Below are 72089 nucleotides of genomic sequence, written 5' to 3'. Positions count from 1 at the left end.
CCTATACACCTGGCCTTACTTCCCTTCCATCTGGTCTCTTGTATGCACAATATATCAACCTTCCTTCTCTCCATCATATCAGCTAGCTCTCACCCTATACCAGTCATACTGCCAGCATTCAAAGTTCCTACCCTCACTACTACACTCCTAACCTTCCTCCTCTCTTCCTGTCTTCGGGCATGCCTTCCCCCTCCTCTTCTCCTTCGGCCAACAGTAGCCCAATTTCTGCCAGGACCCTGTTGGCTAACAGTACTGGTGGCGGCCATTGTTAACCCGGGTCTCGACCGATCTGGTATGTAAATATGAAATGTTCTGAAATATTAAATACTGTACTTAAATTGCAATATTAAATATAATTTGTATGTGGTCTGTTGTATCCATCTCCAGTATCATTTCTTAGCTTCCTCATTCTGGTACTGTTTTCATTCGTAATCTTCCATGAACATCTACCCCTTGTTCAATTCCATCTCATCTTCCATTCTTCTGTCAAATTCACCTATTTCTTTACCCTGTAACTTAATTAGTAAAGCCAAGAAACCAACTTCTGTACAGCTAATATCTAGAGTAATGGGGGACTAAGATCACCCTAGAGCAGTTTGTATGCCACACTCATGATCTTCATAATCATTCCTGCAGTAGCTAACTGTATGGGTTATATGCTGTAATGGATGTAACGGCTGACCAAACTCCCAAAGCCTTGGGCTCCTTCCTTGTGTGCAGGCTGCTGGTTGCATATGAGCTCATATGTGGAGAAAACCAGCAGCCTGGGTGCCAGAAGATTTAGTACTTTCTTGCTGCTTTTGGAGAACACTCATTTTGTGGACTTCCAGGTGTGTTCCCACTTAAATTGATTATTTTCTTATTTCTATTCCCCTCCCAGATGTGAAAAACAGCTTGTATGCTTTCAGAAGCATTGTGTTATCCCCATGTAAAAGTGCACTGGCTATCTTTAAATAAAACTAAATTGTATGTTGCTACATTAAATGCATTAACTATTAAGATTGCTATGGAGGCTGTCTCTTATTCACTTCCCATAATTTCAAACTTTATTTTTCACTAAATTGCTTCTCATTGTTTATGTAAATTTTGCATTGTCCATAGCAAAGAATGCACAGAACCCTCAAGATTAATTGCTTGCACCTGCAAGACAGCTTATCTCCATGGAAAAGTACTCAGAAGTTGATCTTTATTAAATAATTTCCCTCAAAACAGAATGTACAGCTTCAGCTGCAAAATTCTTGACTCCCAGTAAACATTTGTTAATTGAAGAAACGAGCTAACATCTTTACATGTGTAAGAAAGTTAGTATTTTTCATGGCTTTCATCATGTCTTATTTTTAGTTTTCTTGCTTATAAAAATACTTTATAGTTTTAACCATTGTCATTAATCTAGACATTCACCCTTTTAGAAATAAAACAAAATATCTTCATTCTACATAATCTGTGCACTTTTACACCAACCTCTAACACAGCAGCCCAATATCACAGGAGATTAATATTAAACTTGCTTCTCCTCTTGTTATGGTGTAAGACTTGTACTTCTTACAACTAAAAAAAAGTACTTGTTTGCTTTGATGTCCTTAACACATACTGTACAATTATAACTGAAAAGATTTTCCCACATTTAAAATACCTCTGACTACACACCTGCTTTGATATGTATAACATGTGGTTTATATCATGAAATGTTTTATATAAATACTGTTAAGAACAAAAATTTTTACTTGTTTTTTTTCCCCTTTTAATATCCTCCTAAACATTAATGACATAAAATGAGGTATGTACTTTACAGTTCATCCACAAGTTTAACAAAGTCAACAAAAGTCCAGTCTTTTCAGCTATTTTTCTTTAAAATCCCTATTTTGCAAATGCGATTGATGCTTTACAGTCTTCACTTGTTCACTAATTTTATTGTTGCTGGTCTTCCTTTTCATCTCCATCTCCAAAGGCCAGCCTCTTGTTCAAGTCCAAACTACCTTTCGTTCTTCTAGACAACTCCTGTTTTTTTCTGCCTTTTAGGCAACTCTTGGGCTTTTATTCTGTCTAAGGCATTTTCATGTGGAATATTGGAAAAGGTTTCACTGGCAAAGTCCCCTCTATGAACTTTACTGTCAGAAGAACGATAGTCCCCTTCTGTTTGCTGGCTGACATTTTACTGAATAAAGTTTATTTCCTCCTCATTGTGCTCTGCATCAAAAGTCTTTGATCCGCAGGAAAAAAATGCACTGAAGACAGCTGGCTACAAGAACTTAAATATCTCAGTTTCCTGTTAACATTCCCTGTTTGCCTGAATAAATTTGCTTCTCTTCTGCCAGATGTATGCTGAGTAATCATTTTCCACAGTCTGCTGTCTCCAGTTTTTAATACTTTCCCCTTTTTTCCACAGTTTTTTCAGGATCAACTCTTTCTAATGACATGATTGCATCTTTACTAATCTTAGTCTTGGCTGCTTTCTCATGACCAGGTTTGAAGCATGTACTCCATGTGCCTCTTCAGTTAGCAAATCCTGCTCTTGAGCAACAGTCTGGTTACTTATATGCGTTTTCATAAAATTGAGTCTGTTCCTTCCAGTTTCTGTAGTACAGCAGGATATCTCAGATTTCTGTCCACACACTGTCTTCCACCTCTACTGTTTTTTGATCCGCTGTTCTTGAGAAGCTTCATACTCAGCTAATTTTTCTTCATTTCACCCACTGATTTTTGCAGTTTTATCAGTTCATCTGAATAGCTAGTTAAAGCTCCTTCCATTTTTCCAGACTTTTATTTGAATTATTCCTTCAGTGTTTCATTTATTTTTATCACCTCTGAGTATGATTGATTTATTTATTTCTTCTAAATTACTGGAAGCAATCTCTTAAGTCATAGCTGAAGCCTGAACTACTTTTTGCTGAACTTCTGCAGAATTCCTCCCACTGTTTTCTCTTCATTTTCTTTTAGATTCTCAAACTTTCTTCTTTATTGGCATTCAGGCAGTGTACTTAGTAGCCAGTAACTGAATTTTACCCAAATAAGTTTGTGGCACTCCTTTTACCTCAATTTCTGTTTTTATACTGGGAGAGTCAAAGTTGAGCTGTTTATCAGTGTGCAGCCATCTTGAAAGTCTGACTTGGCAAAGGTCTTTGACACCATCTGACATTGTGGCATCGTAGACAAGCTAATGAAACTAACTGCAAACTCCTATATAATCTACTAGATAGCAAACTGGCTCCCTGACAGAGCCTACTGTGTTAGTATAGGGAGAATGGTCACATTAAAAAAGGTAGTTTCTAGCAGCTTCCTTCAGGGAGTGGTCCTTGGGGCCACATTTCTTTGGTATTTACTTCTCTGTTGTTAAAGCTGATATTAAGGGCCCATGTCTGTGGATGGTTGTAAACCAAAAGCTATCATAAACTTTCCATCTGTGTCCCAGATCCTCCAGGAGGGTATAGTGCTTAGTCAAAAGGTACCAGGATGATGACCTTAAGCTAAATACCAAGAAATGTTGTATAATGTCTGTTGGCAAGCATAGGTACCCACCCACCTACCATGTAGATGACTTTTTTTTTTTAACTGTAAATACCAGGGATATGTCTTATAGGTCAAGTGAAGTTATCTTTCTCTACTCCTCCCTTATAAGATAATGATAGAATGGTAATACCTCTTTCAATATGTCCTTGTTTAAATGCATGACTCTAAGGACTGCAGCATTTCCTCAAAGGAAATCAAGGGCATGCCTTCCATGTGCTACCCAAGACTGCATTAAAGCATTTTGTCTTCTCTGTTTCTTATAGACGTTTGAGCAGAGACCTTTGTCTCACCTGCAAAACCTTGAATAATCTAGTCCTGTGCAAGTTCTGCAAAATAAACACCTGCTGATGGGATTCTTTGGCAGAAATCACTTCTTTTATGAAATGTACTTCCCATAAATTTAAAACAAAGTAGCTCCCTGACTCCACGCACTTCCTGAAGTGGATGAGAAATTGTAAATTCACCCTGATCTGCACCCTCACACCCTCATTGAAGGGGGGGGGGAATTTGGTAGTAGTTTGTGTTGTATGGTAATGATAAATTAGAAGCTTTGGGCTAGTTATCAGTTAATCTGTCTGATCAACTGACTTGTATGACCCTGTGAACCGATAAGGAGAGCATGAAAAGAGATTGAAATAGCTGATAGATTCAGGGAGCATAATTTCAAGTTAAGCAAGAACATATATAAAGTAATGGTGACAAGTCTGAAATACTTATGTTTCAGTGCCAGATAGTGTGAAAACTGATCAAAAAACCTATGTAGCTGTGCATATGCTAGTGCCAGAAAACAAGCAGACAATACAGATTTTTCTTAGAATGTTGCAGTGTGCTTTGAAGTTGTGACGTAACATGTTGGTATAACTATGCCTTTGAGAATACTGTTAGAACAAAATAATGTGTGGAATTAGTCTATGAAACATGTGAACAGGAACAGAGTTGTGCCATGCTCAGTAGTTGATTTTCCAACATTCAAATGTGATGTGAATAAGCCCACATGTATTGCATTTGCCTGTCAGTCAGAATAGTACAGGAACTATCTTACAAGAGAAAAGAACATTTGAGTGTGGTTAAAAGATAATTCATAGATGCACAGAAGCTGTCCGAGATAGAAAGGGACCTGTTAAAAATGTATGAATGGATGTGATCAATTCCTTGACCATGTCATTGGAGAAGTTCAGGTAGAGACGCACCAAAGCATATTCAAAAATTTCCTTGAACAATTTCCGTGACTGTTTAGATCTACAAATTTGTGCATCAGAGGAGCACAAAGAACGTCTTAGAAGAACTAGAGATTCTTTGGTGGTGCTGAAGTTTCCAGACTCAAGAAATGCAAACGAATTTCAGAGTTATACTGTCACCAAGTTAGAAATGTAATTAACTGAAAGATGTTGGAGATATATTGGTCTCAACAAAAGTCATCAATATGTGAATAAATGCAGCCTTATTTTTCTTTGTTTTTAAATACCTTTTATTAAATTATTAGTAGACCTAGGTTTAAGAATTGATAATACTGTTGTGTTTTTCGGCTTTTCCCGGTAAGGGGTCGTCAAAGCGGAACTCCGATCCGCTAATGATTGGCAGTAGATTTTTACGAAACGCCGAGGTGCCAGCTCGATGCCCAACCTTCAATGAAGGCACGCCCATTTACGCACACATGTCTTTCAAACACTACCCAACTGTGGGGAGGACATGCAGACTCCACACAGAAGGCACTCCCAAGCCAAGCCGAGAATCGAACGGGAGAACCTCTTGCTGAGGTAACAATGCTACTGTCGTACCACCATGGCATATTAAGAACTGATAATACTGTACTGTACCGTAATTAGCTAGAAAAACTGTTAAGAGACTGATAATGAAACGTCTTTGTGGTAATTACCCAAACTCCTGCTGAACAGGTGCCAGTTTCTCCTTCATGGACCAAGTCTTGTGTACTTTCCAGAATGATTTTTTCAAACACTGTAGTTAATTTAATAAGGCGTTATTAGATGTTTACATTATTCTAATACTGTCTTGATTAATAGTGCTGATAAACAATTTGTATTAAAAGTTACTGCACGTTGTATTCAGATTTTAAACAACATAAACAAATATAGTCTTTATTTGACCTGTCTCCTGTAATCAGGCTCGAATGTAATCTTTTCTGAAGTAACAGGTCGAACAAACTCACTAACCTTAACTGAACTGAACTGCTATCCTGAACACAACATATTATATTGCTTCACTCCAGTAATTTTCCTTTTACTTACTCTAACCTTGGTCTCGAGCTTTGTTTCGTATGTGCTTTAAGGAACATTCTGTAGCTAGCAAGATTGCATCTTTCCCTTGAGAAAAAAACATTCTGTCTGCACACTTTATGCTTATCTTTCCTTTCTAATAAACTGTCTTTCATGCTTGACCAGTGAGGTTATTTCTCTTTTTGCTTAACTGTCTTTTATGCATAAATGAAATACAATTTATTTCAACCTTTAGCATGTCTAGTCTAATTACTTTAAAAATGGATGTTCGTAATCTAACAGTAGGCACACACACATTAGAAAAAAACATATGTACATTTGTTATGTTTGAACATAGCACATGTATAGGTTTTCTCTACCATTTATTCACTCCAACATTACATAAATTGTTCAAGTACTGATTTCCCTTAAACTGTGTCCTCCTCCTGAATAATAGTTTGCATGTATTGTTCCCACAAATTGTTTTTGTCCCTTCCGTTTTCTAAAGATCCCACCTCTAGTTCTTTTATCTATCTTGAAATATTTATTACTTCTGTTACAGTTGGTTTAGTTTTTGATTTCCAATGTTCTAGTAGTTCTTCTTTGGCATCCAGTAACAAACTTAGTAAGGCCTTAGCTATGTATAGGCAATTTCAATCTTGTGTGTATGCGCAAAAGAATCATATTCTTAGTTAAAACCATTTGGTCCCTAACAGTACTGTGTAAGAATTTTTCAAATCTGCCAACTTTTTACACTCCCAAAAAACATGTTCCTAGTAACCTGTTTTCTATCACACCTTCAGCTTTTGCTATTTGAGGAAAATTTTCTCTGAAGTCTGCTTGGGGAATGAAAATAACTGTGCAAACAATTTCAAAATAAAACGTAAATCGCATAGGTAAGCAATAATCCACAACTGTGCACTGGTATATCAAAATTAAACCGCAGTCAGTGTGGTTTGATCATGAGTACAAAGCCGGGGTGATTAAACAAAGCCAACCATGGGTAAATCATGATATACTCACAAACATTAGTTGGTTATTGCTATTATACAGTTGCATTATTTAAGAAAGAAATTGCTTCCCTGTCTTAACTGCATTTGTTTAAGCCCACTTCAGTCATCTTCTGCAAAGTCTTCCCTATACTGATGTACTTTGCATGCATATGGGGAACTTACATTCCCCATGTTTGCACAGTACATCAGTGCAGGAGAAGCAACAGAGAAAACAGAATCTCGGTTGCTGTTTTTTTAATCAATATAAGAGATTTACAAGGAACAAAACAAACGTATAAGGAAAATCAGGTGGGTTTATTTTTGTTTAGTTTTGCAGAATGTAGCTGTTTTTTCTGTTGCTGTGTCCTTCAGCATATGGCAATAGTAAGTCTGTCTGCTGAATGGTACTTCAGCAGACGAACTTTTCTTTTTCTGTTGATGTATGCTGGATTTACAGAGGCCATGTTGGTTGGGATGTCCAGTCAGTGTGCTCATTTTTTACTAGTAACAAGCATTTATTGTATAATCTAGTGCAACTGCAGCTTTACTTGTACCTTCAAGGAATAAATGTGTCCAAAGCTTGTTCAGAAGCGATAAAGTAATATATCCCATTCAACTTAGAAGATAAATGCATTAGTGCTGATATGAATTACCATGTGTCAGTGATGAAGCACGAGATGCAGTGCTTTGGTTAGGTGAATAAAACCAGTAGTACAGAGTTGAGCTATGCCATTGTGCCTAGTGTAATGTAGCATAGTGCATATTACTTCATATAGATATTTAGTACAGGCATGTTTTCAAACCTTTAAAAAGGCAGGACTGCTATATATGCACATATTAGATACAAGACTAGTGATCTAGTGTAAAATTTGCACGCTATGTGATGCATGGTTTATCTAGACAGTCTTCATTTAGAATATAGATCTCATGTGAGATAGACCACATCTGTTGTATCTGTGGGTGCTAAGCTGTCTGACATGACAGCAAGGTAATGGTGACTAAAGAGAAGATGGCAGTGATACAGGGGGCTGAGAAGATCGCAGTGTGAAATGTCGGTAGTTTTATACTATATTTTACAGTAATGATGTAATGTTTATTGATCTGTGATGAAAGGAAGTGTTTGAGAGTGTGCACGCTTGCATGCATACAAGTTATAAAATTATCTAACATTAAAAATAAATAAATAAAAAAAATGTAACTACAGTGCATCTTGGAGAATTTGGTGTTGAACTTTGTAGTACCAGTAGTGTGATAACTCTAACACACAGGTATTGTTACAGTAAAGTTATAAAGTTAGCCAGTGCATGGTGTATCTTCATTTTTTCCAAAGTCACTGCTTTCTCTGCAGCTCTTCCCTTTCTGCCCCTTCTGGATTGATTCCAACAAGCAAAGCATACACTGTGAATTCCATTTTTCTTAAGTAGTGAAGTAGAAAGCTAGAAGCCTTACATATGACTCTGGGGACTCATTTCTTCTATTTTTCTTACTCTGTTTCCACTGCCAACCCTCCAGTGATTTGTGCAGCCTACAATAGTCCATGAACTCCCCCTATCTGCAGCTTGTTCCTTCTCATTCACCTCCTCTGCTGTATGGCCCTTATAACTCTTGAACATGCCCAGTCAGGATTTTTAATGTTATTTCTGCCAGCAGTAGCATAACTACAGAGGAGCGAACAGGGCAATTGCCCCAGTACTGTCTTGTCCAGGGAGCAATTCGCTGACGTAAAATAAATATGTTCATTTTAAAACAAATACTTGTTTTGTTTATTTTCCTTTAATGGAAACAGCAATGCATACATCCTGAATGGATGTCCTAGACACTCCTGTGTACCTCCTGCCCCTACTTGCATACTCTTGTTTGGGCACCGCCCCAAAATACCTGTGACTTGCTATGCAGATAGAGGGGTGGTGCCGAGGTGCTAGAAAGATTCTGTCTTGGGCTGTATCATTGGTGCCTACAGTGAGTGATTTAGGTTTCGAAAATGCTATATTCCTCCGCTCACTGTGGGTGCGTTTGGTGTGTTGGGGAGAGGAACCACTGAAGAGAAAAACAAGTCTTGCAAGTAGGGTTTACTTAAACATTTCATTTTGTTGCTTTTGCAAACTTGGACACACTGAAGGGGTCGTTGGGGGGAATGTTACATTTTTGTGCTTAAGCATAAATGGACAAACTGCTGAAGTGAACTTTGGGAAAAAATGATGGTTGTGCATACTTGGATCAACTACTGAAGCCATCTTTGGGGGTAATGATTAATTTTGGTGTCATTTGAGTGCTTGTGCATACGTTGGCAAACTACTGAAGGGGCTGTTGGAAAAACTTTTTTATTCTGGTGTCATCTGAGTGCTTGTGCATATAGACAAACTGCTGAAGGGATCTTTGGGGGGAAATGTTTAATTTTGGTGTCCTTGAAGTGCTTTCTGTACATGGACAAACTACTGAAGGAATTACCAGGACATTTAGAGAAAGAAAACAAACAATGCAGCTACACTGCTCAATAGGCAGCAGTGCAGCAAAGCCAAACATAATTTTAATGTATATTCTTGATTTTCAAACAAGGATCTAGTAAATCCCTTAACTGAAGGGTTAACCCCTTGTCTTACAAGGAGCTGTGTCAATATGACGTCAACTTTCAGGTGAAAATGGTGTGGCAATGTACACAACTGTTTTTTTGTGCGGTATGCATACACTCACACATGCACATACGTACATACACACACACATATATAGTATTGAAGGGTCAGAATGTATATTTTAGCTACTTCTTCCTTGGGTCATGACTTTTCTCTGTGCCATAGCCACAGTTATTTCTGTGTTGCAGTTCATATTCACCAAGCTCTTAGTATAATTTGTTGTGCTGCTGTTGGCATTTGGACGTTACCCATAAAGTGATGTAGTTTGTGCTGAATTCTGCTATATTTTTAATATCTGTGTGGTTTATTTAAATTGCTAAAGCTGTGTTTGATTATGCATCATATGACAGTTAATTGTTTAACTGAAAATGCATAAAGCATTCAATAAAATTAGCTGTTTGAACATGTTTTTTGAACCTCTTGGTCTCATGTTTTTGTGAAAAGTTGTTAAAGCATTTTTTCCAAAGTCACTGCTTTCTCTGCAGCTCTTCCCTTTCTGCCCCTTCTGGATTGATTCCAACAAGCAAAGCATACACTGTGAATTCCATTTTTCCTAAGTAGTGAAGTAGAAAGCTGGAAGCCTTACATATGACTCTGGTGACTCATTTCTTCTATTTTTCTTGCTCTGTTTCCACTGCCAACCCTCCAGTTCAAAAAAGAATTTTTTTGCTCTGTGAGAGGTGCCAAATGAGGGTTTCACCCTGGGCTCCAAACGGCCCAGCTACTCCTCTGTCTGCCAGTGCTGGTTCTTGACTTTGCAGGCTTAGGGGCAGCAGTAGTGTGCATCATTGCCTCAGCTTATTGTGGAGTCACAGTCCCTGTTAACCAGTCAGATCAAACAGTTTTTCTTCTCTAGGCAGAAGATATCCTGTCAAACATATTTCTAAGTTATCACATGGAGCACTAATAAGTTGTGTATTGTAATGTCTTTTTGTTTTTTTTTTCAATGTTTGGATTGCTGAGCCTGATCATATCTGACCTCAGTGTCTTTTACCCAAGCCTTGGATCAGACACTGACTCCTCCCCTATCCACAACTTCATCCTTCTGTCTAATTTATCTCAGATCTCATTTGCTGCCTGTTCATCCAGACGTGTTTCAGAGAACTCTTCCAGCGATCATGAGAAGTGAAGGTCGTTTTGCCAGTTTTCAATCTGGACTCCTTCCATTAGTATTTAGTGTTTTGGATAGAATATTTTTTTTAATTAGAGTAAGGTTAGTTAGTGATATTTTAGTGTGTTCTGAGTGTTTTTTCTTCTAGAACTTTCAAGTAGTGTTAACTGATGGTATTGTTTTTGCTGTCTGTATTAGTAGGCTAGTTAGTGTGCTTATTGTTTCAATAGATGTATTCATATATATATATGAGTTGTATATTTATGTATAGATATAGCTCTCTCTCTCTCTCTCTATATATATATATATATATATATATATATATATATATATATATATATATATTTTTTTTTTTTTTTGCTGTCTGTATTAGGCTAGTTAGTGTGCTTATTGTTTCAATAGATGTATTCATATATATATGTGAGTTGCATATTTATGTATAGATATAGCGCTTTCTCTCTCTCTCTCTCTCTATATATATATATACATATATATATATATATATATATATATATAGATATGTGTGTGTGTACACACATACATAATATACACACGCACTTGCTCTTAGTTAGATCTCTATTTACAGAGTAATAGATGGCATTAAGGTATAGATTGTTTTCTAATGTCTGACAAACTGTCAGGCCTCTCTGTGTTTATCCTGTGGACACAAGATCCCTCCTGAAGACCCTGATTCCCTTTGTGTTTATTGCTTGAGTGTTTCTTGCATTCAAGCCAGTTCTAAAATCTGTGCTGCATTTGGATCTGATTCTGGAGCCATCCAAGGCAGGAGAGAAAAGTTAAATTTGATGTCAATTTTTATTCCGTCCTTAACTGATGGGTTCGGATCTGAGGTGTTGGACTAACTCGGCCGCTGTAAAAGCTCTTGCAATCCAGAACTCTCAAGCTTCTCTTACCCATAATGCATCTTCCCCATTACCTCAGATCTCGTTTGCCACCATTAGGTGAAAGACTTTTGAGCTATTGGAATAGATAAGGTAGAAGGCAAAAAGTATTACACTTGATCCTTTCTTAAATCATCTTAAATTGTCTCCCTTTGTACTAACCTACTCTACATATTATCTTTCGTATCTCTTCTCCCTACTGTTTTCTCTCCCTTACCTTCTACATTTATTGTAGCCTTACTACCTTTGTAGGTAGTCCCTTTTCTCTCGTTAAAAATGAATAAAGATGGGCTTTTCCTTTCATTTTGTTCCATTTTTCTGTAGTGTTTATAGTTTATTCTCTACAGTCCTATAACTGTTATCATTGCTGAAAAATAGAAAACACCTGCTAGTTTCAAGAAATGTGGAGCATGCGGCAAAAGATTCACTTCTCTGACTTGGCACACTGTTCATGTCTATTGCCTTGGCCCTTCATTTGCAAGAGAGTTGTGTAGTATGTCATGCCTTCATTCCCCCGAACATTCGTTGAACACAAAAATAAATTAATCTTAAAGGGCCTTTTACAGTCTTCTTTTGGTGATGCCATCTCTGGAGAAACTTCGAAAAAGTTGCCTCAGTCATCTCCAAACTCTTCTATTTCCTCTAAGACCACGGAGAACACTTCAAAAAGACCTTTGGATCCAACAGTTTCTATGGATCTGTCGAAAAAAAAAGAATTAAGTTGTCTGGTCTGACCCCCTCAGGTCAGATGAGTAAAAAGTACATCTTCGGATTGGATAGCTTCTTCGGTTCCAAAGTCTCCGAAAACAAAGGATTAATTGGCTCCGAAGACCTCTGATCCTTCTATAGTACTGGACATGCTTCCTAAGACAAGGTACTCCCCATCTCTGGACCCTGTCCCTTCGAAGGTGCTTTCTCCTTTCCTTTATAGACTGGAATCTCTCTCCAGGCAGTCCTGTCATTCTTCTAGAAGTCTCACTGTAGAAGATGTGGAGAGGGTAGTGAGACAGATACTTTTGGCACAGAGCCTTCCAGTTGTTACTTTGACTTCTACCACTTCCGCCTCTGACTCCCTCTGTGGGTTTGGAGCCCTTGGGTCCAAGTTGTCCAGGCCCATCATATTATGGTCCAAAGATCACTATCTTTGGAGCAGAAGTTTGCTGTGAGTTTCTCCTCACTATTGGATCTGGAGAGCTCTTGGAGCTGATTCTCCCTTGTCTGATCCGAGGTGTTGAGTCCACTCCGAGGGCTTCGGCGCCATCTCTGCATCTTGGAGTTTCAGCAAGGGTTAGTTCAGCTCTGACTTCTGCCTTGGGGGGACTTTCCTTGGAGTAGGGTGGGTCCAGGTATCAGAAAGCCCTTCTTTCAAACCCAGGTTCCTATCCCTCTCTGGGAAGGTCAGCCTTTAGGACTCTGAAGGAAAGCCCTGTCAGCTACCATGACCACACAGGTCGTATCCCCTCGGGTTCCATGTTTTCTGCTCTGTCAGGAGTCTCGACTAATCCTCCCACAGGGACAGCTGGTACCAAAATCTCGGGACACTCAATTGGGTATTTCTACTTCTGATACCTCCCTAGATTATCCTACTGAAGAAGATCCTTGGAAGAGGACATGTAAGGGGAACCATCTGGATTCTCCTGAATCTGTCAACAAGGAGACAGATTTTTGAGTAGGGCGAAGGATCCCCACAGTCACCTCCTGCAGACATCTCATTCAGAGACATCCCTGAAATCATAAAACAAAGAGGTGGCTGGAACACCAGTATTTCTTCTTTGGAGTTGCTCCTGGAGGTGTTTGGTGTACTTGGCCCATCTGCATCTTGGGTGATTCCATCTGCCAATGAGCTCCTAGAATTGGTCTTGCGGCAGACATGGAAGGAGCCTGACTCCATTGAACCCATTCCAAGGAAGCTTGATAAAATTATGACCCCTCCAGAAGATGAGCAGTTCTGGTCCAAGGGCCTTCCTGTTGATGCTATGGTTGTAGCGGCGGCCACCAGAAAGGAACTAGCTGATGAAAGTTCCTCTGTTCATCCCCCCAACAAGGAGTCACAGGCGATGGACAGGTTTGGGAAGCATGTCTACTCTTCAGGGAGCTTTGGTTTGAGATCCCTGAAATATCTGGCACATTTCACCAAATTACAAAGGGATGTGATAAAGGAACTCTCATACCCTTGCAGGAACCCTGTCTGAGGAGATGAAGGACTCTGTCATCTCACAGCTGGCAACCCAACAATCAAAATACTGAACTTGTCCATGACTCTTATTTCCATTGCGGCATAAGGAACCTCATGGGCAGTGGGTTCAGATGTAGCCATCAGGAGACACGCCTGAATGCACTTGTGTGACTTTGCAGAGCCTTTTAAGTCGGTGTTCGTCAGTACTACTTTTGGCTGCACATCTCTTTAGTCCCAAAGTAACAGATACGTTATCTGGGTGTGCGAACGATGGAAAGACCCATTTTGCCATGGGCATGTTTTTCCATCCCCTAAAGATCCTTCTCGGGAAATCATTGGGGAGTTGGAAAGATGTAGTTCAAGAAATCACAAGGATCTTTCCAGCACACGTGGATGATTACAATTGAAACATGCAAATATGTAAGTGGTTCAGTACATCAGGAAATGAGGAACAAGATTGTATCCTCTGTCAAGAAGCACAAAGGGTGTGGTAATTCTCAACATCTTCCAACCACTTTCTCTTCGCAACACATTCTGGAGAAATTCAGTGTGCTAGCAGTCAAGCTAAGCAGGTGTGTACTGTTATCTCACGAATGGTCACTCAACCAGAAAGTGGCAGAACAAATATTCTTCAAATGAGGCCAGCCTTGCTGCGAACTCTTTGGATTTCCCCTAAACAAGTGCAGTAAGTATATTCCCTAATTCCCCCCACAGGGCGAGTCACTGATGGATGTTCTCCACAGGTGGCCCTATGCATTATTTTACGCATGTCTCCCAATTCCCCTAATTCCTAAGTTCCTTCAAGCTGCCAGGTTGAAGACTAAAATCATCCCCGTTGCCCCATTTTGGCTTCGGCAGATTTGATTTCCCTTCCTGTGGCCTCACATAGTTCGCCAGCCTTGGATTCTGGCACCAGCTCCAGACCTCCTGTTTCACCCAACAGGCATAACAAATCCGGACCTTCGGAACCTCAAGTTGACCGCTTGTTTTTTCCAATAACAGCCAGACAATCTATGTTCTCTTCCCCTGTTAATCGCATATTGTCTTCCCTTAAGCCATCCACTAGGAAACTTTATGCTAGTAAGTAGAAAAGATGTGTACACTGGTCTCTTCAAAAGCATGTAGACCCTTTCTCAGCTCCAATTAGCCATGTGCTAGAGTTCTTGATGATACTATTCAACCAAGGGACCAGTTCTTCAACAGTGAGAGTCCAGTTGGCAGCAATTTCTAATTTCCAGATTGGATTTAATGGCCATTCACTAGCCTCTCATAAACTACGTAAAGCCTTTTTACATGGCACAGTTGTTCTTAAACTCCCTTTTAAAGATCCCATGCCACTGTGGGATCTCAGTCTGGTACTGAAGTCCTTAATTGTACCACCCTTTCAGTCTGCCCATGATTGTGGCCATAACTTTTTGTCTTGGAAGACCTTGCTTTTAGTTGTCATAAATTCTGCCAGACAAATTTCGGAAATTCAGGCATTGTCGGTGAAGCTTCTGTATCTCATTTTCCATAAGGACAGAGTCTCCTTATGAACTAATGCATCTTTTTTACCCACGGTAACAAGTTAGGAGTGACTTTGCCTTACAAAATGCGGGCTCATTCCACCAGAGCTGTAGCTACCTCTTCAGTTTTCCACTCAAGAACTTCCTTGGATGATATTTGTTCACCAGCAACTTGGGCTTCCCCTCACACTTTTATCTCTCACTATAAGCTGGATCTGGTGACCAGAGGTAGGTCATCTTTTGGCTCAGTGGTATGCAGGGATATCCTTCCTTGAATCCACCCAGGTTCTAAGTAGTTGGGGACCCTGTCTCATCATTAGAGGATGGAATGAAAATTGACATCAGTTAAAAAGTTATGTACTTACCACAACATTCCATCTGTGTTGTCTATTTTCATTCCCCCTCAACTCCCCTCCCACCAACCCGTTTATTTTAGAGGAGCAAGAGGATAATAGCTTGGTTATATTTTTCCAGCATAGCCATCTCCAGATGTGGCATTGCCTATTTCCTTCTCTGTATCTGAATTGCGCACACACATGTATGAAGTTGTAAGAGTGTGTGTGTCTTTATTGCTTGCAAGTAAGATCTGAGGTGATAGGGAGGATGCATTGGGGGTAAGGGAGAAGCTCGAGAGTTCTGGATTGCCACAAGCTTTTACAGTGGCCAAGTCAGATCCAACACCTTGAATCCAAACCCATCAGTCGTGTGGAAATGAAAATAGACAACACAGGTGGAATGTTATGGTAAGTACATGACCTTTATTTAAGAGCTTGCTTCCTCCACAGATGAGGGTCCTTCACGAAGTATTCCAAAGTAAGACCTTCATCTGCTTCTCTTAATCCCAAGAAGAGAGGAAAAAGAGATGGTGAGGACAAAAGAAAAAAAAAAGATGTCTGTAAAGAAAAGGACTGGTGAGAGTAGAAAAATAAAGGAAAAGATATCTGGGTCTGACCAGTCTGTCACCAACTGAGTCCAAACTGCCTCTTGTAGAGCTCCTTTCCCCCCTGGTTAGGTGATCCTTCAGCTTAAGCTACCTTCAAGACCTGTGTCCTATGACTTAGCTTTTTCATCGAAGATGGGAAGATCCACCAGAAGTCTTTCAGAAATGGAAGTTGGCCAAGTGATAAGAACATTGAGGACACAGATCCAACTGGGGATCCTCCCCGTATTGTCCCCAGAGGAGTTCTGGGAAACAGGTTCATTGACCCAGTCATACTTTGCTCCTGGACCAGCTCATTACTCGAATCTAGTTTCCATGAGTCCAAACCTTTCCAGCGCACCTCTGTTAGATCAGACAGACTTAAAGATTTGGTATTGTCTACATCCCTTACTCTCTCAACTCCAATGCTATCACTTCGAGAAGAGTCCTAGAGCTGAAGTGTCTTGGTCAGAGCATTGACAGTCCTCCTCTCGGTGCTTTAGCTATGGACAGTTCATGTCTGAGTTCCTCCTTGGAGCCGGTCTCCATTGGAACCAGGAGACTTCCCAAGTCAGTTGACAAAGTATTTTCTGGAATCCATTGGCAGAGCTGGCTTTCAAGGCTGTGGAAATGGCCTTTGCTGGTCCAAGAAGACAGGTGCATGCACTGATTTCTGATCCATCCTGACACCCAATGGATCCTATACCTCATTCCCCTCATTTTGATAAACAGAGACAGCCAGAACCTGTAGGCTTTGATACAGCTTGATATTTGCACTCCCTGTCTGATTCTAACTTGTCTCCACCAGAGCCCCATAGACATGGTCTGTAAAAACAGACCTGCAAACAGAGCCACATAGACTATGCACCCAAATCTGTCACTGGGGGGACAGATTTTGATGTGGGAGAAGGATCCCCAGGTCCCTCTTGCAGATGTCCCCTTTAGGGACATCCTAGAATTCGTGAAGCAGAAGGGGGAATGGTCCATGGAAACTCCATGTTTGGATGAGTCCATGTTGTTTGAAGCCTTTGAGTCTGGCTGATATGTCCTGAGTGGGCACCTCCCACCTGTTTCTTTTAAAGGCGTCTGAGCAAAGAGGGTGTGTGAGGACCCTAATGTTAGAGCCAATCCCCAAGAAACCAGATGGATTCCTAATAGATCCAAAAGACATGAAACAATGGTCTAAGGGCCCTGCAGAAGATGCGATGGTGGTAGCAGTCACAAAGAAAGAACTATCTGAAAGTTCTTCTATCCATCCTAATAACAGGAGAGGCTAGGGCTTTGGACAAGCTAAAGAAATGGACTTGCACTTCAATTCCTGAATTACTTTGCTCATTTGACTCATTTCCAAGTGGACTTTATTAAAGAGATATCCAAGTCTCTTTCAGGTAACTTACCACTGGACATCCAAAGACAGTGGACACCCCCAAATGTCTACCCTACAGTCTACCTCTAATGTTGCCATATGATTGCTCTCAAACTTAGCAGATGACACATCAAGAGTAGCTAGCATAGGCATCGCCATGTGTTGTCATGCCTGGATGTGGCTTTGTGGAAAGCTTTGAGAACATCCTTTGTTAATGCCTCTTTCGATGGTGCCACACTTTTTTGGATGCTGTAAAGGAGCCGCTTCATAGGCGTGAGCAAGATGGTAAGACCCTGATTGTTGTAGGAATCCATTTTCCACTCCACAAAGATCGTATTCCAGGAATCTGAGGAGGTAAGAAAATGTGGTTTAAGAAATCACAGGGTTTTCACCATGACACTCCTAGAGATGAGCCTTCCTGAGGTAGAGGAGAAGGCAGTTTGCATGGACATTGCTGCAGAGGCAGACTGCAGAACTAAGGTTTTTGTGGTTCTTTCACTGGGAAAACCATACCAGCGTCCTTGAAGGGTTACCTGGTTGCTGCACTCTGGAGGCAGTTAACATTACACCCTCAAGCCTGGCAAATCACTTCTGTTTCAAGGGTGGTAAGGATAATCATCAGTCTATTCCGTACCCTTTTTGTATCCTCCAAAGAAAAGACTGATGATTCCCAGTACTCCACCTGATCATTTTTAGTCCACAGCAGTGTCAAAGTTGCAAAACAGGAGTCCTCTAACAGGTCTCCCAGACCAGTTAAAATCCCGAGTCTATTCCAGGTGGTTCTTAGTTTTGAAGAAGATAGGAACAAATGCAAATAAATAAATAAATAACCCGAGCAAATATTGAACATTAGACACCTCAAATCAATTTTTCAAACCGAGGAAAATCCAGATGGTCACAGTACAGTCCATATTACCTTGCTTGAGGAAGGGTGATTGAATGTACTGTGTACACCTCCAAATTGCCTACTTACCAGACCAAGATTTGAAGACAATCCAGTAGATTTCTCCATTTCTGTCTGGGAGCCAGTCATTACCAGTACAGAGCACTGCCATTCGGTCTCACCAAAGATCCCCCTGATTGTTCACCAAAGTTATGGCAGTGGTGGCAGCTCACCTATGACTGCAAGGGATCCAAGTCCATATTTAGATGATTGATTCCTACCTGCTACCTCCAGGGATCTACTGCTACAGCACCAAGCTTTCCTACTTCATCTTGCATATCAGTTGGGAATAACAATCAATCATATGAAGAGCAGACCCCCCCCCCCCCAGCGCACAGAATTCATTGGATGCCAGATTTATATAATTTGATGAATTGCCAAACTCCGAATTGCAAGAGTTCTGTTAAGACTGGTGGCCTCCAATGTAGTTCAACATCCCCACCCACAAGCAAGGCGGATTCTTCATTTGTTAGGTCTGATGGCCTCTGCTATTATGTTAGTGCCACTAGCAAGATACCATATGAGAGTGTTACAGTGGATATTGTATCAGTCCAGTAGTCAGATTCTACACCATTTCCACACTAGAATCTGGCTTTTACTGAAGTATGCAGAAACCATAAAAAGTGGTGGATAACTTCTCCTTCAAGGCTGAACTTCACATCAGTGCCTTGGAGATGAGCAGTCCTCCTAGAATTGCAGGAAAACCTACTCAAGAATGTAATTTCCATCAAGACAGACTGTCAGTGATGTGGTACATCAACAACAAGGTGGAACACATTCTTAACTTTGCCAGGAGGCCATGCGAGTCTGGCATTGGGCAATCCTGGGTTGTCAAATGTACTACTGGACAAGTTGAGCAGGTGTATCCTATTACCTCAGTTTGCCTCTCAAACAGACAGTAGCAACAGAACTCTTCAGCTGCTGGAGCCAACCTTGCTGCGACCTCTTTGCCTCTTACCTAAACAAATGCATCAGTTACTTTGCCCACATCCCTCCACAAGGACAATTACCGAGAGATGCAATAGTCCATATTTGAAAACTGAACCCCTTGCAGCATTTCTGGACAGTTGGGCTAAAGTTGCCCTGGAAGATGCTGAGCACATTCTTAAGTACTCTTGTCATTGCCTGGAATGTTTAAGTGCATTAAACGGTGATGTTCACTACACATTTGTCACAATCGATATGATAAATTTATTCACTGTAATTCCCCACGATCATGGTTTATACGTTTCATGAAAGTCTCTTAGTTGGAGAGTTGATAAAACCAAAATACATTTTTTGCTTGAATTGATGGAGATAACTTAAAATTGTTTTTTAAAATTTTGAAGGTGAATTCATAGAGATGGGGGCCAGGTGTGCCCCTGTCTTTGCCAGTTTAGTCCTTTATTGGGGAATAACATTTTGTGTTCAACATTTATGGAGAACATCAGGTTGTACGATAGGTTTTTGGATGATGTACTCATCTTATGGAATGGTAACATATCCCAAATAGTAGTTCATTGAGTACTTGAATAGTGCAACTTCTTTCCTCAGATTTACATATACTTGGTACTCAGAGGAGATCATATTTCTAAATATAAAATTGATAGACTCCACAAGATTTAAGCAGCAACATTTACAGGAAAGAAACACATAGTCACCCTTGACATCAAAGAAAAAGCATTTTCAAAGGACAAATGGTGAGAACATCTCGATTAGTTAGTGGCAACAATTTGTTTAAGGAAAGAGCTGTTTAAGCTGATTGGCATGTTTTTAGCGAGGGGATATCCCTTGAAATTGTTACTCAGTGCCAAGAAAGAGATTCTGAAGAGGAGGGAAACCTTGTACACCCCGATTTTGAGAATGTTTGTTGTAGGGTCACAAGTTGAGAAGGCTATCAAAACATCGGATGTTTGGCTATTGAAATATAACACATTGGCCCCCCAATTGGTTACAGCCCTGAATAAAAGTTGGAGTGTCTATTTGGATACCAACACTAAATTAATACTGGGTAACACACCAAAAGTAGTATATAGTAGGGGACAAATATCTTTCTATGATATTCAAATGTGGGGCATGCAGGTACTGCAGGTATAAAAATGATGGCCCTTATGTGATGATTAAAAACTACAATGTTTCTGTAGCATGCCCTGGAAAATGTGACTGTAACACATCTATGTTAGTGTATGTAGCAACTTGCACTGCCTGAGAGAGTTTCTGTGTGGGTAAGGTAAACTGCAGGCTTCGGGATAGGATATCAGAGCATTTAATGTCCATTAAAAATAAAAATGTGCATAATACACTTTATTTGCACAGCATGCAGTGTAAACATTTTAAAAAATTTATTTTTTTTTGTGGTGGATAGGGTTTACAACAAAGAAAGAGGTGGTGACCTTAAAACAGAGGTTGAGGTCAAAGACTTTAGATGGTAGCTTAGGTTAAATGCTCTAAGTCCACCTGGCTTAAACAACAGTATTTCCCTGATGCCCATATTAAAACAAAGGCCGAATGTGATTTAAGGTTGTTTTTGCCTAACATAAAAAACCTTTGTTTCAAGGCTGGGTTTGATCTCTACACTGTTTTTGACTGTTCACACACTTCACGTTGGGCTTAAGTAACAGATTTGAGCAATAATTAAACCCCCTTTCCCCTTTATTACCACATGGGAATGATTTGTCAGGTTATGTTGTATTACATATATTTTTTGGCATGTGTTTTTAAGTACTTTGTGTAGATTTTATAGATGTTGGTACATGTGATTAATTATTTTGATAGAAGGAAGTGATGTTTTCATGATGTCATCTTTAGTGTCAGCACTGATTGGTGATGTCAGTGTATTGTTTAGTATTTAAATGGTTATTTTAATTCATCTAAGTGACTCTGAAGAAGCCATTGTACGTTCTGGTGAAAGCGCTTAGTCATTTGGTTATTTCCATTATTTTTATTAATGTAGCGGATGTTTCACGTGGTCCTGATTTTTTTATTTTATCTGGTTTGCGATTAGGTTGATTACTCTTCGTACCATTGCTAGTACTCTCCTTTTATCTATTTAGGTATTTTTGGCTGCCATAGTTGATACCCCTTTCACTTTTTCCTCTAGCCAAAAAAAACAAACTTTGCTGTCCCCTTTTCCAAGTGTGTGTGTCGTCTTTATCAGCTTTAAGCGTTCTTTTCTGGTATGACTGATAAATCTGATTAATCTGTTAAACCTTTTAAGGGCACTTCTGCCGTTAAGAGGTTCCAGAAGTGCGACAGAAAGAAGAAAGACACCCAATTCAGATGGGCATGTCTGGTGTGTGTATATTGTTTAGGAGTTGTACACCTGCAAGAAAACTGCTGTGTATGTCATCATTTCTCGGCAAGGACTTTAACTGAGTGGAGAAACAAGTTAATTTTGAAAGGCTTACTAAAAGAGGACTTGAACAGGCCATATCTGGGCCTAGGACTGAAGCTAGTTCATCATCCTCTACTTCCTACTCTACTAAACAGAAGAAATGCTCACTCTCTGCTCCAAGCAGTTCCTTGGAACCACCTAAAAAGGTATCTAAACAGTGCATGGTGTCAACAGTTCCCTCAGCACAGACAGGCAAGACAGACTTGGCACCTTCTACTTCCTCAGACAAGACAATTGCTGCTTCGGCACCAGAAGTTTTGTTGGTACCATAGCAGACCACTTTGATTTAGACTCCAAGAACAAGTTGCTTTCCCTCGGGCAATCCATATAAGGACCAACCACCTAGCCCTTTCTTGGAACCGAGACCACCTAGGTCGCCTTCTGCATCTTCTATTCCATCCACTAAGAGCCTGTCAGAATCAGACATCATGAGGCTGGTGGACCAGCTCTTGATGGCAAAGGGATTTACCTTCATCTTTAGTTCCCACCCAAGTTGGCACCAGGATTTGTCCTACTTTGACACCGTCTCACCTTCTTCCTCCAACTCCATTGTTGTCATTGGAGCCCCTGACACCAAAGTATCTGGCTCCTACTGTCTTGGTTCCGGTAAGAGCCTGTTCTCTGGAACCAGGAATTGCATTGAGCTCCTCCAGTCTTTTGGAACCAGAGGTCTCCCAGGGTCGAGGCTTCATTGCCGGTTCCGAGGGGCAGGTAAAAACTTTTTTCTTTTTTTTGGAGCCCTCCATGCCCCTTGGTGCTTCGGCTTTCATTGGCTCAACCCAAACTTCTGCTTCAGGGGCCACCTCCTCGGTGCAGGGTCGGACCACGGTTTCAAAGGGGTCTGTTTTGGTTCCAGGCTCCCATCACTCTATGTGTGGGGGGGGGGGCTGGCCTTCTGGATCATGCAGAAGGGGGTTGGCTATTGTGGAGTTCCAGTCCTTGCCATCCCTGTTGGACAACTTCTGCATCCCCTCAACCAGAGCTACCATCAACCTCATGCCTGGGACAGAGGGCACAAAAGCCTCAGGAAAGGCCCACCTTGCCGTTTTCCTCTTTGGATACTTCCCCAGAACATTCCCCGAGGAAGTATCTGCTAAGACGAAGTCCAAGAGGAAGCACTTAGACTCCCTGGAGGAGTCCTTCATGGAGATTACTGATTTTGGTGAGGGGGAAGATTTTCTCAGGTAAGCCCCTGATGATGATTCCTTCGGGGACATCCTGAAACAGAGGGGTGGCTGGTCTTCCCCCCAGCCTTCCTTGGAGGAGTCTGTATACCTGGAGGCTTTTCATGTCCAACCCTCTACCTCTTGGATCTCTCCACCCACTGATGAGCTCATTAAATTGATCATTCAGCAGGTGTGGAAGATCTCCGACTCCATTGAACAGATCCCCAAGAGGCCAGACCGGATCCTTTCTGCCCCCAAGGAAGAGCAGCATTGGACTAAGGGGATTCCCGTAGTTGCCATGGTGATAGCGGCAGCCACAAAGAAGGAACTTGCTGAGGAAAGTCCTACAGTCCATCCTCCAAACAAGGAGTCCAGGACTATGGATAGATTTGGGAAGCGTATTTATGCTTCATTGACCTTTGCTGTTAGGTCTTTGAACTACATGCTGCACTTACCAGGCTACAGAGAGATCTGATCAAAGAGCTGTCCATTACTGTCACAGGAGCAGTAGATGAAGATGTACAACAGTTACCTCTCAGCTTGCCACCCTCGAAGCAATGTCTAACTCATCCATGATGCTAATTGCCTGCACAGCCATGGGTTCAGGCGTAGCCATTAGGAGAAGCGCCTAGATGTGCTTGTGTGACTTTGCGGAGCCATTTAAATCTTTGTTCATCAACACTCCGTTTGATGGATCATCCCTGTTGGACCCAAGGTAAAAGACACACTGGCCAAATGTAAGAAAGATGGGAAGACTTTCTGCCATAGGTGTATGCTTCTCCACTCCTCAGTGGCCATACTCCAGGAACCAAAGAAGTGGGAGGCTATGGTTCAAAATGTCCCAAGGGCCTTTCTAGGACTCGTGGTAAAGACATCCCTGGGGCAGAGGGGGAAGTAACCGTGGAAGATGCCATCCTAGAGGCAGAGGTGGTCTGCAGAACCAGGGGTCCAGAGATACCTTCTCTGATAGCTTCTACTAGCACTCCTGAACAGAGGCCCGATTGCCTTCCTCTGGTGGCATTTGGGGGTTGATTATCCCTACACCAATCTGCCTGGCTACAGTTAACATTGGACAAATGGGTGCAGGGAATCATTTCTAGAGGTTACATTATTGCCCTTTCCTCAAACCCAAAAACACAAAAGACTCCCAGACATTCTACCCAGTCACAGAGAAGCAGTAGTCGTAGAAATTCAAAAACTGCTAGAGAAGTGACATCCAAGAAGTCCCACCAGACCAGAGAGGGATCCGGGTTTTACTAGAGATTCTTTTTAGTGCCCAAAAAAACAGGGGACTGGAGACCCATTTTGGATCTCAGCCAGTTCAACAAACCAAAATCCGGATGGTCTCTGTGCAGTCAATACTTCCATTCTTGGAACAAGATGATTGGCTGTTTTGTATAAATCTTTAGGATGCGCATTACCATATAAAAATGGACAAACGCTCCAGGAGATTCCTGAGCTTCCAGCTGGGAGTCAGAGCACTGCCCTTTTGTCTCACCACAGCCACCCAGGGTGTTTACCAAATACATGGCAGTAATAGTCGCTCATCTCAGACTGCAGGGATTTCGAATTTTTCTTTTTTTGATTGGCTCCTTACCAGTACCACCAGGCATCAACTAGAACGGGCAAGAAATTACACTCTGCATCTTTGCACTTCTTTAGGCATTTCAGTAAATTATAAAAAGTCAAATTTGCAACCTACACAGCAACTGAAATTTACTGGATCTCTATTAAGTACAGTTACAGGACTTGCTTCACTCCCAGTAGAAAGGCTCCAAAAGATCAGGTCACAAGTAACCATATTATTCAGAACAGAAGTGTCCTAGCCAGGCTAATCCTACAGGCACTAAGCTCGATGGCAGCCTCTATTACTTTAGTTCACTTAGCCAGATATCACATGCAAGTTCTCCAATGGCTTCTGGCCTCCCAAAGGTCCTTGGTGAATCAGCCGATGTCCCATCACATCTTGATCACCAGTCACTGCAAACAAGACCTGTCATGGTGGCTCCATTCCAGTGAGATACTTTTAGCCCATCCTTTCATCCTTCCACAGCCCGAAGCCATAGTGACCACTGATTCTTCCCAGATTTGGGGGGGGGGGGGTCATTATCTGGGAAGGACAGTCCAAGGCACTTGGTCACCACTGGAAGCCAGTTTGCACATCAGTGTTCTAGAGTTGAGGGTGGTGCTCTTAGCATTGTAAGTATTTCAAGATGCCCTTCCCCTAGGGACAGTGATAGTCCAAACAGACAAGTCGGTAGTCTGATACATCAACAAAATAGGAGGAGCCAAATCTTAACCCACTGTGTCAAGAAGCCCTCAGAGTTTGGCAATGGGCAATTTCTTCCTTCTGCTTTCTGATGGCAACGCATATTACGGGGAACTCCAACGTGATGGCAGACAAGTTAAGCAGAACTATTTTGATGCCTCACAAGTGGTCTCTCAGTCCTGTGGTGATGGAAAAGATCTTCCAGCTCTGTGGCCAACCTTGCAGCAATTTCTTTGCATCCCCTCTGAACAACATGTGCAACAGTTACTTTGCCCTGATTCCCCCTCTGGGGAAGTCACCGAGAGACACGTTCTCCATGATTGCCCCCCCCCCCCGGTCTCTTGCACGCCCTTCCCACAACTCCCCTGATATCTCAGTTTCTAAAGAAAGCAAAGAGGTTGAAGAACACAATAATCCTCATTGCCCCATTCTGGCCTCGACAAGTTTGGATGTTCTTCATCTCACATTGCTGCAGTCCTTACACTTGGGTAGTCCGCTGTCTTCGGTCGGCCCGAATATCAAAGTATAAGGCTGACGTCGGTCAAGGCGCATTAGACTGACATCAGGACGTCAGGGTACAAATGCGCATGACCGACGTCATATCCTCAGTCTTTTTTGCCGCATGGTCTGATGCAGAAGCAGCGTTGCAAGTGCCGTTCGGCGTTCTGAAATTTTTCGAATTCGGAGTTTCAGACAGAGTCAAAGTTGGCTAAGTACCCCGTTGGGGAATATTTTAGTTTTTTCTTGCCTCAGTGGTTTACCGGATGTCAGAAAAAGTGAATAACTGTATTTCTTGTGGGAAACAGATACCGCATAGAGATTATCATACTTTGTGTATTCCTTGTTTAGGGCCTGAGCACGACGTTGTTGGGTGTCGCTTTTGTGCTAGATTCAATAAGCGCACTATTAAGAGAAGGTTAGATTGTGCCAGGTTAGTCTTCGGAAGCGGTGCAATTATAATATGCCGTCGGATGCTCCGCGTCCGCTTCTTCGAAGCGCAAGGATAAAGCAGCTAAGCCCAGGCAAGAAGAGTCGTCCGTGCGGACGCCGGTTCTTTAGAGGTGTCGGTGGAGCCGGTGGTTCCGCCGGAGGTTTCTCTGGAGTCCCAGGGGGAGACTTTGTTATGGCAGGATGTGGCCTCTCAGGAGGCAGGTCAGGCTGAAGGGGCTTCTCAGGTTACTGTACTCCCCTCCCTTCCTAGGGTGGTTAGGCCCTCTCCTTCTGTTTCCAAGGCTTCTCCCAGAGGCAGGCCAGGTTTAGCTTCAGTTGGTGTCACTCCTAGTTCTTCAGGATCTGTGCCCAAGAAGCATATGCTTAAAATGGCAGAAGATTTGATTACTTTGATTAGAGGTTCTTTGCCCCCTCCTGATAAGAGGCCTAGGGTGGAACCTGAGTTGGGGAGTTTTGAGCAGGCTTGGATGTTTCAGAGTCTTGGCTGAAGACTTGCAGGAGTATTCTCCTTATTCTGATTCTGATGTGGATGATTCTACTCCTTCTGCTTCTCCTCCTGAGGATTTTTCTTTTCAGAGACTCTTCATTCCATGAGGGAGCATTTTAAGTGGGAAGGTCAGGACTTCTCTGATTCCAGGAAAAGGCTTAGGGAATTTTTGTTTTTACCCTAGCATAGGCCTTTGGCTATACCTCCTGTTCTGGATGTTGTGGAAGATGTGTTTGCAGAGGCTTCTCTTAATCCTGATTCTTTGCCTCCTGCTCCTGTTAAACCGGATAGGTATTACAGGGTGCCTGAAGCTCATAAGTATCTTTTTAAGAGTCCTAGGGCGGACCCAGAAACTGTTAGTCAGGGGCCTAAGGGTGTTAAGGCTTCTGTTGTTAAAAATCCGGTTCCTCCAGATAGAGGCCAGGGCTTTGGATAGATGGGGAAAGAAAGTCTATACTTCTTCCACCCTAGCTATGAGGGCTTTGAATTGCCAGTTTCACATGTTGAAATACCAAAACGATCTACTTTCTCAATTGAAGTCTAAGGTAGATGCTCTGGCAGAAGGTATTGAGTGTAAAGAGTTACAAGATTTAGTACATGTTTCTGAACAGGTGGGTAAGCATTCTTTGCAATGTGGTTTTGATGCTGTACAGGCCTCGTCTAGGGTGGCTGCCACTGGGTCAGTTCTTCGCAGGCACGCCTGGCTGAGGGATCAGAATTTATCTGACCATGTTAAGACTAGGATTTTAGATGCTCCTTTACAATCTGATGTGTTGTTTGGTTCTCCTGTTGAGGCAGTCTTAAAGAAAATGGAAGACAAGGCTAAGTCTATGCAGACTGTTAAAGATTTTTTGCAGGTTCAGCCTCCGAAGTTTAGTAGAAATTGGCCTACCAAGGGGTGGACGTATCCTTCGTATGATTCCCAGTCTAGGGGTAGATCTAGACGTGGTAGGGGCAGAGCTCAGGGCTCTTTCAGGCCTAGAACAGGGAGTTCACCTGCACAGTCTTCGGGTGAGGGCAGGGGTCAGTCCTTTCGTAAACAGACCCAATGACCTACCTTTTCAGCTGCCAGAGCCTTCTTGTCTGGCAGCACCTTTGGGAGGAAGGTTGGCACTTTTCAAGGAAAATTGGAGTTTAATTACCCAAGACAGATGGGTATTGGATATCATACACCAAGGTTACAGGTTTTATTTCCATACCTTGCCTCCTTTCAAAGGCATGCCAGACGTTCCTCCTCAGCACAGAATAGAGGCTCACAAACAAATTTCTCTACTACTTCAAATAGGGGCCATACAGCTGGTCCCTATGCCAGAAGTGGGCCTAGGTTTTTATTCTCGCCTGTTCCTAGTACCAAAGAAGGGGAACACGTGGAGACCAATTTTGGATTTATCTATCCTCAACACTTATCTGGACATTCCCAAGTTCAAAATGTTGACGTTACAACAGCTTTTACCTCTGCTGGGCAAAGATCATTGGATGGTAACTTTGGATCTCAAGGAGGCTTACCTTCATGTTCCTATCAGACTGAGTTGCAGGAAGTATCTGCGTTTTCGGGCTGGGACTTCTCATTATCAGTTCTCTGCATTGCCCTTTGGCTTATCTACTGCACCCAGAGTGTTCACGAAAGTTCTGGCTCCAGTGATAGCTTTCTTCAGGCTAAAAGGAATACAGATCTATCCTTATTTGGACGATTGCCTGATTCTGGCTCAAGAAAGGGACGAGCTTCTTCATCATTTGGAATATGTGATAGCAGTGCTAAGATGCCTAGGGTATTCTGTGAACGAAATAAAGTCCAGTCTAGTACCCTCTTAGGACATGTGCTTTCTGGGTGTAAGACTGAATACAGCATCCCAGATGGCCTTTTTGACCCCGGACAAACAAAAGAATCTTTCCCTTTACTTTCATCAATTGTCTCATCAGTCCAGGCTGACTGCAAGGACAGTCCTTCAAGCCTTGGGGTTCATGGCATCTTGTATTCTGGTGCTTCCCAATGCCAAACTGCATATGAGGAAGCTACAATGGTATCTCAAAAATGTATGGACACAGCACTGCCAGAATCTGGACACTGTCATTCAGATAATACCTTGCATTCAAAAGGAGTTTTTGTGGTGGGCTCAGGAATGTCACCTAAACAAGGGACTCTCTGTGACCCGGCCAGAGGCGAGTCAGATTCTAACGACAGATGCCTCAGACAAAGCTTGGGGAGCTCATCTAAATGGAAAGTGGATACAAGACAAGTGGCCTGCCAGACTACAACATCTACATATCAACTTGAAGGAGATGTTAGCAGTCCAGTTTGCATTAATAGCTTTCAAGGATTTACTTCTTCCAGGGCAGGTGTTGATTCTAACAGACAACACAACTGTCATGTGGTACATCAACAAGCAAGGGGGAACACATTCTTATCCTCTATGCAGGCAAGCAATGATTTTGTGGGAGACTGCTCTCAGTTTACAGCTAAATCTTCAGGCAAGGTTTCTGCCAGGAGCACAGAACTCCTTAGCAGATGTGTTGAGCAGACGAATTATGGATCCCCACGAGTGGAAATTGGATCCTCATGTATTTCAGAAATTGACAGTGTCATGGGGAACTCCAGACATAGATCTGTTCGCTTCTCCTCTAAACCACCAGCTGCCAAAGTTTTGCACGAAAAGGTTTCATCCCACAGCTTGGAAAGTGGATGCTCTTTCTTTCAATTGGAGCAGTCTTCATGTGTATGCCTTTCCACCTCTGCCTCTCCTCCCAAAGGTACTTCTAAAGGTCAGACAGGACAAGCCAAAGATGATTTTAATAGCTCCAGATTGGCCTCGACAGCACTGGTACCCATTACTGAGAAGTCTGGTACGGGAGCCTCCATGGCCTTTGCCTTCGATTCCACACCTGTTGTCTCAGGAGAACAGTCATTTACTCAATGTCAAGCTTCACTCTCTTCACCTAACAGCCTGGCATATTCTGTTTTGAACCATAGAGGGTCTCAACTTCCACAGCAAGTTTTGAATGTTATTTTGGAAGCTAGAAGGCCTAGTACAAGGAAGGTGTACGCAGATAAATGGAAGAGATTTTTATTTTGGAGTGCAGCAAAGGATTTTGATGTTTCTGAGCCTAATTTAAGTGTGGCTCTTCAATATCTTACTGAGTTACTGGACAAAGGTTTGTCCTTCTCTTCTATTAAGGTTCATGCTGCAGCAATTTCGGCTCACTATGACTGTGACCCACCATTGTTTTCTCATCCTTTGTTCAAGCAATTTCTTAGAGGGGCAAAGAATATAAGACCCCCACGTAGAGCTCCTACTCCTGCTTGGGATCTCAATTTTGTGTTGGAGAAACTTACTCTACAACCTTTTGAGCCTGCAGCTACTACTGAGTTGAAATATTTATCATGGAAGACTGCTTTTTTGTTGGCCATTACCTCTGCAAGAAGGGTTTCTGAATTGCAGGCCCTTATGACGGTTGAGCCTTTCTTAATTTTCCATAAGGATAGGGTATCTTTACGTACTAATCCTTCCTTTATGCCTAAAGTGGTTTCTAGTGTGGCTTTAAACCAAACTATTCATTTGCCTACTTTTTATGCAAATCCCCAAAATAAAGGGGAAAGATTTTGCACACTTTAGATGTACACAGGCAGTTGCGATATTATTTGAGCAGAACTAAAGGGTTCAGGCAGTCTCAGCAGTTGTTTCTTTTGCTTTGAGTTCTCAGGGCAAGCCTGTGTCAAAACAAACTATTTCTAAGTGGATTGGGTTTTGCATTGCTTTCTGTTATTCCCATCATGGCAAGGAGATTCCAGCTGGGATTAGGCCTCATTCCACTAGGGCTACTGCCACTTCGACAGCTTTTTTAAGGGGGGTGGCAACTAAAGATATTTTGGAGGCAGCTACTTGGAGTTCAGTGCATACTTTCTCTAAGCATTATCACCTTCCACTTTACTCTAAATCTAGGGCTGGTTTTGCCACTGCTATTTTACAGGGCATTTTGGCAGCTCCTGCTTCTTTATAGTTTTGCCATCCGCCCTTACCTCTGCTTTGGGATTCTACCCAAGTGTAAGGACTGCAGCAATGTGAGATGAAGAACATAGTACAGTTTTGTACCTACCATAAATGTAGATGTTCGAAGATCCACATTGCTGCAGTCCAATACCCTCCCTCCTTCCCTCTGTAGTTAGAGGCGGTTGTGTGGGTTGGATTGTAAATATTGTGTATATTGTATATATTGTACATATTATTAGTGCAAGGGTGGTTGGTTGGTTGTTTGCTGTCTTTTGGTTTTGACCTTTCTTTTTAGGGTCTTCTGACATCTGGGGCAAGAAAAGACTGAGGATATGACGTCGGTCATGCGCATTTGTACCCTGACGTCCTGATGTCAGTCTAATGCGCCTTGACCGACGTCAGCCTTATACTTTGATATTCGGGCCGACCGAGGACAGCGGACTACCCAAGTGTAAGGACTGCAGCAATGTGGATCTTCGAACATCTACATTTATGGTAGGTACAAAACTGTACTTTTCCCTTCATTTGGCCTCACCTACTTTGGAAGTCTTGGATTCTGGACCCAGCTCCAGTTCTGTTATCTCTTCCAGAAGGAATGGTTCATCTGAAGCTCCAACATCTCAAGCTCACTGCATGGCTTCTCCAATTCCCATGATTGCCAGGCATTCTTCCCTTTCCTCTCCCATCCATCAAGTCATTGTGGCCCATCACAAACCTTCTACTATGACTGTACCAGAGTAAATGGAAAAAAAATTGCTAGATGGGCTCTTAATGCTCTGGACCCCTATACATAGTCCCTGTGCATAAAGCATTGGATTTTTTTAGCTAATCTATCAAACTGGCTCTTCCGCCTCTACCATTAGGGTCCATCACACCAGGATATCTAATTTCCATACTGGTTTCGATGGTTCTTCACTTAATGTCACATCATCTTCTTTCAGCTGTTCCCATTAGGGGTCACCACAGCGGATCACCTGTTTCCATTTCTTCCTGTCCTCTGCATCTTGCTCTGTCACACCAACCACCTGCATGTCCTCTCTTACCACATCCATAAACCTCATCTTAGGCCTTCCTCTTTTCCTGTTACCTGGTAGCTTCATCCTTAGCATCTTTTTCCCAATATACTCAGCATCCCTCCTCAGCACATGTCCAAACCAACATAATCTTGCCTCTCTGGCTTTGTCTCCAAACCTTCCAACCTGGGCTGACCCTGTAATATACTTATTCCTAATCCTGTCCAACCTCGTCACACCCAGTGCAAATCTTAACATCTTTAACTCTGCCACATCCAGCTCAAACTCCTGCCTTTTTGTCAATGCCACTGTCTCCAACCCATATAACATAGCTGGTCTCACTATCCTCTTGACCTTCCCTTTCACTCGTACAGGTACTCGTCTGTCACAAGTCACTCCTGGCACTCTTCTCCACCCACTCCATCCTGCCTGTACTCTCTTCTTCACCTCTCTTCCACACTCAGTTACTCTGAACTATTGACCCCAAGTATTTAAACTCATCCACCTTCGCCACCTCTACTCCTTGCATCCTCACCATTCCTCTATCCTCCCTGTCATTCACACACATATATTCTGTCTTAGTCCTGCTGACCTTCATTTCTCTTCTCTTCTCTCTAGAGCATATCTCCATCTCTTCAGGGTCTCCTCCACCTGTTCCCTACTCTCACTACAGATCACAATGTCATCTGCAAACATCATAGTCCACGGGGACTCCTGTCTGATCTCGTCTGCCAACCTGTCCATCACCAATGCAAATAAGAAAGGGCTCAGAGCAGATCCTTGATGTAACCCCACTTCCACCTTAAATGCATCTGTCACTCCCACCGCAGTCACACTACCCTCGTACATATCCTGTACCACTCTTACATACTTCTCTGACACTCCTGACTTCCTCATACAATACCACAACTCCTCTCTAGGCACCCTGTCATATGCTTTCTCTAAGTCTACAAAAACACAATAAAACTCCTTCTGACATTCTCTGTACTTCTCCATCAACACTCAGAGCAAACATCGCATATGTAGTGCTCTTTCCCGGCATGAAACCATACTCCTGATCACTAATCATCACGTCCCTTCTTAACCTAGCTTCCACTACTCTTTCCCATAACTTCATGCTGTGACCGATTAATTTAATCCCTCTGTAGTTACTACAGCTCTGCACATCACCCTTATTCTTAAAAATCGGTACCAAAACACTTTTTCTCCATTCCTCAGGCATCATCTCACTTTCCAAGATTTCATTAAACAATCTGGTTAAAAACTACACTGCCATTTCACCTAAACACCTCCATACTTCCACAGGTATATCATCTGGGCCAACAGCCTTTCCATTCTTCATTCTCTTCATAGCTATCCTTACTTCCTCCTTGCTAATCCATTGTACTTAATGATTCACTATCCCTACATCATCCACTCTCATTCTCTTCATTCATCAACCCCTCAAAGTACTCTCTCCATCTCCTCAACACACACTTCTCGCTTGAATATGTTTTCCTCATTATCCTTTATCATCTTTACCTGCTGCACATCTTTCCTAGCTCAATCCGTCTGTCTAGCCAATCGGTGCAGGTCCTTTTCTCCCTCCTTAGTGTCCAACCTTTCATACAACTCTTAATGTCACATAAGCTTTGTAAAGCCTTTTTGAAGGGAATCCTAATGTTTAAGACTTCCATTTAAAGAGCTCATTGCTCCATGGGATTTACCCCCAGTTCTACAATCGCTTACTCTTTCCCCCTTTTGAACCGTCAGCTACATGTGATTTAAAGTCTCTGACTTGGAAAACTTTATTTTTAGTAGCAATCACTTCTGCAAGAAGAGTATCTGAAATTCAAGCCTTGTCCTGCAAATCTGCCTCCATAATATTTCACAAAGACAAGGGTGTACCTCATGACTAATCCTTCCTTCTCGCCAAAGGTAGTTTCAGAATCCTTTATCAATCAGACATTGCAACTACCGGTCTTATTCCCTAATTTCTCCAATAAAGGAGAGTATTGTTTACATATGTTAGAAGTTCATACACGATTACGTTTTTATCTTCACAGAATAAAAGAAATCTGACCAATTATTTGTTGCCTTTTCCTCACTTTCCTTTGGTAAACCAATTGCGAAGATTACCTTAGCTAAATGGCTGAGATTGTGTCACGTTTATTTATCGTTCAAAGGGGCTTCACCTTCCGTGCACAGTGAAAGCCCACTCAACTAGAGCTGTGGCAGCTTCTGCAGTATTTCATGCCTGAGCTTCTTTGGATGACATTTGTGCAGCAGCCACATGGTCTCCTCGTCATACCTTTATCAGTCAGTACAAATTGGACCGGGTCTCTAGAGGACGTGCATCTTTCGGTTCGATGGTGCTTAGGAATATTCTTCTGTGAGACCTCGCATGATTCAGGTAGCTAGGGACTCTGTCCCACAGTCAAGGATTATGTGAAGATTGACAACATCAGATAAAGAAGTTATGTCTTACCATAATGTTTCATTTGTTGTCAGTCTTCACTAATTCTTGACATTCCCCCCTCCTTTCCTCAGCCTGAGACTCTTAGTGGACCAAATACCCCCAAGACTGGCTTCATAATAGGGACACAGATCTGGTCTTTTCTTATTTACCATCTGTCTTCTACTATTTTAGGCAATCTTGATCTGAGGTAATTTAGAGAGTAGCATTATGGGTAGAGCCTAGCTCGAGAGTTTGGAAGGCGCAAGTTGAAGTCAACGGCCGAGTCAGTTCCAAGGCTCAGAAACAAGCCCACAGTCAAGGATTAGTGAATATCGACAACACAGATGGAATGTTATGGTAAGACATAACTTTTTTTTTCCAACCACCGTTAAACAGGGAGTTAGTATGGCAGTTAAGGTTAGATGCCATCCACCCACCAGGAATTAATGATAACATTTCTATTAATATCGTTCTGGGATTTAGAGAGTGGATTTTACGACTACTATAATTTCAAGCCCGTGATGAGCCTTTTTTACATGATTAAGTTTTTTGAATATAATGTATAATGAGTATTTTTATTGAATATTCATGAAAGTTTTTCATTGGTTAATTTAATTATTAATAAGGGACTATATAAAGTCGGGAGTGTTGATAGTGTGTATTTCCGGTGAAGTTCTTTAATAAAACTAACAAAAGCACTAAATACTGTTTTTTTTTTTTTTTTTTTTTTGGGTATAATAATTCTGTCAATTCACAGCACAGTCTTCAGGCATGGTATACCAACATCTTCGACTGTCATTCTCTGGAATGTCCTTCCTTGAGAGATCACACAGATTCTTTTAGGTAGCTTGGGAATCTGTTTCAAACATTGAATTGGACGAAAATAGACAACATTGGATATAATAGTTATCATTTTCATCCTGTACAACATTCACTCCCTTACAAATTGCCATTTGCATTTTCAGGGGCTCGGATGGACTTTGACCAAGACTTGGTTTGTTCCAGATCACCTTTGCTAAGTGTAGAGCGCTTTGGGGTTATTTCTTTCCATAATATTTGGTCTGTATAATTAAAATAGTAAGCAAACTTGATCTGAGGTAAATCACACTAGGGGAGGAGTCATAGTCTCAGATCCAAAGCGCTCTGGTAAAAGATGTCGAGGTTGGATCTCATTGGATCTAACAGCCCAATCACTGAACCAGATGAAAATGAGACAATACTGATCTAACATTATAGTAAGTAGATAACTATTGTCTCTCTATTCTTCAGGAGTTCAGTGGCTGGTATTATTTACTATCTGAGGATCTTGGCAGGACTAAACATTTAAAGGTGGCAACAAGACTACTCAAGCCACATCCCCAAGGTATGTATGTAAAACACTGAGCTTATTCTTTCAATCACTTTCAGTATTTGGTTCTCCCTAATGTTAATGAAAATGCATGCTCTGATTGTTTTGCTGTTCCATTTAAGTGATGTATTCTGAAGCTTTTGAATTGTTTGCAATTTATGGCTTTAAATGATCCATTTAGTAGCTCACATTTTAAATGTTTTATTGTTGTAGCCATTGGAGTGTCCTCTAAAATCAGACCTTTAGCACTTCCCTATGCCCCATTATCTATACTTAGACATTTGGGGTGTTTCTTTGCTTGCTTGTGGAGTCCATTTGTTGATAATCTTTGATACTGTGTGTAAAATATTGCAGAGCCATAGCTAGCTGAACCGACACTCTGGACATACTAATTTCTTGTACTTGTGGAATTAAAAGTATGAAATGTAGTGATGCTTAATGTAACTAATGAAGAACAGAACTGTTGTTTTACTATCCCTTATTAAATTAAAAGTTCCTGAAGTCTCTAAGTTTAAACATTGATGTACTGAATTATTGTGTTCAATTTTTGATCCAACAGATATGGCCAGGAATTCTGTTTTTACACCCTTGTCTAACACAGTTGATCTAATGGAAGAAACAATTTTTAATGAATTTTAAGACTCTGAAAGTAAGGACCAATTTTTGGATTCACGGTCAACGTATAACACTCGATGTCTAATTCCAAGTCAGTGCCTTTAAATGCCATATTTGCAATCTGCAACTTCTGAACTGATTTTGGCAAACAACTTTATTTGTTAAATAACTGGTCCTTGGCAACCTTATAATGTGGTTAGTAAGCACATTTACTTAGTAAGGGCATTTCATGATTGTTTTCTGAATTTTGTGCATAATAAATTCAGGCAAATTCAAAGAACTCAACCCAAACAGCAGGAATAAAATAGCATTTTTGGGAGTATTCAGAAGCATTTGCACAGCACAGTACGAAATATCAGATATCCCATAGCTTGATGCGGACTTATGATGTTTTGGTAATTGGTAGGGCTGGCATAGAGAGTTGTCAAAAAAGGGCTTTATAGTAAATTGGTGCAACTGTTTTACTGGCAGTAGTCTTGCTACTGAAAACAACAAGCAGTTACTTGATCAGCGTGACCAGAGAAAGTTGACTTGGCCTAGCCGATGGACACACACACGTAATGTGGGCACTGTGAGCAGGCCACAGAGGACAAGAACAACAATGTGCCAACTCAGTTTGTTATTCAAAAGGTGAGGAAAAAGGATATAGAAAACCAGCAAACAGTGCAAAGGCTTTATATTTAAGATAGCCACGTAGCTTATACTTCTCATTATAAATTATTTTGGAGAGAGAGATTAAACCCGCAGTTCATTTTAGAGAGACCACTAAAATACCATGCAGTAAACATAATGGTAAAAACAAACTTTGCCATGGAGTTTTTTTGCAATTAGATCAGTTATGAAAGATATTACAAATACCTTATAAAGTACACATGGCAATGTACAGCCAACAGCAGTAGGGCAGAAGTGTATCTTTTTACTCTTATTCAGCTACTTTTAATTTTACCATCATCACCAATAAACTAAAACTGTACTGTTTCCTCTAACAACTTAAACTGCCAAATTCAAAATGTATCCCAGTTCCTTAAAATTGCTGATGAGAAAATCGCTAACATTTACCTGTGTTTTTAACCTTTCATCATAACAGGCAGTTCTTAGCTTACTCAAGCACTCTGTCATCCCCTGTCCCAGATTTCTCTTCCCCCTCAGAACTCAGACTTTATACCCATATGAAATTTGTGTCGCTTAAGAGAAATATTTGAAAAACTTATCTATAAGCAGCTGTTAATATAAATAAGTGCAGCCTGTTATGCAATTTGCAGCATGGTTTAAGAAATTAATTCAGTACAATGATGGCCCATATTACTGCCACAAACATGAATGAAGGACTTTAGATATGACAACAGCCTTTAAGGCTATAGACCACAGCCTTCTATTCCAGAAACGGTGTAGGCTAAACTTTGGAGATAACACACTACTATGGTTTATAAACTGTTTGAAAAACAGAATCTTTTACAGCTATGCTAATACTTAGTCAAAAGCATTTTTAGGAAAGGGATATACCACCTGTCTCAGGACTGGGCTCATTACTATCCTCTCTATTCATTAATGCTATTACTGTAGACTTACCTGACCTTAGGCTAGTAGTGTACGCAGATGCCATACTAATGACGGATTCCATTAAAACTCTTGATAGCCTCCAACCCGAGTTCCAGGCCTCATTCACAGATTTAATTGACTGATGAATGATTATTTGTCTTCTTGAATTCAGCAAAAGTTATTGTGATGTTTGCAACACCTCAAAAATTTGCCACATGCCCAATCTAACCATAAAGGGCTAGAATCTCAATCTTATCCCTAACATAGTACAACACAGATACCAAGGCATCATTCTGGATCCATCTTTGAACTTCTCCCTTTCCACTGACATTACTCCTAAAGTTTATTCACAATTAAAACTTTGCTATAGAATCTCCCATCTACTGTCTCCCACTGCAAGGGTAGTCATAGCTAGGAATATCTTGGTACCAAAACTAGAATATGAGCTTCCATTGCTGTGTGCAAATTCACCACAAAACACACACACATTTTTCAACTAAGCTACTATCTGTACTAAACGTATTTTATCATAGAACAAAGTTATTCCGTAATAAACGGCCAGAATGACTTTCCCGTTGTAGCCTGACCAAAATTTATAGCAGAAGAAAAGGCATGATGTTAAGTTGTCCAATCTCACCTTCATTCTTGCTGGATGCGTCTGGAGCCGATACTCTTTTCCGACTTGGCCACTTTCTATAGCTCGAGAGCTCTTTACTGGCTCGAGGCTACCCCTTATCCCAGAATGCCCAGCGTCAGCTACTCGGATCTCTTTTGCTGCTTTAGCTGTGAGGTTACGTCAATACAGGCTTAGTATACATTTTTTCTCTATTTAAAGTCAAATAATTTACTTGAAAAATTGGTATATTTTTTTCTCTGTTATAGTAGTTTGTAAGTTTATTTAGTCGTAAACCCCTTATCTCGTCCTTTGTGGTTTTTGTGCTGTGTTGGCTGTCTCTCCTTAGTCGCTAGGCCTTCTGTTGTTCCCTGAACTCATTTAAGTTAGAGAGCCCCCCCCCCCCTTTAAGGAAAGGTGTTTAAGTTAGAGGCTCTCCTTTATAATATAATTTTTTATTATTGTAGTGTCTTTTTGTGGTACTTCAAAATGTCCAAGGAAGTTAAAACCTCATGGTTTAAAAAGTGTGACTCATGCTGTCAGAAGATATCTGACAGATGGAGCACACTAGTGTACACTAGGGGGATCTGCACCTGCAGGACTCTTGCTCTATTTTTCATGCCTTTAGTCCAAGGGTCCTGCAGGAGCAGAAAAACAAGCTAATTCTCTGTGGACTGATGAAACAAGATTCTCCGGCTAAAGCATCTCAGCCAGTGAAATCTTTGAAGTCAGTCAAGCCGTTGGCTCCATGCTCAGAACCGACCTATGAGCTTGACAAACCAAGTGTGTTGCTGCCCTCTAGCACAGACAAGACTACGTCGACTCCAACTGTTACCTCAGAGCCACAAACGAGCTAGGTCTCCTTCATTGGAGCTGATTTGCTTGGTGCCACAATCACCCTTAATTCAGAGCCAAGCCAGTCCATCGCTCATCTTCCCACTCCTCTTGATCCTCGAGGTTGTCTGATCAGGACGTGGAGAGAGTGGTTAGTAGGTTGCTGAAGTCACAGGCCCTTGGAAAAATGCTTTCGAGCCCGCCTCAACAGACCTCTGCTCCATCTGCTTCTATTTCAGTTCTTCCTCTGACTATGCTTAGTTCAGAGCCAGAGTCCATGGAAGTTCTGATAGTGGTTCCTTCAGCTCTGATCTCTTCGGTTCTTCCTTCCATCAAGGTATCTGGGTGCTGAAGCTCTCTAGTCGGCTCCAAGCGGGGAAGTGGCATCGGACCTTTGTCTGACCCCACTCTCCCTCTCGGAGCGTCGGCTCAGTTGAGCTCTGCTCCCACATCAGCTTCGGAGCAGTTGCCCTCGGCACAGAGGGGGATTCTTGTCTCTTCGGAGCTGGAGCCCTCTTTGTGTCGAGACCATGACATTTTTGAGGTCATGCGGAGAGTGCTGTCCCCACAGAAGGCCCCTCTATTGGTCCTATTGGCTCCGTCCCCCTCGGTGCCTGTGCCAACCTCAACTCCTCCTCCAGCACCAAAGCGTAGGGAACCTATGCCGCAGGACACCCCATTGGGTGAACGCTCTTCTTCCGAAACCTCCCCAGAGCATTCTAAGCAGGCTTTTCGGAAGAAAAAAGTGCAAGAGGAAGCACCAAGACTCCCCTGAGACTCACCTCCGATACAGAACTGGATGAATCGGAGGGGTCCCCAAGGTCCCCTTCTGAAGATGTTTCCTTTTCGGACATCCTTGAGATTCTTAGGCAGAGGCGTAGCTGAACTTCCCTAGCCCCTCTGAGGACGAGTCTGTATACCTGGACGCATTTGGTTCCTGACCTTCCACCTCTTGGGTGTCACCACCTTTTGATCCACTCATGTCCATAGTGTCTTCAAAGACTTGGTCAGCTCCAGATTCCATGGAACCTGTCCTGAGGAGACCTAATAAATTTATTACAGCTCCCCAAGACACAGTTCCTGACTAAAGGTGTCCCATTTGATGCCATGGTGGTAGCAGCAGCCACAAAGAGAGAGTTAGCTGAAACCTCATCTATCCATCCACCGAATAGAGACTCTCTTATGATGGACAGATATGGGAAACTAATGTTTTCATCAGTGACCTTCTCCCTTAGGTCCCTGAACTATCTTTCCCATTTTACTAGGCTTCAGAGGGATCTCATAAAAGAGCTTGGAGATGCTCTACAAGATCCCACAGCTGAGGGAGCTTCTGCCAAGGTAGCTACCCAGCTGGCGACTTTAAATTCAGTAGTCAACTCCTCCATGAGGCTTATTTCATACGCAGCTGGTGGAGCGAGCAGAGCAGGAACAGGAGTGGCTCTTAGGAGACATTCTTGGCTGGCGGCTGTCAGTTTGCAGAACCTTTCAGAGTGTCCACCAATATCCCCTTTGATGGCTACCACCCTCTCTTTGGGCCTCAGGTGAAAGACATGCTTACCAGGTGCCAGCAGGAAGGCAAGACGCTCTCTGATGTGGGAGTCCGTTTTTCCACTCCTACCAGACCATACCCAAAGGGTTAGAGGGGTGGAAAGATGTGATTTCAAAAATCCCAGGGACCCTTGCCTGACGCACGTGGTGATTTTTCCCCCAGGGGCAGAGGGGGAAACAACAATGGCAGATGCCCTCGTGGCAGAGGAGGCTCTGCAAAATCAGGGTGACAGATACGTTTTCTTCCAAACCCTATCCACATCCATGAAGGGATGCCCCGACTGCTCAACTCTGGAGGCAGTTGGGAGAAGGCTTTCATTGTACCCAATCGCCTGGCAAAATATTACAAAAGACAAATGGGTACTATCTATTGTATCCGGAGGTTACAAGATTCCCTTTCATCAACCCCCTCTTATTTCTAAAAAATCCATCCCAGATGTTCCACCCAATCTAAGGGATCAGGCAGTCACAGAAGTTTCAAGACTACTAGAAAAAAAAGAGCCATCCAGGAAGTCCCCGCAGGACAAGTAGGATCCGGAACTTACTCAAGATTCTTTAGTGCCCAAAAAGACAGGGGACTGGAGACCAATTCTGGATCTCAATAGATTAAACAAATCTGTACAAAAAGAAAAGTTCCGGATGGTAACACTGCAGTCAATTCTCCCCTTTCTGGGTCAGGACAATTGGATGTGCTCCATAGATCTTCAGGATGCGTTCTTTCATACAGAAATGGACAGACGGTCCAGGAGATGTCTACGCTTCCAGCTTAGGAGCCAGTCATTACCAATTCAGAGCTCTGCCATTTGGTCTCACCACTGCCCCCAGGGTGATGTTCTTCATCTCACATTGCTGCAGTCCTTACATATGGGTAGTCCGCTGTCCTCGGTCGGCCCGAATACCAAAGTATTAGGCTGACGTTCGTCAAGGCGCTTAAAACTGACATCAGGACGTCAGGGTACAAAAGCGCATGACCGACGTCATTTCCTCAGTCTTTTTTGCCGCATGGTCCGATGCAGAAGCAGCGTTGCAAGTGCCGTTCGGCGTTCTGAAATTTTTCAATTGGAGTTTCAGACCGAATCCAAGTTGGCTAAGTACCCCGTTGGGGATTATTTTGTTTTTTTTCTTGCCTCAGTATTTTACCGGATGTCAGAAAAAGTGAATAACTGTATTTCTTGTGGGAAACAGATACCGCATAGGGATTATCATTCTTTGTGTATTCCTTGTTTGGGGCCTGAGCACGACGTTGTTGGGTGTCGCTTTTGTGCTAGGTTCAATAAACGCACTATTAGCGAAGGTTAGATTGTGCTAGGCTGGTCTTTGGGAAGCGGTGCAATTATAATATGCCGTCGGATTCTCCGGCGCCCGCTTCTGCAAAGAAGCGCAAAGACAAAGCAGTTAAACCCAGGCAAGATGAGTCGTCCGTTCCGGACGCCGGTTCTTTAGAGGCTTCAGTGGAACCGGTGGTTCCGGCGGAGACTTCTCTGGAGTCTCAGGGGGAGACTTTGATTTTGCAGGAAGTAGTCTCTCAGGAGGCAGGTCAGGCCGAAGGGGCTTCTCAAGTTACTGTACTCCCCTCCCTTCCTAGGGTGGTTAGGCCTTCTCCTTCGGTTTCCAAGGCTTCTCCCAGAGGCAGGCCAGTTTTAGCTCCTGTTGGGGTCTCTCCTAGTTCAGCAGGGTCTGTGCCTAAGAAGCACATGCTTAAAATGGCAGAAGATTTGATTACTCTGATTAGAGGTTCTATGCCCCCTCCTGATAAGAGGCCTAGGGTGGAGCCAGAGTTGGGAAGTTTTGAACAGGCTTCGGATGTTTCAGAGTCTTTGGCTGAAGACTTGCAGGAGTACTCTCCTTATTCTGATTCTGATGCACATGATTCCACTCCTTCTGCTTCTCCTCCAGAGGATTTTTCTTTTTCAGAGACTCTTCATTCTATGAGGGAACATTTTAAGTGGGAAGGTCAGGACTTCTCTGATTCTAGGAAAAGGCTTAGGGAGTTTTGCTGTTACCCCCGCATAGGCCTTTGGCTATACCCCCTGTTCTGGATGTTGTGGAAGATGTGTTTGCAGAGGCTTCACTTAATCCTGATTCTCTGCCGCCTGCTCCTGTTAAGCCGGATAGGTATTACAGGGTGCCTGAGGCTCACAAATATCTTTATAAGAGTCCTAGGGCAGACCCAGAAACTATTAGTCAAGGACCTAAGGGTGTCAAGGCCTCTATTGTAAAAAATCCGGTTCCTTTAGATAAAGAAGCCAGAGCTTTGGATAGATGGGGAAAAAAGGTCTATACATCTTCTACCTTAGCTATGAGGGCTTTGAATTGCCAGTTTCATATGTTAAAATATCAAAACTTTCTTCTTTCTCAGTTGAAGTCTAAGGTGGATGCTCTGGCGGAAGGCATTGAGTGTAAAGAATTGCAAGATTTGGTGCATGTCTCTGAACAGGTGGGTAAGCATTCTTTACAGTGTGGTTTTGATGCTGTGCAGGCCTCGTCTAGGGTGGCTGCCACTGGCTCAGTTCTTCGCAGGCATGCCTGGTTGAATTATCAGAATTTATCTGACCATGTTAAGACAAGGATTTTGGATGCTCCTTTGCAGTCTGATGTGTTGTTTGGTTCACCTGTGGAGTCAGTCTTGAAGAAAATGGAAGACAAGGCTAAGTCTATGCAGACTGTTAAAGATTTTTTGCAAGTTCAGCCTCCAAAGTTTAGTAGGAATTGGCCTGCTAAGGGGTGGACGTATCCTTCTTATGATTCTCAGTCTAGGGGTAGATCTAGACGTGGTAGGGGCAGAGCTCAGAGTTCTTTCAGGCCTAGAACAGGGAGTTCCCCTGCACAATCTTCGGGTGAGGGCAGGGGCCAGTCCTTTCGTAAACAGGCCCAATGACCTACTTTTGCAGCTGCCAGATCCTTCTTGCCTGGCAGCACCTTTGGGAGGAAGGTTAGCACTCTTCAAGGAAAATTGGATGTTGGTTACCCAAGACAAATGGGTATTGGATATCATACACCAGGGTTACAAGTTTTATTTCCATACCTTGCCTCCTTTCAAAGGCATGCCGGACGTTCCTCCTCAGCAAAGACTAGAGGCTCGCAAACAAATTTCTCTACTACTTCAAATAGGGGCCATACAACCGGTTCCTCTGCCAGAAGTGGGCCTAGGATTTTATTCTCGCCTGTTTCTAGTACCAAAGAAAGGAAACACGTGGAGACCAATTTTGGATTTATCCATCCTCAACACATATCTGGACATTCCCAAGTTCAAAATGTTAACGTTACAACAGCTTTTACCTCTGCTGGGCAAAGATCACGGGATGGTGACCCTGGATCTCAAGGAGGCTTACCTTCATGTTCCTATCAGGCCCAGTTGCAGGAAGTATCTGCGTTTTCGGGCTGGGACTTCACATTATCAGTTCTCTGCATTGCCCTTTGGCTTATCTACTGTGCCCAGAGTGTTCACGAAGGTTCTGGCTCCAGTGGTAGCTTTTTTCAGGCTAAGAGGAATACAAATTTATCCTTATTTGGACGATTTCCTGATACTGGCCCAAGGAAAGGACGAACTTCTTCATCATTTACAGTATGTGATGGCAGTGTTAAGATGCCTGGGGTATTCTGTGAACGAAATAAAGTCCAGTCTAGTACCCTCTCAGGACATGTGCTTTCTGGGTGTGAGACTGAATACAGCATCCCAGATGGCCTTTTTGACCCCGGACAAACAAAAGAATCTTTCTCTTTACTTCCATCAGTTGTCTCATCAGTCCAGGCTGACTGCAAGGACAGTCCTTCAAGCCTTGGGGTTCATGGCATCTTGTATTCTGGTACTTCCCAATGCCAAACTGCATATGAGGAAGCTACAATGGTATCTCAAGAATGTATGGACACAGCACTGCCAAGATTTGGACACTGTCATTCAAATAATACCTTGCATTCAAAAGGAATTTTTGTGGTGGGCTCAGGAATGTCACCTAAACAAGGGACTCTCTGTGACCCGGCCAGAGGCGAGTCAGATTTTAACGACAGATGCCTCAGACAAAGCTTGGGGAGCTCATCTAAATGGAAAATGGATACAAGACACGTGGCCTGCCAGACTTCAACATCTACATATCAACTTGAAGGAGATGTTAGCAGTCCAATTTGCATTGATAGCTTTCAAGGATTTACTTCTTCCAGGGCAGGTGTTGATTCAAACAGACAACACAACTGTCATGTGGTACATCAACAAGCAAGGGGAATGCATTCTTATCCTCTATGCAGACAAGCAATGATTTTGTGGGAGACTGCTCTCAGTTTACAGCTAAATCTTCAGGCAAGGTTTCTGCCAGGAGCACAGAACTCCTTAGCAGATGTGTTGAGCAGACAAATTATGGATCCCCACGAGTGGAAATTGGATCCTCATGTATTTCAGAGATTGACAGTGTTATGGGGAACTCCAGACATAGATCTGTTCGCTTCTCCACTGAATTACCAGCTGCCAAAGTTTTGCACAAAAAGGTTTCATCCCTCGGCATGGAAAGTGGATGCTCTCTCATTCAATTGGAGCAATCTTCACGTGTATGCCTTTCCATCTCTGCCTCTCCTCCCAAAGGTACTGCTGAAGGTCAGACAGGACAAGCCAAACATGATTTTAATAGCTCCAGATTGGCCTCGACAGCACTGGTACCCATTACTGAGAAGTCTGGTACAGGAGCCTCCATGGCCTTTGCCTTCGATTCCTCACCTGCTGTCTCAGGAGAACAGTCATTTACTCAATGTCAAACTTCATTCTCTACATCTGACAGCCTGGCATATTCTGTTTTAAACCCTGGAGGGTCTCAGCTTCCACAACAAGTTTTGAATGTTATTTTGGAGGCCAGAAGGCCTAGTACAAGGAAAGTTTACGCAGATAAATGGAGGAGATTTTTGTTTTGGAGTACTGCAAAGGATTTTGATGTTTCTAAACCTAATTTAAGTGTTGCGCTTCAATACCTTACTGAGTTATTGGACAAGGGTTTGTCCTTCTCCTCTATAAAGGTTCATGCTGCAGCAATTTCTGCTCACTATGACTGTGACCCACCATTATTTTCTCAGCCTTTGTTTAAGCAATTCCTTAGAGGGGCAAAAAATATAAGACCCCCACGTAGAGCTCCTACTCCTGCTTGGGATCTCAATTTTGTGTTGGAGAAACTCACTCTACAACCTTTTGAGCCTGCAGCATCGGCAGAGTTGAAATATTTATCTTGGAAGACTGCTTTTTTGTTGGCCATTACCTCTGCGAGAAGGGTTTCTGAATTACAGGCCCTTATGGCAGTTGAGCCTTTCTTAATTTTCTACAAGGACAGGGTGTCTTTGCGTACTAACCCTTCTTTTATGCCTAAAGTGGTTTCTAGTGTGGCTTTAAACCAAACTATTAATTTGCCTACTTTTTATGCAAACCCCAAAATAAAGGGGAAAGGATTTTGCACACTTTGGATATACACAGACAGTTGCGATATTATTTGAACAGAACTAAAGGGTTCAGGCAGTCTCAGCAGTTGTTTGTTTCTTTTGCTTTGGGTTCTCAGGGCAAACCTGTGTCAAAACAAACTATTTCTAAGTGGATTGGGTTTTGTATTGCCTTCTGTTATTCCCATCATGGTAAGGAGATTCCAGCTGGGATTAGGCCTCATTCCACTAGGGCTACTGCCACTTCTACAGCCTTTTTAAGGGGGGTGGCTACTAAAGATATTTTGGAAGCAGCTACTTGGAGTTCAGTGCATACTTTCTCTAAGCATTACCACCTTCCACTTTACTCTAAATCTAGGGCTGGATTTGCAACTGCAATTTTGCAAGGCATGTTGGCAGCTCCTAATTCCTTATAGTTTTGCCATCCTCCCTTACCTCTGCTTTGGGATTCTACCCATATGTAAGGACTGCAGCAATGTGAGATGAAGAACATAGTACAGTTTTGTACCTACCATAAATGTAGATGTTCGAAGATCCACATTGCTGCAGTCCGATTTACCCTCCCGCCTTCCCCTCTGTTGTTGATGGTGGTGGTGTGGTTTGTGTTGTACATAGTGTAAATATGGTTAGTGCACGGGTGGTTGTTTAGGTTTTGCTGGTTTTTGGCTTTGGCCTTTCTTGTTAGGGCCTTCTGACATCTGGGGCAAGAAAAGACTGAGGAAATGACGTCGGTCATGCGCTTTTGTACCCTGACGTCCTGATGTCAGTTTTAAGCGCCTTGACCGACGTCAGCCTAATACTTTGGTATTCGGGCCGACCGAGGACAGCGGACTACCCATATGTAAGGACTGCAGCAATGTGGGTCTTCGAACATCTACATTTATGGTAGGTACAAAACTGTACTTTCAAATGCATGGCAGTAGTTACGGCTTACCGGAGATGTCTAGGATTTCAGGTGTTTCCTTATTTGGATGACTGGCTTCTCACTGCTACCACCAGGTAACAACTTAGAGGCACGAGATTACACCATCACTTTCTGTGCTCAGACATCACAGTAAACTTCGAAAAATCTGCCTTGTTGCCCTGTCAATCTTTTACATACATAGGAGCAGCGCTAGACACAAGAAAAATGATTGTAAAATTGCCTCAGGAAAGAGTTTCCATTATTCGACAACAGGTGTCACTTCTCCTGAGGAGCAAAATAATTCAAGTCAAATATGTTCAAGCTCTAGGGTCCATGCCAGCAGCCATTCTTCTAGTTCCCTTAGCACACTTTCACATGAGAATCCTTCAGTGGCTTCTTTTCACACAGCGTTGTCGCCTCACAGTAAGACGCTGTCCAGTTCGATTCTCTGCTAGAGCGCCTACTGAGTGGAGACATGCGTGAATGGGCGAATCTTCGTTAAAGGTTGTGTGTCAGGGCTGGTAACTCGGCACGTAAAACTAAACTACCAATCATTAGCAGACCGGAGTTGCACTGTGGCGACCCCTAACCGGGAAAAGCCGAAAGACACAAGTCCTTCCAGGAATTACCCATGTCTCACATGATGCTAATTACGGGATCTTGCAAAAGACACCTTTCCTGGTGGATCGTCTCACCACTAGTGACTCAGGGCAAGACCTTTCATGGATCCCGATCCGGTTGCCATAGTGACCATGGACGCTTCCCTGATAGGGTTGGGGGGGGGGGGCATTATCTTGGGAAGACATTCCAAGGCACTTGGCAACGTCACAAGTACCACTTGCACATCAACATCCTAGAGATGAGCAGTGGCCCTAGCGTTGCAAGCTCTACAAGACTCTCTACCTGCTGAGACTATTGCAGTACAGAAGGACAACATGTCAGTGGTTTGGTACATCAACAAACAAGGCAGAACCAGGTCTTGCCCCTTGTGCCGAGAGGCCCTCAGACTGTGGCAATGGGCGATTTCCTCCCGTTTTCTGACAGCAAGTTATATCCCTAGGAAATCCAACGTAATAGCGGACAGGCTCAGCAGGGCTATCCTCATGCCTCATGAGTGGTCTCTGAAACAGGAAATTGTGGATCTTATTTTCCGCAAATGGGGTTAGCCTTGCTGCGATCTCTTTGCCTGTCCCCTCAACAGCAAATGCAGCAAGTACTTCTCCCTTGTTCCTCCTCTAGGTCAGACACTCAGGGATGCTCTAGTCCACGATTGGCCTCAGGGACTCCTTTATGCATCCCCCCCCCTTCCCTCTAATTCCAAAATTCATTCAGAAAGCAAAATCGTTAGGTTGCAAGATGATCCTCATTGCCCCCTAGTGGCCTCGACAGATTTGGTTTCCGTTCCTTCACATCCACTTTCTAGCCCAGCCTTGGATTCTGGACACAGTGCTGGACCTTTTGATTCATCAATCAGGCAGGTTACACCAATCCCTCCAATCTCTCAAGCTCACAGCTTGGTTACTCTACTTCCAGTCTTAGCCAGGCTCCCCAATATTTCCCCAGCAGTGCGTGATATTGTTTCCTCCCATAAGACAACTACAAGGAAAGTTAATGCTAGCAAATGGAAAAGATTCTCTTACTGGGCAGAATCCAGGAATTTAGATACTTTTACAGCTCCTGTACACGAGATTTTGGATTTCTTAGCAGAACTGTTTCAATCTGGTGCAGCTGCTGCTACCATCACAGTACAACTAGCTGTCATTTCAAATTTTCACATCGGAGTTTTTAACTCAAGCATAATGTCTTTCAAACTCTGTAAGGCCTTCATGAGAGGTACATATCTACTTTGACCCCCAGTGAGAGATCTCCCCCTTCCACCTTGGGATCTCAATTTGGTTCTGGCCTCCTTGATACTGCCACCCTTTGAACCAGCAGCATCATGTTTGAAATTTGTATTGGAAAACTCTCTTCCTAGTTGCTATTATTTCTGCCAGACGTGTTTCAGAACTCCATGCCCTATGTGTTCACCCTCCATACCTAGTTTTTCAAAAAGATAGAGTTTCTCTCAGAACTAACCCATCTTTTCTACCTAAAGTTTGTTCAGAACACAATTTGAATCAATCCATTGAACTTCCTGTCTTTTTCCCTAATCATTCCAACAAGGCAGAATACAGATTGCACCAATTGGATGTGCATAGACAACTACTTTTCTATCGCCGTAGAACTAAAGAGCTGAGAAAATCAGATCAGTTCCTTTCATTTGCTAACAACAAACAAGGCCTTCCAGTTTCTAAAGTAACCTTGTCAAAATGGTTATTGGACACCATTGCCTATACTTACCATTTGCGACAAGATCTTCCAGCAAGACCCAAAGGTCATTCAACCAGGTCAGTAGCTACTTTGGTAGATTTTCAATCTAGATTGCCCATAGATTCAGTTTGTGCAGCAGCTACTTGGGCAGATTCTCATACATTTATTTCTCATTACAAAGTAGATGTGGTCTCCCGGGGCAGGGCTTCCTTTGGTTCCACGGTTCTGAAGAGTCTGTTGCAATGAGCCACCCAGGATTGAGTCACCGGAGGCCATGGAACCTGTTCCTCATAAGCCCAATAAATTCATGTCTGCCCCAGTGAACAAGCCATTTTTGACAAAGGGAGTGCCTATTGATGCCATGGTGGTAGCTGCAGCCACCAAAAAGGAAGTGTCTGAGACATCCACATCTATCCAGCCTCCTAACAGAGTCTAGGGTCATGGATAGATATGGGAAACGCATGTTTAGTTCAGCAACTTTTTCTCTGCGATCACTGAACTATTTAACCCATTTTACGAGACTACAAAGAGATCTGAAAGAGCTAGGAGATGCTCTCCAGGGTACGGTTGCTGCAGGGGTGGCCGACAAAGTCAACGTCCAGCTCGCTACCCTAAACTCAGTGGTAAACTCGTCCATGCTTCTCATATCCTATGCAGCTTGATGGTTCAGGTAGAGCCGCTAGTTCGGGCATTGCTCTTCGAAGACAATCCTGGATGCAACTCTGTTCCTTTGCGGAACCCTTTAAGTCTTCCTTTATCAACACCCCATTCAATGGCTCATCACTGTTTGGGCCTAAAGTAAAAGAAACATTAACCAGGTGTGAGCAGGAAGGCAAGACCTTATCTGCCGTTGGAGTCCATTTTTCTACCCCTACTCTGCCCTACCCCAAGGGCCCTAGGGGAGGGAAAATGTGGTTCCGAAAAGCACAGGAAGCCTTTCAGGACACATGTGGAGAAACCCCCTCTAGAGGCAGAGGAGGGGGTTATAACAGAAGATGCCACCCCCGCAGCAGAGGGTGTCTGCAGCAGCAGGGTGACAAGGGCCAGTTCTCTGCTCAACCCTACCAGCGCCCCTGAAAGGGGGCCCGACACTTTGGCTCTGGAGGCAGTCGGGGGTCGCTTGTCTTTGTACCCAGAAGCTTGGCTAAACATAACATCAGATACATGGGTACAAAGCATAATTTCCACAGGATATATCATACCGTTCTCTTCCCCTCCCATTCCTGTAAACAGAATCCCAGATGTTTCACCCAATCTCAGGGAACAACCTATCGTAGAGGTCCACAGATTGCTAGAAAAAAGTCATCCAACCAGTCCCAGCAGACCAAGTTGGATTCAGAACTTAATCAAGATTCTTTTTGGTACCAAAGAAAACAGGGGACTGGAGACCTATCTTGGACCTCAGCAGACTCCACCAGTTCATAAAGAAAGAGAAGTTCCGAATGGACACGCTTCAGTCCATTCTTCCTTTCCTAGGGAAAAGCGATTGGATGTGCTCCATAGATCTCAAGGATGCGTACTTATCACATAAGGATGAACTGACACTCCAGAGATCATCTGCATTTCCGGCTGGGAGCCGATCATTACCAGTTTCAAGCCCTGCCTTTTGGTCTCACTACAGCCCCCAGAGTGTTCAAATGCATGGCAGTGGGTCATGAGACGTCTAGGATTCCAGGTGTTTCCATACCTAGACGATTGGCTCCTCACCGCTACTACCAGGCATCAATTGACTCAGGCAACACAATACACTCTGACACTCTGCCATCAATTAGGCATTACAATCAACTTCGAAAAGTCTGCCTTATCGCCATTGCAGCATACCGTTTTTATAAGAGCAGAGTTAGATACCTCAACTACCACTCTACGTCTTCCTATCGAAAGAGTCTCACTTCTCCGCCAACACATCAGCTCACTGGTGTCAAAGAACAAAGCTGCAGCAGCAGAGGTATTGAAGGTGCTAGGTTTGATGGCGGCAGCAATCCTGGCTATACCATTCGCAAGGATGCATATGCGAATTCTTCAGTGGCTCCTCTTTGCTCAGTGGTCGTACCAGAAACTAACCAGTGCACCACATGATTCTCATCATGGATTCTTACAAGAGAGACCTTCAGTGGTGGTTGACGTCTCCATGTCACAATCGGAAGACCTTTTGCCACCCCCCCTCAGTAGCCACTGTGACCACGGACGCTTCCCTGATAGGGTGGGGGGGGGCATTTTGAGAGAAAGACTGCCTAAGGCACATGGACAGATCAAGAATCACATCTGCACATCAATGTTCTAGAGTTGTGAGCAGTACTTCTGGTGTTGCAGTACTTTCAGGACCTTCTCCCTCTAGGAACTATTGCAATTCAGACGGACATGTCAGTCTGGTACTTGAACAAGTAAGGCGGAACCAAGTCTTATCCCCTTTGTTGAGAAGCCCTCAGGGTCTGGCAATGGGCTGTGTCATCTCAGCATTTTCTGTTAGCAACGCACATCCCGGGGAAATCCAGCGTGATAGCGGACAAGCTAAGCAGGGCGATATTGCTCCCTCACGAGTGGTCTCTCAAACAACAGGTTGCAGAGTTGATTTTCCGCAAATGGGGCCAGCCTTGCTGCCACCTCTTTGCTAGCCACATCAATTCAAAATGCAGAAGCTACTTTGCCCTAATACCACCTCCCGGTCATCCCCCGAGAGATGCACTTTTACATGAATGGCCCCCGGGTCTCCTTTATGCATTTACACCCTTCCCATTGATGCCCAAATTTTTACAGAAAGCAAAATCACTGGGAAAGACTGTTATTCTCATAGCCCCCTACTGGCCTGACAGATTTGGTTCCCGTTTCTCCACCATCATCTGTTGGAAGATCCATGAATCCTGGAACCAGTTCCGGACCTTCTGATGCACCTGTCAGGGAAACTCCATCCTTCACTGCAGTCCCTGAAACTGACTGCTTGGCTAATCCACTTCCCCTAATTGCCAGGCTTCATTCAATTTCAGAAGATACAAGACAAATTCACTTGTCTTCTCACAAGCCATCTACCAGGAAATTATATGGCAGTAAATGGAAACGGGTTCTCAGTTTGGGCCAACACGCAGAAAATTGACCCTTTCCAAGCTCCGCTATAATCTATTTTAGAATTCTTGACAAAGATTTTTAAGGAAGGGGCAGCAGCTGCTACAGTTAGTCCAGTTAGCTGCCATCTCAAATTTTCACCTTGGGTTTGGTGGCTCAAATGTTATGGGCCATAAATTATCTAAGACTTTTCTTAAAGGTGTTCTTCACATGAGATGACCTATCAAAATTCCCGGTTCTCCCTGGAATTTAAACTTTATGCTGTCTCAAATTATTCTTCCCCCTTTTGAACCAGCATCTTTTTGCGATCTAAAATATTTATCTTGGAAAACCATTTTCTTTTTTCTATTACTTCTGCCCGCAGAATGTCAGAACTTCAAGCATTGTCTATCAGGCCACCTTACATGGTTTTCCATGCTGATAGAGTATCTCTCAGAACAAACCCTCATTTTTACCTAAAGTCTGTTCTGAATCCAATATCAATCAGGTCATTGAGCTGCCAGTCTTTTTTCCCAACCACTCTAACAAATTGGAATACATGCTGCACAAACTTGATGTACACAGACAGCTCAGATTTTATCTTGACAGAACTAAGGATATTAGAAAATCAGATCAACATTTTGTATCCTTCTCAGAAGCCAGAAAAGGCAATCCAGTGGCTAAAACAACCTTATCTAAATGGTTATCCGATTGTATATCCTTTGTTTATGAGAATGCGAGCATGCCATTAACACACACACCTAAGGCTCATTCTACCAGAGCCGTATCTGTCTTCTGCTTTTCAAGCTAAATTGCCCCTTGACATTATTTGTGCTGCAGCCACTTGGTCTAAGCCTCATACCTTTATCACGCATTACAAAGTAGATAAGGCTTCCAGGGACAGGTCTTCCTTTGGTTCCACGGTACTGAAGAACATACTTCCATAAGCCACCCAAAATTGAGGGTGCTAAGGACGCTACACATCAGTGAGAATAAACGGCGAGATTTAACAACTTCACATATAGAAGTTATGTACTTACCATAATGTTCCATGTGAGTTGTTTCTCACCTTTATTCTCACATCCCTCCCTCCTTCCCCCCTCCTGGCTGACTGTTGACTTAGAGGCTAGTACCATCCTGGTTATTCAGTATTTCTTCTTCCCCTTCGGGAAGTGTTCTTGATAGTAATAAATAAAAGGGTATATGTGTGTGTGTATATATAATATAAATATATATATATATATATATATATATATATATATATATATATATATATACTGTTACTTGCAGCAAACAAGATCTGAGGTAATTCCAGCAGTGCGTTGTGGGATAAGGGGCTTGGTCTCGAGCTACTGGCAAAACTTGAGCTTTGCTATCAGCCATGTCAGAGCCGAGGATTGGCTCCGAACCCATCAGTGATAATATAGGCGAGATAAACAACTCACATGGAACATTATGGTAAGTACCTAACTTCAAGTACAAGGTATTCAGAAGAGGTAACTAAAGACAGTATCATTTAAACGCTAGTGATGCCTCTGTTACTGTAAATGATTAATAATCAAATATGATGGAACAATCAGTGCAAAATTATTTTTTAGCAGAGGCTGCTTATTTCCACAGTACATCACTATATGATGTTTTCCCTTCTCCATCACTATCCTTTCTTTTTTTTTATTGTAACATTGTCATATTAATGAGATAATTACACTTTTTTCGAGTAGCTCTGGGACAGTTTTTACTAAATTCTACTAAATGATATTCACATTTTTGTTTGCTGCAAGTTACTAAACAGTTTTATTGCTTTGTACAATGTATATGTAACTGCTAACAGTGGCTAGCTCTTTTTTATATATCTGGTTCCCCTCCAAAGCTCAGTCAGGTCCAACTTTTCCTGTTTAACAACAAGAAAAATTAGATACACTTACCCGATGAACCAAGAAAAAAAATCATGCATGTATGACCAGAAACTCGCAACTAACAAAAATTGAATAGCATCTTAAACTAAATAAATGCATACATACATCAGCAAATCCTCTTTGACTAATGGGATATTCCGCACTACGGTGGTTCAGACTGGCAACTTCAGCTTCTCCAAAGCTTGAGGCCCTTCACTTCTCTCATAATCCACTTGTTTTCCCCCGTCGCAATCTGTTCTCATTTGCCACCTAAGCAAGACACAACCTCTACAAGTCTCCCAAGTTTAAATCTTAATCTGTATTTCTTTATTTTCAGTTTCAGTCATTTTTCTTCCCTTTTAACTTTCGTTCTTCTGTTGCATAAAAAAAAAATCTGTCCTTCCCACTTTCCTGAAAAGGAAATCAGGCCTAGCCCACCTTATTGGGTGCTCTCTGTTTTCATATGTAGAGAGATTATTGCTGCTCTTATGCATATTGTTAGTAATTATTGCTGGAGTTCATAATTTCTTGTTTTTGTGTTGGTTAAGGCTTCACAATTTAAAAATTTGCTCCTTGTCACAAAGTCCTGCCTCGGGATACCAATACATTGAGTGGTATGCCTAGGGATAACACATTTTACTGCCTGCTAAGGTATTTGAATGGAGTTTGGAGCCCCTTTCCTTATAGAAGCATAGGAATAAATTAATGTTAAAAGGTCTACTACTTACAAAATTATAACTGCCAACATTTCAACAGGGAGCTGTAATACTGAGTACTAACACAAAAAAAGATAAAAAAGATTGATAATAGTGGTGAAGACTGAAGATCAAACATTGCTCTTCTCCTTTAGATGCGTTTGTTGTAAGAGGGGGCAAGATCCCACACATATACACACACACACCTCATGAACTTGTATATATGAACTCCAAAATCACCATACTTTGGAGAAAAGAAAATGTTCAAAGAAAAAAAAAATCTCAAACTTGATATATGCTGGTCTTTTTTAGAGCCATTCAGTCTCTGTATTTCTGGACTTGCTGAAGTGGGTCCTGACATTTCAAATGGTTACCACATCTTACTTCCCATGCCACAAGAGATAGACCCTGCGAAGCAAGATGAGGGAAAATGGAAAAGCAGTATGAACAATGCTTTGTCAGGTACTTTCCCTCTTCTAAGGCTTAAGTACCTGTATCTGTGCAGGAGGCTCTAGCTTCAACCTCATTTGAGCCAAGTACTTCTTGAATTCTGGGGTCATTATGCACTGAGACATTATTTTAGACTGATCTCAAGAAAATCAAGAAGTAGTAGACCTTCTAAGAGAGGACTCTGAAATTTTCTAGGTTCCCCCCAACTGTTCTTTTAGGTCTACAAAATCTGCCCAGAATGTGTCTGACATTAACTGGTGTTGAATGATGAGGGCCTTCGTCAAGGTGAAGATTAATATGTGTGTTATCCCATCCCACTCTTTTTCCAGGTCAGAGCAGGTTGATCCTAGCCCCCTCAATGCATGTTGCTTCTTCCCTGGCAGAGCAGTGATGATTCTGACATAGTGTATGGTGGTTTGTAGGTGTACTACATTCCCTAGTATGATGCCATACCAGAATATGAACCCAAAATCTAGGTTTGGGATGATGTTGCATTGAAGCTTTAAGAATTCATCCCCTAAGCTGTCTTGAACAGGTTGAAATCAAACTGGATAAATGTATAGTTACAAAAATGCCCAAATAAAAATTGGGATATATGGTAGGTAACATGGGAAGTTAATAAAACAGATTTGATTTATATATGCATAATACATTTTACAGTCAGTTGAATACGTTTTTCTGAAACAAACATTTTGGCATCATTTACTGTCACAGCACGTTTAATGAACTGTCGAATTTAAATGTTAAGACTTTGTTGACCTTTAGCTAGACGAATGAAGTAATATTTGAATGCTTCTGGCCTAAATTAATTGTGGGCTTTGCCATTGGGGCTGGTCAGGCAGAAAAAGATGATTTATATATATATATATATATATATATATATATATTTATATATATATATATATATATATATATATATATACATATATATATATTTTTTTTTTTATTTACTTTAAGGATTGTTGACAGGGTGTAATACTAGACATGGGTAGGAAGTTGCCCATCTATCCAGGGTCCATCTAAAATCAAAGGATTTGATATCTTTTCAATCTGGATTCAACTTGTGGGTTATCGGACATGACACTGATCCAAGATTGGCCACATAATATAGAGTTCAGCCTGTTGAGCTGCATCTCTACCCATAATCTGTTGCTGCTCTGGACTACCTTAGATCTAATTAGCCCACCATTCCTAGATAGCAGTGAGGTTGATTGTTCTGCCAAGGTGTATCCTTTGTGTAGAGTTTAACCTTTGTTTTGTTTGTTTCTAGATCCTCTACCCTTTTTGTGAGTAGGTGTGTTTTTGTAGGTAGTGAGTGCAGTGTTTTGTAGTTTAGAGTAGTTTAGGATAAGTTTTAGGGTTAGATTTTAGTTGTTAGTGGGCTTTTCCCACCCATTGTTTTTATTTTTAGAGCTAGTGTTTTAGTGTTGTACAGTGTTTTTGATATATATTATTTTTCCCTTGTACTGTTTGTTTTAGTTGGTTGGTAGGTTAGTTATGGATAAGGGTTTTAAAAAGTGTGTTGGCACAAGCTCTCCCCTCACAGGATGCACACAACTAGTGTATGTATTGATGTGAATTTGTTCTATCTCGCCGTTCATTCTTACTGATGGGTTTGGAGCCAATCCTCTGCTCCGACTCGGACAGCTGCAAAAGTTCGAGGCCAACTCCCTGTCCCATGATGCACCTTGTGCTTCCCTCAGATCTCATTTGGCACAGCAACAGATCTGGAGTGTTTCGACAGCTCTGGCCAGTGAAACTTAAATATTTCATTTAAAAAGTGGTAGTTTAGCTTGGATAGTTAATTTTTGTAGTAAAGTTTTCTTTATCCTATTAACATAGATAATGAGGAATAAGTAGTGTGTGTTTTATTACTGTTGGTGGCCGTGTTTTTTAAGGCCGTTTTTTTACATCTGTCCTCCTTAGAGTAACAACCTGTTTAAATTAGAGGGTTGTCAGGATATTTCTTTCTCTCTACCCATAGTGTGTGTTAAGCCTGCTAGATTTTAAGGCTAGTTGAATCTGGGCCCAAGTTTTAGTGCCAGTAGTTCCATATTTTTCTTAGTGTGTGTTTGCATATATTGCAGAAGTTAGAGTTATAATATATTTGTGTGTTTCCTTCTTTAAATAGTACATTCTTCGAGAGTTCTATAGTGTTATTACGGTGTTGTGTTATACTTCAAATGTAGCTAGATATTTGATAGTTCTGCCATGTCTCAACAAAAAAAGGCTAAGTCAGAATTTAAAAAATGTCCTAAATGTGGACAAAAAATGTCAACAGATGGTCATACAGAATGTATCTATTGTTTAGGTGAAATTCACCTTCAGGAGAACTGTGCCATCTGTCATTCATTTAGCTCTCCTGTTCTTCATGAATGAAAGAGTAAGCTGATAACTAGGGGATTACTGAAGTCTTCTGTTAAGGAATCATTGGATAAAGACAAATCATTGGACAAGACATGAGAAATCTTCAAAGACCTTGTCTTCTAAGTCGTCTTCTGGGTCAGAGCCAAAAAAAGAGTTCATTGAACTCAAAAATGATTGAGACTCCAGCCTCGGCTCCACAGCTTTCTGAACCAAAGGTTGTTACTGTTTGTAGGAGCTGGTCCCCAATACTGGAGCTGGTATCTTTTACTTTAAAGTCTCCAATCCTTCAGTCAGTAGCCTCTTCTATAGCTTCTTCCTGGTCCTCAAGACTGTCAGATAAGGATGTGGTTTGTGTGGTGCAGAGGCTTCTGCAGACACCAGCGCTTGCCAAACTTTTATCGGGGCCGATCCCTGGGACTTTGGAACTGACAAAATCGCCCCCACAGCCTTCTGTTCCTCCTCTGATCTGTCACGATGTTTTGGAGCCAGAGTGCTTGTAGCTGATTGTGGAGCCTTCGCGCCCAATGCCTACTTCAGGCTTTAGTCCCGACAACTCTGACATCTTTGGTGCTGACCGAGGGGTCTTTGAGCAGACACTCAATGGTCGGGTCCGAGGAGGAAAGTAGGACCGATTTTTCAGTTCTGGCTTTGCCTCTCGGGCCCCCGGCTTGGGTGAGCTCAGCTCTGACCTCTGGCTCAAAGCCCTCTGTTCTGGTGCCGTAGGAATCTTACATATCTTCAGATCCGGGTGTTTTTTCACGTCTGGACTGACTTGCCTTCAACGCTATGAGGAGAGGGTTGTCCGCACCGACAAGCACACCATCAGAACCAGTAGCTCCTTCCTCCAGAGCACCAGTGTCTAACTCTTCATCACATCTCCATCTAAAGCATAGAGACCCTGAGCCTCAGGAACCCCCATTGAGCTAGCCCTGGTCTTCCGAGACCTCTCCAGAAGCTCCCACTGAATAGGCTCCCAGGAAGAGACTTTGCAAGAGGAAGCATCTGGACTCCCCACTGGAGTCTGTCACTTCCGGCACTGACTTAGATGAATCGGAAGGGTCCTCATGGTCCCCCTTGGAGGATATCTTCTTCACAGATATTCTGGAAATTCATAAGCAGAGGGGTGGCTGGAAGTCACTTAACCCTATTGATGATGTCAGTGCTTCTGAAAGCTTTTGGGTCTCAGCCCTCCACCTCTTGGGTGTCTCCACCCTTTGAGTTGATTGAGCTAATCTCTCAAAGGGTGTGGGAGTCCCCAGATACCATGGAGCCTATCCCTAGGAGGCCTAATAAATTTATAACCCCCCCCCCCAAGGACAAGACCTTCCTGACCAAAGGGGTGCCTGTTGATGATATGGTGGTGGCTGCAGCCACCAAGAAGGAACTGTCAAACGTCTACATCTGTCCATCTTCCTAATAAGGATTCTAGGATCATGGACAGATATGGTAAGCGCATGTTTAGTTCAGCGACTTTTGCTCTCCAATCACTAAACAGTCTAGCACACTTTACAAGGTTGCAAAGAGATCTCCTGAAAGAACTAGGAGATACTCTACAGGGTTCAGTAGCTGCAGGTGTCTCGGAGAAAGTAACTTCCCAGCTAACTACCCCAAATTGTCTTGTAAACTCTTCCACGTGTCTGGTCTCCTATGCAGCTGATGGAACGAGTAGGAAGGGGAAACAGGAATTGCTCTTAGGAGACATTCCTGGATGCGCTTATGTTCCTTTGTGGAGCCCTTTAAGTCATCCTTTATTAACACCCCTTTTGATGTCTCGTCCCTTTTTGGACCCAAAGTGAAGGAAGCTCTTACCAGGAGTTAACAGGACAGAAAGACCCTGTCTGCTATCTGAGTCTGCTTTTCCACCCCTACCAGACTTTACCCTAAAGGTCAGAAAGGAGGGAAGATGTGGTTCCATAAAACTCAAGCTTTCCATGACACTCACTGTGAACCCCCCCTCTAGAGGCAGAGGAGGGGGTAACAATGGAAGACTCCGCCCATGCAGCAGAGGGGGTCCGCAGAACCAGGGTGACAGAGACCAGTTCTTTAGCAATCCCTATCAGCGCTCCTGAGAAGAGGCCCACCTGTCCATCTCTGGAGGCAATCGGGGGGCGCTTCTCTCTATACCCATACACCTGGCTAAAAATAAAAGACAGCTGGGTACAAAGCATCATATCCAGAGGATACTAAATTCCCTTTGCCACTCCTCCTCTTATAAGGAAAATCCAGGATGTTCCACCCAGTTACAGGGAACAAGCAGCCTCAGAGATTCAAAGGTTGCTGGAAAAGTGATCCATCCAATCCCAGCAGACCTAAGACTATCCGGAATTTACTCAAGGTTCTTTTCAGTTCCGAAGAAAACAGGGGACTGGAGGCCCATTTTGGATCTCAACAGACTGAAGTCTAAAGAAAGACCATTCTGGATGGTCACACTACAGTCAATTCTTCCCTTTTTAGGGAAAGACCATTGTATGTGCTGTATAGATCTCCAGGATGTCTACTACCACATAAAAATGGACTGGCCATCCAGAGTTCATCTGCACTTCCTGCTGGGAGTCGGTCATTATCAATTTCGTGCTCTGCCCTTTAATCTCACTGCAGCCCCCATTGTGTTCACAAAATGCTTGGTAGTAGTCACTGCTCATCTGAGACATTTAGAATTCCAGGTATTTCCATGCCTAGACGACTGGCTCCTCACTGCCACCACCATGCATTAACTCATACAAGCGAGAGAGACAACTTTGAACTTCTGCAGTTAGTTGGGAATTATTATAAATTCAAGAAAATCTGCCTTGCCGCCATCACAACATACCGTTTTTATAGGAGCAGAGCTAAATACCATTACTATGACCTTAAACCTTCCACCAGAAAGAGTTTGTGTTCTACAGAGTCAGGTTCTGGACCTGCTTCTGAGAGAAAAAGCCCCTGTGTCAATGGTACTCAAATTGCTAGGGACAATGGCAGCAGCAGTCATTGTGATTCCTTTGGGTCGGATGCATATGCATGTACTACAATGGCTCCTGTTCACTCAATGGTCTTTTCAAGAGCTCCCAATGTCGCACAAAGTCCTGATAATGAATTCTTGCAAGAAGGACCTTCAGTGGTGGCTGACATCTCACCAAGTAACTCTAGGTTGCCCTTTTGTTCTACCCACTCCCATAACCGCAGTGACCACGGATGCCTCTCTGATAGGGTTGGGGGTGAATTATCAGGGAAGAACAACCTAAGGCACGTGGAACAGATGCAAGGCTCACCTGCCATGTCAGTGTTCTGGAGATGAGAGCAGTACTACTAGGGTTGCAGTCCTTACAAGAGACTCTCCCTCTGGGAACTATTGCAATTCAGACAATGTCAGTGGTCTGGTACATAAACAAGGAGGAATCCGATCTTATCCCCTGTGTCGAGAGGCTCAGAGTATGGCAATGGGCAACTTCCACCCAGTGCTTTCTGATAGCAACACACATCCTGGGGAGATCCAATGTGATAGCAGACAAGCTGAGCAGGGTGATTCTATTGCCTCACGAGTGGTCCCTAAAAGTAGTAGTAGTAGCAGCAAGGATATTCCACAGATGGGGCCAGCCTTGCTGCGATCTCTTTGCAACTCCAAGCACAAAATGTAGTAGCTACTTTGCCCTAATCCCCCCTCCGGGGAATGCCCCAAGGGATGCACTTGTACACAGTTGGCCCCTGGGTCTCCTGTATGCATTCCCTCCTTTTCCTCTGATACTCAGTTTTACCGAAAGCCAAGGCTGTGGGAAGGACCATCATTCTAATAGACCCTTAATGGCCTCGTCAAATTTAGTTCCCCTTCCTCCAGCCTCATCTATTGGAAGAACCTTGGATTCTGGACCCAGTGCCAGATCTCCTGACTCATTCATCAGGGGCTCTCCACCCTTCTCTTCAGTCCCTCAAACTGACATCTTTGCTGCTCCAATTCCAAACATAGCCAGGATTCACAATCTATCAGCTACAGCTCAATATGTTTTAACTTTCTCTCATAAATCGTTTACCAGGAAGTTATATCTTAGTAAATGGAAAAGATTTTCTATATGGGCACTTCAGAACAATATTGATCTGTACCTAGCTTCAATTTCATCCATTCTGGAGTTTTTGACTAAACTTTTCAATGAAGGGGCGGTGGCAGCAACCATTAGAGTTCAATTGGCAGCGATTGCTAACTTTCATCTAGGTGACCAGGGGTCTAATATGTCACACTCTCCAAAGCCTTTCTCAAGGGTACTGTCCATTTGAGACCACCCATTAATGCTCCAGTTATGCCATGGAACCTAAATTTTATTCCTTCCCCGTATAATCCTGCCCCTGTTCGAACCAGCTGCATTTTGTGACTTGAAATATCTATCATGGATAACCATATTTTGAATAGCTTGTTCTTCTGCTCAGAGGGTTTCAGAGTTGCAGGCCTTGTCCATTAAAAACCCCCTTGTTTGATTTTCCATGACGACAGAGTCTCACTCAGGACGAAGCCTTCATTCTTACCTAAAGTCTGCTCAGAGACGAATCTCAACCAATCTATTGAATTGCCATATTTTTCCCTAAATACACTAATAAGATGGAACATATGCTGTACAGACTTGTTCACAGACAACTTTGATTCTATTAGACAGGACCAAACATTTCAGGAAGACAGATCAGCTGTTTGTTTTCTTTTCAGTGTCTAAAAAAGGCACTCCAGTGGTGAAAACCACTTTATCAAAATGGCTATCAGATTGTATATCCTTCACTTACAGTTCAGTGAATACACCGTTGCAACAAAAAAATTAAGGCCCACTCTACTAGAGCTGTATCTACTTAATCAGCCTTTACGGCTAAATTACCATTAGATACTATTTGTGCAGCAGCTACTTGGTCAGGGCCTCATACCTTCATCACTCATTACAAAGTAGGCGACCTCCAGAGACGGGGCTTCCTTTGGCTCCACTGTCTTGCAGAACATTCTCCCATGAGCCATCTGAGAAAGATGGTGCTTGGGATGCTACCCATCAGTAAGAATGAATGGCGAGATAGAACAACTTCACATAAAGAAGTTATGTACTCGCCATAACGTTCTGCGAGTTCATCTCGCCTTCCTTCTTATGTCCCACCCTCCAACCCCCATCCAGGCTTGAGGACCGAGAATCCATTTATGTCATGGTGTTATTCTCTTATCCAGTTTCCAATCTTAACATATTACTAGCAGTATGTAGCTTGTTGGCAGCAAACAAGATCTGAGAGAAGCACAAGGTGCATCATGAGATAGGGAGCTGGCCTTGAGCTGGTTGAAGACCTCGAGTTTTTGCAATTGGCCGAGTCGGAGCAGAGGACTGGCTCCAAACCCCATCAGTAAGAATGAAGGCAAGATGAACAACTCACACGGAACATTATGGTGAGCACATAACTTATTTTTTTGGGGCTAAACATCTGGATTCCCTTTGATCCACCTGTGGGGGTTTTGGTGCCCTTGCCATTAATGAGAGGAGGGTAAATCTGGTCCTGAAGAGATGTTTTCCATCTGCGATTCCTCTTCGGCTTCCTCCAACAAGGGAGGGAAGTCTGATTAGGGTCACCAGAACTCTAAGGACCCCAAAGCAGTTAAGGGAGACCGAAAGCATTCTTCTCCCTCTTCATCTGGTCCATTGGATCCAAAGGTCCCAGGGCCGTCTTCTCTCGATGTCTTCAACCCAGTCATCAGCTCCACCTCCTTGGAGCTGATCACCTTTGGTGCTGATTGCAGGAAAGGCTGCATCTCCCAGTATTACTGTCTCCTTGTCCAAGGGTGCTCCTTCAAGTTGGACTTTTCCCCCTTATACGTCTGTCTCACCGGGTTCATCCCCATCTGTACCCTAGATCTAATATTTTCTGCTTTGGATCCAGTTGTTGTTGCCCCCTTCCAGCAGGCAAGCTTCCAAGCCTCCTTCAATGGCTTTGTTGGATTGGCCATCCCAGTTGGGAGTTTAAAACCTGCGGAGTTGGAACAGTTGATGCAGTCTTTTTTACAGGCATAGATACAGTTAGAACTAATTCCCTTGGCTTTGGGCCCTTGACCTGAAGCTTTTGCTCTTTTACACTGGTTTCCTTCCATGGGCTCATTGGTTCTGAGGTCAATGAAGCCAGTTGCCTTTCCTCCCTTAGGGTTGGATCTGATGGCTTGGCTGATTTTTGGGGTCAATCCCAGCCTTGGTTTCCATGACTATGGCCCCATCTTAGTGAAGTGGACCCAGGTGCCAAAATATCAAGGCGCAGGGTCTTGTTCAATGATCCCTGTTTGTGTCGTCTCTTCCACTCGGGGCCTTTGCTCTATACAGCTGTGAATGTTTGAGCAGGCTAGAGCAGCTTTTGAGTCCATTGCATCCTTGGTCTTTGGATCATAGGTCAGCTGGTTCTGGGTAGGCTGCTTTGGTTTCTGCTTTTGATGTCATGGAGAGGATGTTCTCCCATCAGGAGAAGCAGGAGTAGTGGTGGTCAGGTACAGCCTGTGTCCCCCCTCTTCAATGTCTCCACATGTGGAAATGCTTCAAACAGTTCCTGGGGCAGCTCACCCTGGGTGGTCTTTAGTCTGCCCTTCCTTTACAGTCCTGGGTCTCTTCTGCCAACCCCCCCCCCCGACTCTCCAGGGTGGGAAGTTTCAGGCAAGAGGTGCTGCAAGAGTCCATCACTGAGGATACTGACCTCTGAAGAAGAGGGGTCCCCAAAATCCCCCTGAGAGGACTCCTCCTTTGGCGATATTTTGAAAATGATTTACCAGTGTGAGTGCTGGACTGCTAAAGCCTTATTTTCAGAGCTATCTGTAGTTCTGAAAGCTTTCAGGATGGGCCAGTCTGTCTTGTGTGGTTCCTCCTCTGGATGCACTTAATGACCTATTGTCCCAGAGAGCATGCAAGGAACTGTTTAACTGATAGTTAAGAAGACAGACAAGTTTCTCACCCCTCCCAAGGATGTCGACACTGGAGTAAGGGTCCAGTTGTGGATGCAGTTGTGGTGGAGGTAGCCACTAAAAAGGATATTTCAGAAGAGTTTCCTTTGCTCCTCCAAATAGGGAACATCAGTTATTGGAACAACTGGAAGTGATTTTTATGCCTTGGCCATCTTCGCACTGACAGTGTTGATTTATCTCATTCAGTTCATCAAACTTCAGTGTGACATTGTACCAGAGGTGTCAAGGGTAGTTAAGGCTCAGCAGACTCTGGAGTCTCAGAAGACTGTGTAGACTTCTGTGTCCACTTTGCAGTATATTGCTAATGTGTCCATGCATCTGTTGTCTAATGTGACTGATGGCACATTCTAAGTCACTATCGTCGGCATCACCATGTCAAAGTCAAGTCAAAGAAAGCTTTATTGTCTTTCAGGACTACACAGCACTGTAGCAGAATGAAATTACAATACTTTATTCTCAATGTAGGAAATAATTGCACTTATAGACGGAGATAAATTAATAAAATATTACAGTAGAATTTTAATAAGTAGCAATTTCTAAGTAGGACAGCAGTGACTCATACCCATCCCAGAACAGGAGACAGGGAAGACTAGGAACAATATGAAGGTAATATTGTCAAAGCAAAATCGAAACAATGGCAGCATATCTATGAATAACCTGAATTATTGCACAGTTTGTATATTGCACCTTCTGTGTGTAGGTGAGCTACCTTAGTATTGCACTTAATTATTGCACATCCATAAAGTAAGCCCCCTTGATAAGCTAGTTATGTAACAGATGTCATGGTTCGTTTTTCCCCAAGAGTTCAACAGTCTAATAGAGAGTGGAAAGAAACTGTTTAGTCTGGTGGTCTTGAAATGCAGGCTTCTGTATCGCCTACCTGAGGACAGGCGAGTGTACAGACCATTGGCAAGATGCGTTGGATCACTGGAAATCTTTTTGGCCCTGTCGATGCACCGGCATTTATGTAGATCCCCCAGAGGTGTAAGGGGGGGTGCCAATGATTCTTTTTGTCAACCTTACAACTCTCTTGAGAGCCTTCTGATCCTGATTGTTACAGCTCCCATACCAGACTGTAATGCAGTTGGTCAGGACACTTTCAGTGGTGCCCCTATACAAGGTCTGAAGAATGAAGCTTGGCAATTTTCCCTTCCTAAGTTTCCTTAGAACGTGCAAATGGGCTTAGCTTTTTTGACTGTGCTGGATACGTGGACTGACCAGGATAAGTTCTCAGTGATAAGAACACCCAAGAACTTTGTACTCTTGACCCTTTCCACTGTCATCCCTTTCATCACTAGAGGTTTGTGTGGTACTTGATCTTCTGAAATCAACTCCTTTGTCTTGCTGACATTCGGTGCTAAATTGTTGCTGTCACACCAGACCAGTAGTTGATCATTCTCTTTCCTGTAGGCCTCCTCCTCTCTGTCTTTGACCAGGCCTATAACAGTGGTGTCATCAGCAAATTTGATGATTCTATTCGTCTCGTGTGGCCATGCAGTCATGTGTCAGCAGAGTGAAAAGTAGAGGGCTTAAGACACACCTCTCTGGTACTCCTGTGTTCAGGATGATACTTCCACACCTGTTGTCTCCCACAAGAACCTTTTGAAGCCTTTCAGTAAGGAAGCTCAGAATCCAGTTGCATAAATGAGTCTATGCCCTGTTGAAGTAGCTTCGATATCAGATTCTGAGGAATGACCGTGTTGAAGGCAGAACTAAAATCTATGAATAGCAGTCTTGCATAACAGTTTTTGCCTTCTAAGTGGGTTAGTGTTTCATGGAGAGCTAGTGAGATGGCTTCCCCTGTACTGCGGTTTGTCCTGTATGCAAATTGCAGTGTGTCCAGTGTCACAGGTAAGATTGAGGTTATATGATCTTTGACCAGCCTGTCCAGGCACTTCATTATCGTTGAGGTTAAAGCAACTGGTCAGTAATTATTCAGAGTTGTTGGCTGTGGTTTCTTGGGTAGAGGAATGATAGTACTCTCCTTGAAGCATTTCGGAACACTGGCTAGATGGAGTGAGGTGTTGAAGATGTTTAGTAAGTACTGGAGCCAGTTCTGACGCACATTCCCTTAGTACCCTGCCCATGATGTTGGCAGGGACAGCAGCTTTCCTCAGGTTGACATGTTTTGGGGTTCTGATGACATCGATTGTATTGAAGCTTACCACCACTGCAGCCTTGTCTTCAGGGATTCTGCATGATGCTGTTTTGTTGTCAGCATCAAAACTACTGAAGAATTTGTTCAGTTGGTTCAGAAACTCGATACTATCATCGCATGAAGCTGATGTAGACTTGTAGTCAGTGATGGTTTGAGTACCTTTCCATAGTTGCCTGGTATCCTTCTGGTCCCTGAAGTGACTTTGGATTTTTCTGCCATAGGATCTTTTTGCCTCTTTGATACCGTTGTTCGGTTTGTGTCGCCATACTTGGACGAGGTTGTAAAATTTTGCAGACTGCTTCAAACGGTCTTTTATTAATGCCCCCTTTGAAGGCTGTTGTTTTTGTGGGCCCAAGGTTAAGAGGGCTGAACTGAAGTGAGTAGGATGAGAAGGCGCTGTCTGCTGTAAAAGTGTGTTTTGCTACCCCTCAATGGACCTTCTCTCAGAACCAGATGGTGGGAAAACATCTCTGTTTTAGGAAAGCATAGCAGTCTTTCTAGCAAGCTCCTTCTGAGGGTTCTCCATTTGACAGTGGGGGTAACCACACTTGGATGCCTTCCCTATGCCAAGGGTGGTCCCAGGGGTTTCACAAAGTTTTCCCTCTGAGACAATTTGAGTGACCTTTAAGGGTTGCCCGACTGGCCTGCTTTAGAGGCATTCTGGGTCATTTGACTTTACACCCGAAAGCTTAGGAGGCCATCACATCAGACACATGGGTGTTAAGATCTGTATCCAGAGTCTATACAATTTCATTTTTTGGAAACTCCAAATTTAAATCCCAGACATCTCATACATGTCACCTGTCAGAGAAAGGATGCAGTCATCGAAATTCAAAAGCTGTTAGAAAATAGTCATCCAAGAGGTCCCACCAGCCCATGGCAGATCTGGGGTTTATTCATGGTTCTTTTTGGATCCAAAGAACAAGGACATCAGGCCAATTTTGGAATTGAGCAGATTGAATCTTTTTATAAAAGAGACCAAATTGAGAAAGGAAGACTGGATATGCTTGATTGACCTTAAGGACGCCTGCCATCATATAAAGATCGTGAGAGTACTTCCTGCTCAGAGCCATTAATTTCCACTGTTGAGCAGTGCCTTTTGGTCTTACCCCACCACCCCTTCTTTGGCATTCACCAAGTGTATGTCAATCATGGCAACTGGCTCAGGCTGCAGGGATTACAGGACTTCCGGATGATTAGCTCTTACCACCTCCATGAACATTGTTAGAGCCAGGGACATCTTATTCCAGCTGTGCAGCTCCTTAGGAATTATAGTCAGCTACCAAAAATCCAGACTTCTCCCTGTGCAATCAAGAGTTTGTAGGTTGCCACTTGAACACAGTTTTTCAGAGTGCAAGGCTTCCAGTCTCCAGAGTGTCAGCCTGCAAGGTATAGGTCTTTCATGGCTCTCTTACCCAAAACCTCCAGTGTATCTTGTTCTCAAGCTGTTGGGACACATGGCCACCATTTGCTTTGCTCCACTAATGAGGTAGTACATAAGGTTCTTACAGTGGACATTGGTGGTGCACTGGTCTTATCTGACACATCTGATGGAGTTCCCCACTGGTTTGACAGAGGTCTGCCTGAATCAAATCAAGTGGTGGTTGAAGAGTCTCCCTTGGTGTCCACTGGGAGACTGCCCCCCCAGGCATGGTCACAATAGACGCCTTTGTTCTAGGGGTGAGACATTTTGAAGGGAGGACCGTCCAAGGGATCTGATCTAATACCAAGACCAGTCTTCCCATCTTTGTCTTGGAGATGTGGGTAGTCCTCCTTGTGTTGCAGGCCTTTCAGGATGTTCTTCCTAAGGGTGTAATTTCAGTTCAGACTGACATATCGCTGGTATGATATCTGAACAAACAGGTGGGAACCTATTCTTATTCTCTTTGTTGAGAGGCCATGAGAGTCTGACAGTGGGCAATTTCATGTCATTAGTTTCTGGTGGCAAGGCACAGCCCAAGAAGATCCAGCATATTGGCAGACAGTTTCAGGAGAAACATTATCTTTCTGCATGAGTTCCTAAATCCAAGAGTTGCAGTTTGTACTTTTCTATGCTTGGGCACCTGTGTTGGTCTGTTTGCATCCCCTTCCAACACTATTATGCCTTGGTTCCTCCTCAAGTACAGTCACCTAGAGATGCTCTTTGTGCTTGACCCACAGGTCTCCTGTACACCTGTTTTCCAACTCCTTTGATAAAGTTATTTTTCAGAAGGCAGCCAGTTGCAGATTGACTGTAATCCTTATTGCCCCCATGAAGTGTGGCTCCCCTTCCTTTGGACTGCTCTGAAGTATACTCCTTTGGGTCCCAAATCCCATTCCAGATCTAATCTCTCACATGGTGAATCTAGACCAATCCAACCTTCAGACTCTCAAGCTGATTGCTTGGTTTCTCAGATTATCTTAATGGCCCAGAATCCCAAGCTTTGAGTACTGCATGTTTGTCTTCTCAAACTGTCTTTGCATAAGGTGTGAGCCAGTAGGTGCAACTGCTTTGCTTGTTGGGCTACCTCTAAAGGTTTTGAGCCTTTTTCAGCCCATTTAGAGGTAATTTTTGACTTGGCAAATTTGTTTGACTCTGGCTCTAGTTATTTTACTATCAAGGTAAAATTGCCAACCATTTCCAATTTCCACATTGGTACAGATAATGACTTTATTAGCTTTCAAAATTTTGAAGGTTTTCCTTAAGGGTACAATATTTTTATTACATCCTCCTATTTGGGACTCTATCCCTCTGAGGGATTTGCCTTTCATGATGTAGGTTTCGGCTGCATCCACGCTTGAACCTTCTGCTACTGTTGACTTGAATTTTTTTCATCTTGGAATTAGTTATTCTTAGGAGTTACTTCCACCAAGTGGGTGTCAGAGCTGCAAGCAAACTCGTCAGTGCCACCATACTTGGTCTTTTATAAAGACATTTTTTCCTCACCTCATGGGTCATTTTTTCATCATAAGGTGGCTACAGAGAACATTTTGAACCATTCCATTCACTTACCTGCATTTTTTATTCTGAAGTTTCCTAACAAGTGGGAATAATTGCTACATTGTCTTTTTTTTCAATAAACATCTTTATTAAATTGTCATGTATGATATAGGCAATCTTACATTTATAGAAATGAAAAACAAACAACATTGATACCACTTTAGTTGCAAACATTATACATCACAGACACCACTGAAACAACTGTAGTTGCAAACATTATACATCACTTATAATCTCTCCAGTCATTGTGAGTTAAGCATCATATGGCTTATTCAAATCCTGCCTCTTAAACCTCATTCCTTTTCTGCATATATTTTTCCCACAATTCCCAATTTTTCTTATGTAGTTTGTTCCTTCCTTTTTCAGAAGATCCCAATTCCAGTTGTATTATCTCTATTACTATATTCACTACTTCTAGTAACTTTATCCATTTTCTAGTAATTGCTTTTTTGGCAGCCCCCTTAATTATACTAAGCAAGGCTTACTATGTCTAGGCAATTCCAATTCCTGTATCATAGTTAAAAAAAAAAATAAAAAAAAAAAAATCATCTCCCCAGTAAGTCCAATCTGCTCACGCAGCATTTCCAGCAGAGTGGTCCACTGGGAATCCCTAAAGTCCGCCAGCTCATTACACTCCCCAAAAATATGTTCCCAGCCACCTCTTTCTTGCCTGTTACACCTCCACCTGAGGAAAAGGTCTTTGGAGTCTACTTGGGGTATAAAAATACCGATGTAAACACTTCCAGGCAAAAATCCTAAGTCTTCTAAACCTTGTTGCATATTTGGGAGATCCACATATATTCCCCCATTGTCTCTCTTGTGAATTGCTTATCCAGTCTCTTCCCAATCCTTTTTGCGATGCTCTGTTTGAGTCTTATAATTATCACGCAATATTGTATATGCTTTACTAATTATTCCTTTTTAATAACAGCTTCTGTTCTAGATTCTATTAAAATCTCTTTCAGTGCTTCTGTTTCAATCAGGACCCCCCTATTTCTTTCTCTTTGCCTATACTCTGATATCAATCCTTGATAAGGGAAGGCAATCTCTAACCTGAAGTCCAAATAAATTCTTGGCCTCTTCCCATTCTGTTACCTTTCTCTTTGTAGTGGTTTGTTCCAGATACCTTGGTTAATTTGCCAGTTTTCTCCAATAAATTCCAGCCTAGCCCCCTCTTCCCTATTATATGTATCCCTAACCACAGTCATCGCGATCAGCAGACTCTCTTTACCCATTATTGTACTGGTTTAGTTATTAGGATACTCCCTATTTTATGAATATAATACGCTGTATGGTTTTTGTTAAGAGTTTGCATCCAAAATCCCAATCTCTCCTTATTTCTTGAGCTTCCCCTGTTTTGTCATCATTCCTTTCCACTTTTGAATTATAGTTTTCTGCTTGTGCTATGTACAAGTGCCTTAAATGTGTTGCTCTAAAATACCCCCCCCCCCCCAAATTGGGTAATCCTAGTCCACTTGTTCTGCTGGAAGAAGTTTCTACCACTTGATCTTTGCTGTCTTCCTTTCCCAGATAAAATCCTTCAACTCTTTAATTGCTATCCACAGCTACTCCTCTGGTTAATAAAAATATCCCTGACTTGTGTATAAGATTAAAGGAACTAAAAACATTTTAATTACTTGTATCTTATCCATATAACAAAGCTTCCAGTTTCTCAATTTTTGTATTATCTTCTGTTTAGTCTCTTCCCACATATCCATAGCTGCCAAAACAGAGTAATTTCTAATCCATATTCCTACATACTTAATTTTATCATGTCCCCATAAGTATGGTTAATGTTGGACCAATTTGTGTGTGGGTACATAATTTACTGCTATTGCCTTTGTTTTAGCTTCATTAATTTTGTATCAAGAGAAATCTGAAACTGTATTAAAATTTTCCACAACACTATAAAGTCCCTTTCGGGTTTTGTCATATATAAAATATCATCTACAAATAGAACCAGCTTTTCCCGACTGCCATAACAGTTGTATGCTTCAATTTCTAAGTCCCTTATTTTCTTTTCCAGTGGCTCTAAATGTAAAGCAAACAACAAATGAGGAAAGTGGGCAACCCTGCCTACCCCCTCAGAAGTTATCAGAGAAGACCCCACCCACTTTAATTTTTGCCTCCGATCCCTCGTATTTATATATATGTATATATATATATATATATATATATATATATATATATATATATGTATATACTCCTAATCAACCTTATAATTGTATCAGGGAAAGCAAATGCTTCCATTGCCCTGCTCATGAAGTCCCAGTCTACACTGTCAAATGCTTTCTCTGCATCAAGACCCACCAATAACAGTGATATTTTCTTACATTCTGCTTCCCTCTGGATCATCAGTGTTCTGTTAATATTGTTAAATATTTGCCTTCCCTCCACAAAACCACACTGATCCATATCTGTCAGTTTTGGTGTCACTTTTGCCATTCATTTAGCCATTATAGACCTACTTTTATAATCCTGGTTTAGTATTGAAGTGGGCCTGTATGAAGCTGA

The sequence above is a fragment of the Protopterus annectens genome, chromosome 16.part0 (assembly GCF_019279795.1).
Source record: "Protopterus annectens isolate FY-2018-M chromosome 16.part0, PAN1.0, whole genome shotgun sequence".
NCBI classification, from domain to species: domain Eukaryota; kingdom Metazoa; phylum Chordata; order Ceratodontiformes; family Protopteridae; genus Protopterus; species Protopterus annectens.
Note: the sequence above shows the minus strand (reverse complement) of the source record.